At 46.4% G+C, this 72,089-nt stretch overlaps 3 protein-coding genes across 3 annotated transcripts; 2 read left to right on the top strand and 1 right to left on the bottom strand.

Annotated features, from left to right (window-relative positions):
* The first annotated feature begins 21,049 nt into the window (after positions 1 to 21,049).
* LOC138350281 (uncharacterized) lies at positions 21,050 to 21,466 on the top strand. Its single transcript, XM_069300891.1, has one exon. It carries the CDS (start codon positions 21,050 to 21,052, stop codon positions 21,464 to 21,466), a length of 417 nt encoding a protein of 138 aa, XP_069156992.1.
* A 6,791-nt stretch (positions 21,467 to 28,257) lies between these two features.
* LOC123770105 (uncharacterized) lies at positions 28,258 to 29,439 on the bottom strand. Its single transcript, XM_045761777.2, has one exon. The coding sequence runs from the start codon at positions 29,437 to 29,439 to the stop codon at positions 28,258 to 28,260; it is 1,182 nt and encodes a 393-aa protein (XP_045617733.2).
* A 28,678-nt stretch (positions 29,440 to 58,117) lies between these two features.
* On the top strand, positions 58,118 to 58,723 carry LOC138350279 (uncharacterized). The gene has a single exon (XM_069300890.1). The coding sequence runs from the start codon at positions 58,118 to 58,120 to the stop codon at positions 58,721 to 58,723; it is 606 nt and encodes a 201-aa protein (XP_069156991.1).
* The last annotated feature ends 13,366 nt before the right edge of the window (positions 58,724 to 72,089 follow it).

The raw sequence follows: 72,089 nt of genomic DNA, 5'->3' as shown, positions 1-72,089 counted from the left end.
CTCATATCTCACCCCATCCCTACTCCTTCCCCATTCCACTAAGTAATTCAGACAATATGAATATCAGGAAATCCCAGGAACCCGCAAGATTAAAATTATGAAACCATCATAGATAATTGTTGCTGTCACAAAAATAGGATGTGTCAGTCAACCTGTCACCCCTTGAGTGCTGGAGTCGTGACTAATGAAGAGCTGGTGGCACCTCTGTGATGGCTTGCACTTCTATGTTTTGTTGTTGTTGTTTTTGCTCTTATCGCGTAATAAGTTACATTTTAACAGAATCGACTAATCCGTTAAAAATACCAACTATTAGTAAATATTACAGCGGCGTAATGTTGACTTTTTTTTATCATGCATTGATAGATTAAGCAGGTTTGCTTAATCTATCAATGCATGATAGATTATGCTCAATCTATCGATGCATGTTCGTACGCTTCTTGTTGAGCAAAAACAGTCGTATTTTTTACGCATTACGATGCCTCTACATCTCATTTACCCTGCTTGCTTTGTCGCAAGAAACTTCATACTTCATATAACTGTTTTTAATGTTTCTTTTCTGGTTTTCGTTTGTTATGTTTTGTATAATAATATATTTTTTTAAATTTATCCTATTCATCTTACTATAATATGTTCTTCCTTTATCTCATTAATAGGTAGGATACCCGTTGGTTCCCGGGGACGACCCAGACACCACAAATCTCTCAGATCACATACATACACACATATCCCATGGTTGTGAGCGCACTTACAAGTGGTAGTTAAGAACTAGCTCATTCACACACGCGCAGTGACTCAAGGGAAAGTTGTGCTAATCCCAACAACTAATTTTCCTTCTCAATCACAATTATGCAACTTTAACAATTTTGTCAAAATTAAGTTTACAATCAAACTTCCCCCCCCCCCCCTAAACCCCATTAAAAAAATTCTTAGATTATGCCTCAATCCCTTATAAGTTCATCACACTTTTACCTTTTATGGAAACTTTGCTCATCTTCAAGACTCACCAATATTCATCACATCTAAAAGAATCTTCTCTGAATAATGTTCTGAGGAATTGTTCGTAAAGATTTTCAGCCGTTTTAGGTCAAGTCGAAACGTTTGAAAAAACTAATTCTTGAAATACATTTATATCAATTTGCATATCAAACAAAAAAAATCCTGGATTAAACAAGATTCGCACTATAAAAAGATTTACAGTAACCAATAGTGTACATCAGGTATTGGGTTAATAATTTAAAATATTGTAATTTGTTTAAATCCTTATGTTTACAAATTTGTGTGGTTTCCTCTAGGGCCAGCGCCTCCCTCTCACTCTCCCTCCCTCATTCCCTCTCACTCCCTCATCTCTCTCAAGATCCCCCTTCCTCTAGAGATCCCATTCCATCAAGATTTTCCCCTTAAAACAACGGCAGCTCAGTTCTACATGTGGGACTCAATATATCACAACAAACAGATATTTAACACAAAAGCAGACCTCAAGAAGCGTGCCAGAGTAACTCACATAATATGAAGCACATTGAATTCGTAAACGATTCGCATCGTCATTTTATAGAATATGAAATATTGTAATGTCTTTTATGATCTCATCTCATTAGACTTCCAAGTTTTTTTTGTAAGTCCGTAAGACCAGATTATGTTGTCAGGGTGAAACATTTGACATTTTTAACCCCCCCTTCCCCTGAGGGACCGTCCTGCTGGAGCCACCAGGGGAGGAGAGAAGCCAGGTGGATCAGTGTTATGAAACCCCACCAGGGGGCCAGATTCACGAAGCAGTTACGCAAGCACTTACGAACGTGTACATCTTTCCTCAATCTTTGACGGCTTTGGTTACATTTATGAAACAGTTTACAAGCATGAAAACTTCCCAATCAACTGTTGCTATTGTTATAAACAGCCTCCTGGTGCTTCGCAGCTCATTAACTGTTTAATAATTGTAAACAAAGCCGCCAAAAGATTAAGAAAAGATGTACAGGTTCGTGCTTGCGTAACTGCTTCGTGAATCTGCTCCCCCCCCCCAACACCTGTGCCTATTTCAACTTGTCTCCCGTTATTTATAAGGCGTTTGACCTGACAGGTATGGGAGGTCATAGGCGTGATGTTAGTCATAACAGATTTCCAATGCTACTTTTTTCTTTTGACAATTTATGCACAGTTATCAAGTGTATTGTTATCTTTGTGTGAGCAAAACTGCGCCTCACGGAACTCCTCTCAACCACTTGGGCTGGACGGTAGAGCGACGGTCTGGTTTCATGCAGGTCGGCGTTCAATCCCCGACCGTCAAAGTGGTTGGGGGACCATTCCTCCCCCCCCCCCCCGTCCCATCCCTAATCCTTATCCTGACCTTATCCTTATCCAAGTGCTATATAGTCGTAATGGCTTGGTGCTTTACCCCTGATAATTCCCTTCCGTTCCCTCACGGAACTCCTGCGTAATGTGCCACAGCCTCAAGACGTGACAACCAGTCACGAGAGGTTTGGAGCATATGGTGGCACGTGATTTAACACGGGACTGAAAGAAACTGCTGATGGCCTATAGGCCAATACGAACCAGCCCCGATGTATATTCACCTAAACTCATTTATATGCCCGAAACGCTGTGCGTATTAGTGGCTTTAGGTGTTGTATGTACTAACTATCCTATATATATATATATGTATATACTATATAGATATATGTACTATATCTATAAATCCAACATTATGTTTGTAACTCATCTTCTGTGTATGTAATTTTACCTGAATGAACATTTTGAATTTTATAAACAAGTCCAATTTGTCCATGATACACAATGATCCACGAAAAAATCTATGGAGCAGGACGACGGGATGGGATTAGCATCCTGATCCACCAAAAGGTTATCATGTCTGAGCTAATGATCGTCATCCTACAAGAGGACGAGGACCTCCCCTTGTGGCGTGACAGAACTGGCTCTAGAAGGCCAAAACCACCGAGGCGCCGGAAACTTAAACTGGCTGCTCTTGAGTCTTTTCTTGTTTCGATGAGTTTAGAACCCAAATGTTTGAGGAAGCTCTTGGCACTCTAGCTCCAGGGCAAGGTACTGGATCCTATAAAGATTAAATTAAATTAGTGGTCTAAATTCGTGTGTTAATCTGACTTGGGCATTGCCTCGTTGGTGGCAGTGACACATGTCTGATCGGTAAGTGTTTCTGCAAATTTATGCGATGTTATTCTGTTTAGGCGACCAACAGGATGGGCAGAATTAGAGGACATTAGAAAACGGAGGTTGTGGACTGCTGGGCGCCGCCGGGCAGCAGCGAGGCTCCTCTTGATGAGCGAGTTAATATCCAAGATGCCAGTGGTGGGTCGCCCCCCCCCCCCTTCCATCACTGGCAAGGCCCCCCCCCCATCTCTCCCACAGACCAGTTCCACCACCGGCCATGTTCTCCACCACCGGTGGCATCTTAAGCCTTACCAATGACATCGTTAAAATTCATGATCATCCTGGAGATAAAAGATAAAAATGTCGGACATTTTCCCTAACGAACCCATTTTTTCCCGCCATTAATTTTTTGTTTTCTATCCCGTAGTTTCTCTTTCTGTCGCTGCCCCTCGTCGACTCCCTAACCTCCCCCCCCCCCCAAGGGGGCTCCCTATCCCCCCTAACCACCTCCCTTCCTCCCCCTCCCCTCTCACCGCCTTGTTTACAACCTGATTCTGCCATTATCTTAATGTTTCAGCGTGAAGCCTATGACCTTCCTGTTGTCTCAGAGACGATCCGGGAGCCCTGAGTGGTGCCTCAGCCCAGGGCTCGAACTCGGGTCAGGATTTACATCCATCCTCCCGTCTTCCGGGCACGTTGCTCTCCAGAGTGTCAACACACTCATGGACCCCTTGACAAAGGCAGCCTGGGAGGCCAAGGTGTTGAGCTTGCAACACAGTGTTGACGCAATTGACATGTGCATTGTGCAATTTAAACAATAAAACAGATTAAATATATTTAGGGAAACTCAATTTTCGTATATTGTAAATGTTATACATGTTGGTTGTGACGGTGTGTACTTGGTAAAACACACACACACACGCGTGTGTGTACATAAGTACATAAGCTGGTACATAAGCTGGAGAGACAGGCAGGAGTAACTGGTAAGGTGCTCCAGTGGATAAGGGAGTACCTAAGCAATAGGAAGCAGAGAGTTACAGTGAGGGGTGAGACCTGAGATTGGTGTGAAGTCACCAGTGGAGTCCCACAGGGCTCTGTACTCGGACCTATCCTTTTTCTGATAAATGTATATGATCTCCCAGAGGTTATAGACTCATTCATCTCAATGTTTGCTGACGACGCCAAAATTACGAAAGAATTAAGACAGGAGGAGGACTGCTGGAAGCTTCAAGAAGACCTGGACAAAATGAAGGAATGGTCGAACAAATGGTTGATAGAGTTTAACCCAAGCAAATGTAATGTAATGAAGATAGATGTAGGGAGCAGGAGGCCAGATATAAGGTATCATTTAGGAGATGAAATTCTTCAAGAGTCAGAGAGAAAGACTTTAAGGGTTTATAGCACGCCAGACCTCATGCCGCTGGAAGACAGAAGAGTTAGGGGGGACATGATCACCACATACAAGATTCTCAAAGGAATTAATAGGGTAGATAAAGACAGACTATTTAACACAATGGGTACACACATTAGGGGACACAGGTAGAAACTGAATGCGCAAATGAGCCACAAAGATATTAGAAAGAACTTGTTTAGTGTCAGAGTTGTTGACAAATAGAATGTATTAGGAAGTGATGTGGTGGAGGCTGACTCCATACACAGTTTCAAGTGTAGATGTGATAGAGTCCAATAGGCTCAGGAACCTGTACACCTGTTGATTGACAGTTGAGAGGTGGGACCAAAGAGCCAGAGCTCAACCCCCGCAAGTACAACTATGTGAACACCACACACATAGTGAGTGTGTGAGTGTGTGTGTGGGGGGGGGGGGATGAGGAGAAAAAAATGGTAGTAACAGTTGATTGATTGACAGGTAAGAGACGGGACCAAAAAGCCAAAACTCAACCCCCGCAAGCACAACTAGGTGAACATAACTAGGTGAATACACACGCACACAGAAAATCACACAACATAATCAAAGCAAACCTCTAAAGCTGACGAAAACAAACAAAACAAACAAAACAGTGAGAAGCACACACACACAACACGTGCTTCATAATTACAAATAAACAGGAACAAAACACACGAGGGTCTAAACACAGCCAAAATTACAACCATTTAACGCCACACGCACAACAAAAAAAAATACAACCCCCCCCCCCCCCGCTAAAAAGTCCTTTTATTTACAATTTTGATGCAATATGAAGTTCCTTTGATGTCTATGCCTACCGTATTCGGGGAACGTGAATGCTCCATGTTTGAACCATAATCGACATTAAATATTTGTACACATGCATACATACACACACACAGCCACAGAGTTATTAGAAAGAACTTTTTTAGTGTCAGAGTGGTTGACAAATGGAATGCATTAGGAAGTGATGTGGTGGAGGCTGACTCCATACACAGTTTCAAGTGTAGATATGATATAGCCCAATAGGCTCAGGAACCTGTACACCTGTTGATTGACGGTTGAGAGGCGGGACCAAAAAGCTAAAGCTCAACCCCCGCAAGCACAACTAGGTGAGTACACACACACACACACTACTGGGAGACAGAAGAGTTAGAGGGGACATGATCACCACATACAAGGTTCTCAGAGGAATTGATAGGGTAGATAAAGACAGACTATTTACCACATTAGTCTCAGGAGCTAACACAGGCTCAGGAACCTGTACATTAGATGATTAGCCGTTGAGAGGCAGGACCAAAGAGCCAAAGCTCACCCCCCCGCAAGCACAACTCTGTAAGTACACACACACACACACACACACACACACAAACACATACATTGTCAATCATTGCTGTAAACAACCGATTGCTGGAAAGGCGGGATCCAAGAGTCAATGTTCGATCCTGCAAGCACAAATAGGTGAGTACACACACACACACACACTTTCTTTTTTAATTTCAAGGTTTGTAATATATTCCACGTTTTTTTTTTAAGATACAACGTTCATGTTATTCATTTGGGAGACATTCATATGGTCCAGATATTCTATATTATCTATTAGTGTGTACTTCTATTTATATTTATGATCTGTATTTTCAGGTGACTTTTAAATTGGAGCCGCGGCAGACAGGGCAGCGCTGGGCTCTGATGACCAGCTGATGATAGCAGTAAATAGGTACCTGGGAGTTAGTCAGCTGTCACGGGCTGCTTCCTGGGGGGTGGAGGCCTGGTCGAGGACCGGGCCGCGGGGACACTAAGCCCCAAAATCATCTCAAGATAACCATAAGATGGTTGCAAAGCTTGCAATAATGTATCATGGTGTGTTCAACACTCAATATCCTGGTCCCACAGTGTTTCTGAATAAGAGTATATGCACTAATGTATCCTGGCCTGCACGTGTCCTAATGTATCCTGGCCTGCACGTATCCTGGCCTGCACGTATCCTGGCCTGCACGTATCCTGATGTATCCTGGCCTGCACGTATCCTAATGTATCCTGGGAAGACAACACGCACGTACACACTCATACAACCACATGTACACACGCATGAACTCCCCCCCCCCCACACACACACACGCCGCCCCCTCTGAGGAAGGCGGCAGCAAGTCTCGTGTACCTGAGCCACGACGAGCGGAGCGCCGCAAGGGTCAGGAGCACTAACGCCAGTTCAAGTTCCACCATAGCAATGTTTGCCTGTTATACCACAGCTGAACTAATGAGAGGAATCAAATCAGATGTCCGTCTTCGTGTGACGCACAGTACAAAACGAATCCAAAAAAGGCCATAGGACTTTACCCAGACACAAAAAAGGCCACAGGGCTTTACCCAGACACAAAAAAGGCCATAGGACTTTACCCAGACACAAAAAAGGCCACAGGTCTTTACCCAGACACAAAAAAGGCCATAGGACTTTACCCAGACACAAAAAAGGCCACAGGACTTTACCCAGACACAAAAAAGGCCACATGACTTTACCCAGACACAAAAAAGGCCACAGGACTTTACCCAGACACAAAAAAGGCCACAGGTCTTAACCCAGACACAAAAAAGGCCACAGGACTTTACCCAGACACAAAAAAGGCCATAGGACTTTACCCAGACACAAAAAGGCCATAGGACTTTACCCAGACACAAAAAAGGCCATAGGACTTTAAACAGACACAGAAAAGGCCACAGGGCTTTACCCAGACACAAAAAAAGGCCATAGGACTTACCCAGACACAAAAAAGGCCATAGGGCTTTACCCATACAAAAAAGGCCACAGGACTTTACCCAAACACAAAAAAGGCCACAGGACTTTACCCAGACACAAAAAAGGCCATAGGACTTTACCCAGACACAAAAAAGGCCATAGGACTTTACCCAGACACAAAAAAGGCCATAGGACTTTACCCAGACACAAAAAAGGCCATAGGACTTTACCCAGACACAAAAAAGGCCATAGGACTTTACCCAGACACAAAAAATGCCATAGGACTTTACCCAGACACAAAAAAGGCCATAGGACTTTACCCAGACACAAAAAAGGCCATAGGACTTTACCCAGACACAAAAAAGGCCATAGGACTTTACCCAAACACAAAAAAGGCCACAAGGCTTTACCCAGACACAAAAAAGGCCACAGGTCTTTACCCAGACACAAAAAAGGCCATAGGACTTTACCCAGACACAAAAAAGGCCATAGGACTTTACCCAGACACAAAAAAGCCATTGGACTTTACCCAGACACAAAAAAAGGCAGTTGAGGAAGAATACGAGCGTAGTATGAAACTGTGGGTTGTCTCCTTATTCACCCCTGAGGAAGTTAAATACATTTAAGATTTAAGGAAGTTAGATTTTCCTCCAAGGAGTGCCGGACCAACCAGGCTGTGGTGGGAATATGGGCCTGCGGGCCGCTCCAAGCAACACCTTAGTGGACCAAACTCTCACAAGTCAAGCCTGGCCTCGGGCTGGGCTTGGGGAGTAGAAGAACTCCCAGAACCCCATCAACCAGGTACCCCACTTTGAGTCATGCAGCATGGAGGACGGGCAAGTAATGCTCAAGTCTGAATGTATACAACATTTGTGATGAAGTTGATGTTAGGTTGTATACTGTGTGTGTATTATTTGGGGGGCGGGGGCAAGCATGATGGTGGCCTAGTGTAACCAATGGGAGGTGATATGGTGTAACCAATGGGAGTAACCAACGTCTAACAGAGACGGTCTTAAGACGTCTAACAGTGGAAGGTGTTGCTGTGCCCTGCAATATGCCAGCAACAACAGTCAATTAGGTTGTGTTTAGGTTAGGAGACGTGAGTACCAAGATCCAATAAGAATAATACCCCCTTGTCTACCCCCCTTCCCTTTCTCCTTGTCTACCCCCCTTCCCTTTCTCCTTGTCTACCCCCCTTCCCTTTCTCCTTGTCTACCCCCCTTCCCTTTCTCCTTGTCTACCCCCCTTCCCTTTCTCCTTGTCTACCCCCCTTCCCTTTCTCCTTGTCTACCCCCCTTCCCTTTCTCCTTGTCTACCCCCCTTCCCTTTCTCCTTGTCTACCCCCCTTCCCTTTCTCCTTGTCTACCCCCCTTCCTTTTCTCCTTGTCTATCCTCTCCCCTTTATTTGACTTTCTCTATTTCCTCCTCCTTGTTCCCTATCCCAGCAACTACTAACTAGTCTGGGCGTGGTCACCCCTCACAAGAGGGAAGGGACCGCGGTGATCTGGAGCCAGATTCACGAAGCAGTTACGCAAGTACTTACGAACGTGTACATCTTTCCTCCATCTTTGACGGCTTTGGTTACATTTATTATCGATCGACTTGAGAATGGTCCAGGACGGACCGAAACGTCGTCGTCCCTTCACTTTCTAGTGTGTGGTCTGGTCAACATTTATTAAGTAGTTTACAAGCATGAAAACTTGCCAATCAACTGTTATTGTTATAAACAGCCTCCTGGTGCTTCGCAGCTCATTAACTGTTTAATAATTGGAAACAAAGCCGCCAAAGATTGAGAAAAGATGTACAGGGCCCAGATTCACGAAAGCACTTACGCAAGCACTTACGAACGTGTACGTCTTTCCTCAATCTTTGACGGCTTTGGTTACATTTATTAAACAGGTTACAAGCATGAAAACTTCCCAATCAACTGTTGTCATTGTTATAAACAGCCTCCTGGTGCTTCGCAGCTCATTAACTGTTTAATAATTGTAAACAAAGCCGCCAAAGATTGAGAAAAGATGTACAGGTTCGTAAGAGCTTGGGTAAGTGCTTTCGTGAATCTGGCTCCAGGTTCGTAAGTGCTTGCGTAACTGTTTCGTGAATCTGGCCCCCTGGTCTTCCGACCACCGCTTGAACACGCGGTTACTGGCCACCTTCGTCTTGAGACCACAAGCGGTAGAGAGCCCAGGCACCATTTTGTAGCGTCGATGAGGATGTCGATGCCCCGCCAAACACACACCGAAACTACGACGTTGGTACAACGTTCGAACAAGTTTTAACACCTCCTAACCAGTTATAACAACCAATACAGCAAGTTGTAACAACGTTCTAATACGTCATAAACACGTTAAGCCAAGATGTAACAACGTTCTAATACGTTAAGCCAAGATGTAACAACTTTATTACAAGTTGTAACAAGCGGAAAATAGAGACAGTTTCGGTTTGTGTTTCCAGGGGATGGGTGGGTGAGATTATGCTGGGAGAGGGGTGGGAGTATCGTGGGAGGGGGAGGCGAGTGGGAGAGTAAATTACCTTGTTAGAAGTGAACATGAGACACTGATGCATAATACCCACTGTCCTCACACTTTATGCACCGCAATTTGGACGTTATTGACGACAACGTCAAATCCCGGTGCTTCGGGGGTATTGCAAACCCCTGTAATATCTGAGCAACCACGTTCGTAAGGTTCAGGTTAAGCCAAAAACCACCGTAAAGTTGACGTACGTCGCGTTGCATGACCGTGGGAAGGAGAACGCAGCATCACTCAATGTGCATCTCGCCAGATGATCACTTCTCATCTGATAATTAATAATTAATAAATTAATAAATTCATTAATAAATTCAGGTAGTGTGTAAAGGTCAAGTTGATTCTGTGACACATATAGGTTACAGGCATATGACTGTAATGACCTACATATGAAGGTCATTATTGTTGACGTGTAGTGACTCATACTCATCTCCCCCCCCCCCCATGTGGAGGTCATCAATACTCTATGTTGTTACTCACATATGTAGTGAGACCCCGTTTTCTTTCCACGGGGGAAGCTCAGGTAACCGCTGGCCCTTTTGGGGGGGTGATGACCCCCACCAGTGTCTCCAGTAGCACCGTGAGGTCAGGTTTGGTGTTCACAGACGTACTGTATGATGTCATAAAATCTACTGCGAACTCCGATGATAAAGATTAAGCCACTCAAAAGGTGACACGGGCATGAATAACCCGTAAGTGGTGGCCCTTTTGAGCCATTACCAGTATCAATAGATGATACTGAAGATCTGTGGAGGTGCGACTGTACCCTGCGTGACGGGAGATGTCTCCCGTGTGCGAACTCCATTGCAGTTCCACTGTGGCATAGTCAGTCTTCACCTCTCCCCTTATTAAAGCATCTCTACATTAATAAGCCGAAACACTAATCCTATATGTTGACCAGACCACACACTAGAAATTGAATCGACTTGAGAATGGTCCAGGACGGACCGAAACGTCGTCGTCCCTTCAATTTCTAGTGTGTGGTCTGGTCAACATACTTCAGCCACGTTATTGTGACTCATCGCCTGCACTAATCCTATATGACAATATTTATTATAGCATATGTTCTTCTCCATCTTTTAGCACTCGTTCTCTTATGCACCTCATGCGTGTGACTTCTGACTTCCTCAAAAGCCAAGAAAGTCCAAGACCAAAAAGTCCAAAAGACCGCGGGGATTGGGCCACCAATACTGGAAACTCTGAATGCTAAGGGAATCAGAACGGATTTAAAAATACTTCTTCCACCCCCCCCCCCCCCGTCCACTCTGCATTAATTCGGATAAAACCTTGTTTGTTAAAACGGAGCAAGACGCGGACGCCGGTCAACCGGCCCTTAAGGGGTGGGCGGCCCCTGGGGGTTTTCACTTGGGGGGGGGGTGGGGAGGGGGTTGTGCCCCCGGGGGAGGGGGGCGAGGGTTCGGAACGACGGACAAGACGGTCGTTCCGGGCCAGGGCGACCGTGGGAATTTCTCTTAGGTGGCCAGGTGGTGCAGAGGCTGAGGTGCCTGGGAGAATTGTTTATTAATAGGTGAGGGAGGGAGGAAAGACAGAGAGAGAGAGACAGAGAGAGAGAGACAGACAGAGAGACAGAGACAGAGAGAGACAGAGAGAGACAGACAGAGACAGAGAGAGACAGAGAGAGACAGAGAGAGAGTAAGACAGAGACAGAGACAGTCAGAGACAGAGAGAGACAGAGAGAGACAGAGAGAGAGAAAGACAGAGACAGAGACAGACAGAGACAGAGAGAGACAGACAGAGACAGACAGAGACAGAGAGAGACAGACAGAGAGAGACAGAGAGAGACAGAGAGAGACAGAGACAGAGAGAGACAGAGAGACAGAGACAGAGACAGAGAGAGACAGAGACAGAGAGAGACAGAGAGAGACAGAGACAGAGACAGAGAGAGACAGAGAGAGAGGACAGGAAGAAGGCAAGTAATAAAGGAGGGAGATAGAGAGCCATGCACCATGCAAAATGAACACAATAACACCATTTCTAACCAAATAAAACCCATTCTTAGTTTCCCGTTGTTTAAACAAAGAAAACGTACCGGATAATTACATACAATGTTTATTAAAACTCATTTACTCATCCACACAAGATATTTCCTCCTAATTCATTGTTACCTTTCATAGTTCTTAATCAATGTTTACCAATGCCAGAATGCGTCGCTTTTTTGAGGATAATATGAATGTGAATTTTTAACTGTAGAGACTTTGTCTTGCGAAATATTATTTTTATTCTCGAATAATTAAGAAGAGACAATGAATGAAATAGTGAAGGGAAGGAGGAGGAGGAGGTCAGGAAGAGAGAGAGAGAGAGAGAGAGAGAGAGAGAGAGAGAGAGAGAGAGAGAGAGAGAGAGAGAGAGAGAGAGAGAGAGAGAGAGAGAGAGAGAGGAGGGAAAGCTACGAGGAGGAACTTTCTCATCACAAAGGAGTGAGGTCCTATATGGCTAGAAATATCTAGACAGCATCCTAGTGTATTTCACTTTACACCCCCCTCCCTCTCTCTCTCCCTCTCTCTCCCTCTCTCCCTCCCTCTCTCACTCCTTCCCTCCGTCATCGGTACCTCCAACCTCGCCCAACATGTTCCACTCTCCAGACCACACCTTAGATATTTCACCACTGTGCCTACCTTCTCAAGACTGCTCCTCCTCCTCCTCCTCCTCTTAACAGTGTCTTCCTCCTCCCCTCCCTCCTCAGCTGAAGACGAGGTCTTTCCTGAACGTAAACATTATTATCTAAGAGATCTTATGACTTCTGACACGTGACGAAAGATGCTGAAATCCGCAGTTATCTGGATGTTGATGGGGAGCCCCCCCCCCCCTGGGCCCCTCCCCGGAACGTCAATACGGCGCAGGAACACCGCTCGTCTGAGCTCCTGAAGGAACACCGCTCGTCTGAGCTCCTGAAGGAACACCGCTCGTCTGAGCTCGTGAAGGAACACCGCTGCCTACCTTTCACTCTGATGCTTCTCTAATTATATTTGTGGTACTAATAATACTAATTATAAAAGGTAATTAATGTCTTCACACAGACATAATAACGTAAGATATAAAAACCACCACACTTGTGCATTTGTGAAATTTATATAAGGAAATTTACCCCAAGTCTCTCGCACTCTCCTGAGTGCTTTGTCAATGCCTGAGTGTGTGATTAAGACGAGACTTACATCTCAACGTCTAATCAGACGTTGAGGATTAGACGTTGAGATTAGACGTTGAGATTAGATGTCGAGATTAGATGTCGAGATTAGACGTCGAGATTAGACGTCGAGATTAGACGTCGAGATTAGACGTCGAGATTAGACGTCGAGATTAGACGTCGAGATTAGACGTTGAGACTAGACGTTGAGACTAGACGTTGAGACTAGACGTTGAGACTAGACGTTGAGACTAGACGTTGAGACTAGACGTTGAGACTAGACGTTGAGACTAGACGTCGAGACTAGACGTTGAGACTAGACGTTGAGACTAGACGTTGAGATTAGACGTTGAGACTAGACGTTGAGACTAGACGTTGAGATTAGACGTTGAGACTAGACGTTGAGACTAGACGTCGAGACTAGACGTCGAGATTAGACGTCGAGATTAGACGTCGAGATTAGACATCGAGATTAGACGTCGAGATTAGACGTCGAGATTAGACGTTGAGACTAGACGTTGAGACTAGACGTCGAGATTAGACGTTGAGACTAGACGTCGAGATCCAGCGGTGTAAATTTCCTTACATATATTTCACAAATACACAAGTGTGGATTTTTACCCTAAATAATAAGAGTTAAGTTAGAGCGGTTACTAACAGAGTTCAGAATTTGTATATAACATAAAGCCACTGATTACTGGGAGGCGTTTCACATATATTAAATATAATTGGGATAACAATTTAATTAAAATGTATCTTTTTAACTGGATTTTTTTTTTTTTGTAGACAATGTCTGATTTCATCAAAGGTGATTATCCGTAAACACCAGAGTCAACAATCGTCAAGAATTTACACTTGCGGAACCTAGTACATCTTTCAACAATTACTGGCGGGTTTGTTTATAGTTATTAAGTTGTTTAGGAGCTTGTAAACTTCATAAATCAAAGTTATCATTGTGATATACAACCCTCGGAGTTCATAATTTTTTTTAATAAATGTAAACCAAAAGATGTACAGGTTTCGTAAGGCGTTGTGAAAATGGTTGAGGACTCGCGGCCGTGGTGTGTGTGTACACAGCTGCAGGTGTAGTTAAGGTTGGACGGAATAGTAAAGCAATTCTCCACTTGGGAACGAAGTGGTTTGTGAGTAACGTCGTTGGTAATTGGATAATTAGGGTAGTTAACGAGGCCTCTAGCCGGGCGGGGGCCGGTAATAGTGCTCACCTAACAGTAGCTGCCTGAATGTGATGATGTTGTTGTTATAGATTCAGCTACTCGGAACAAGTTCCAAGTAGCACGGGCTATGGTGAGCCCGTAGTGGACTTACCTGGCACAGGAGCTGGGCTGTAACTGCGGTGGAATGTGATGACCAAATGGTAACTATGAGTGACTACAGGAGGGGTGAGGTCTAGCTCCTCAGGCCCCGCCTAACTACCCTCGTTGTAACTATTGTGGAATGAACAAATCCACAAGGGCCGTGACGAGGATTCGAACCTGCGTCCGGGAGCATCCCAGACACTGCCTTAATCGACTGAGCTACGACATGGTAAAAGGGTTGAAACCGAAGTTCTACTGAACTTACCGGATCCCGTAGCCTCTCCGAGGCACAAACCAGGCTTTTACACAACCCCCCCCCCTCCCTGCACTCGAGCTATGTCAATAGGCCGTTCTCCCTCTTCGCCCTTAATTTTTCCCCTTAAGTTCATTTGATGCATCACGTTAGTGTGATCTGTGTGTGTGTATTGTGGTATTATTTAACTACTCTCGTGTTCGCATTCCTCGTCGAACCTGACCTTAAAGGTCAGGATGGAGGTGGCTTCCACAGCCTCTTCCAGAACATGCCCCTTGCTTTTTTTCAGGCCTATGCCGGCGCGGGCCCTAAGCCTCTGGCTGGCCCACTAAGAGTTACTTCTTTCTATTTTACTTGGGCGGAGTATGAGTATTTATGACTCGTATTGTCGCTTCAGTAAGATTTTGCCATATGTGTTTAACAACTTCTGCTGTGTTGAATCTAAGTTGAAATCTTAATGGGTTTGTAACTATGCACTGTGTTAGGTAATGTTCCAGTGGTTTGTTGTGGTTGTAACTGTGCACTGTGTTAGATAATGTTCCAGTGGTCTATTGAAGTTGTAACTGTGCACTGTGTTAGATAATGTTCCAGTGGTCTATTGAAGTTGTAACTGTGCACTGTGTTAGATAATGTTCCAGTGGTCTGTCGGGCATTTCTCCACAGTGCTGACATTTCCTCTCATCTTCCGGAACCTGTAAGCCTATTTCCCATGCACGTGGGTATCCAAGCCTTGTTGACAACCTGTAAGAGGACTTCCTCACCTTCTTACAGGTGAGCTGTACCTCACCTTCTTACAGGTGAGCTGTACCTCACCTTCTTACGACTCGTTCGTAATACAATACGTGTCCTCTCAGGTCCTGGAATCCTATTAAAATCTACATTTGACAGGAAAATGGAGTCTAATTAAAAAGTCATTATAGTTTAATAGATCCCATATCAAACGTTAGAAAATATTCATATTTTGAATATTATTATAATAATATTAATTAATAAAATAATAATATTTTCTTCTCCCAGGCTATGGGTCCCTACACTTCCACCAGTGGTGGTACCCCTTTATATATTATATATATATATATATATATATATATATATATATATATATATATATATATATATATATATATATATATATATATATATATTGTTGGGCTATAATTCAATTCAAGTGACTTTGAAGCTTTTGAAGCTAGTTACACAACTGTTAGAATTACATACACATGTACATCTATATACATCCATGTACTCAAATACATATACATATCAGTAACCTATTCATAAAATAAGTGATTCAACAAGAGGCTCACAGCAGTCTCTATACAAGGCACTTGCCCGAGCCACCTCTTAGGTGGCTTAATCCTCATCAATCAATCAATCAATCAATCAATCAATCAATCAATCGAGTAGTTGGGAAAGACGTTGCCAAAGGTGCAATTCCAATGGAAAAGAGAATGATGTCAGAGAAGTACTGATCGGGGAGACATCCGCGCGCCATCAATCATCAATTTGTAAAGTATAAATTGTCATCCACACTTCCGTGTAAATAAACATTCCATTCCTTATTAAGACGACTCAATAGCTCAGTCGATAGAGCTTCGCCTGGGGTCCCCGGTTCGAGTCTCCTAGCACCCATGTGAATGGAACTGAGTAAAGTATGTTTCTTTCATTGCTTTAGCGGCTGAATTACACAGACTTCAGCTACTGTTGATGAGGTCGGGTTGATGTAAACAAGGGGGAGGGATTAACGAGTAGATTAATGAGCATTTGGTAATTGTTTATGAGGACGGGCTGGTCTAAACAGCCCGTTTAACGGCTAGGTTAACGAGCATTGTTTATGAGGACGGACTACCGTATATATAGCCTAAATTAACGTTCAGGCTACACTGTGTGTCTGTTGGTATTGCGTATCACAGAATTACTGAACAATTTACCGTACAATAAGATAATTCAGCCGTGCCCGCAGGACAAGCCTTCTCAGCCCAACTTTATAAGCTTTATAAACTTTATAAGCTTTATAAGCTTTATAAACTTTATAAGCTTTATACAGCTTTATAAGCTTTATACAGCTTTGTAAGCTTTATAAGCTTAATAAACTTTATAAACTTTATAAACTTTATAAGCTTTATAAACTTTATAAGCTTTATAAACTTTATAAGCTTTATAAACTTTATAAGCTTTATAAACTTTATAAGCTTTATAAACTTTATAAGCTTTATAAACTTTATAAGCTTTATAAACTTTCATCTTCAGTACGAACATGAATTGTGGCATGATAGATGTACTCAATATTTGCAGTCAAGCATTTAGTATAATTAATGAAGTATAATTAATAATAATAATTAATTCCACACAGATCTCCAAAGCGGAGGTTTAAAACACCAAAGTCTGGTTACCGATATTGGAAATGAGGAAAGCTAATGAGATTGCAATTGGCTTGAAATCATTGTGCACATTGCATTAATTCGGGTAAAATTTTGCTTGGTGTAATGTACAACGGACCAAGAACCGAACACCGGTCAATGTTAGGAGGGGGGGGGGACCTTTTTTAAGGGTATTTTGGATGAAACAAAAACATTTAAAAGTTTGTCGTGGTGAAATACTAGATTTAAAACTCCCGCCAAGACAGCCGCCAGCAAGGCGCATGCGTGGAAAGCACATTCATCCTGAGTAAACTGTTTCCTTCTAAATATATGTAAACAACTGTCCCAGATTATATATAAACAATCCTCAGTACATTTTGTGATTGGAAAAGTTATTAAAATACAATTGATAAATGTGAAAATCCATTCCGAACTTCTATAAGGGGTTAATAACATAATTTGAAACTGTGAAATATTGGAACGTGTTTGGCGGGAAGGAGGGCGCAAGGGACTTAGTCCGCCATTGTGTGGGAGACGGCATCAGTGTGCAGGACAGATATCACCACGCTAGAAGTTTTATAAAGAGAGTAAATACAACAAGGAGTTCGTGTCTAGTCCTTAAAAACCATTAAGTATGTTGTGCAGTACATTGTAGTGTGGTGCAATTATTATTATGTAATAGGATGCTCTTGATATTGTCAGATTAACTTGTTCATGTCTCACTTGGCGCCTGGTCAAAGTTTGTGGCTCTCGCCTTGTGTGAGGCGTGTTCCTGTTCTTGTAGATACCTATGTGTGGTTTAATATCTTATGTAGAGCTTCCCAAGTGTAGTGTCTCAAAATTTCAGGGGCCAGATTCACGAAGCAGTTACGCAAGTACTTACGAACGTGTACATCTTTCCTCAATCTTTGACAGCTTTGGTTACATTTATTAAACAGTTTACAAGCATGAAAACTTCCCAATCAACTGTTGTTATTGTTATAAACAGCCTCCTGGTGCTTCGGAGCTCATTAACCGTTTAATAATTGTAAACAAAGCCTCCAAACATTGCGGAAAGATGTACGCGTTCGTAAGTACTTGCGTAAATGCTTCGTGAATCTGGCTCCAGATTGGTTAATTTGTGAAGTATTGTACATAATTTGCACTTGTTGATTAAGTAAATACTACGAGGAGAAATCCCTGTTCCTAACTTATATGCCAATCAGTCTTGTACCATTTCAGTTGAGTAAAGACTTATAACTATTTTTTATAAAATTAGATCCTAAAGCTATTAAATAAAAACTGTTTTAGTCCAAGCTATCACATAACCTAGTATTCTTGTGGTAACTATATTTGATTTTAACATTACTTCTCCAGTCAAAGGTTATGTGATCATTTGAGTACATTGGGATGAGTCTCAGAGGAGAGTTCGGTAGTCTCAATGTCTGTAACTATCTTTACAGATAGTAACTATCTTTTGTATTTTTATTCCGTACGAACGGGAGAAATACATCTGTTCTCGTACATCAACCGGACGTTCAGCAGGTGTCCCCAGAATACCCAGATGTACAAAACCTTTCTGGCACCTAATACAGGTGGCTTGACAGCTGGGAAGGTTATCAGATGGTCAGCAGGTAGGAGAGAGAGACTGGGTAGCGAGGGTCGAATCACTATTACAAAGGTAATTTATATAATGCAATTCTCAAGAGCGTTGAGATCTACGCACGTCTAAACGTTGATTCAGCGCTGAATCAACGTTGATTCAACGTCGAAACAACATCATCAGCGTTGACTCAACGTCGAAACGACGCTAACTCTTTATTGCGTCCACTGTGGGAGATATTTGCCGGGATACGTACCAAAGCCTTGTCGTATTCTCCATTACAGAGAGCTTTGGCGAGATTACAGCCAGACTTTGTCTCTGAGATATTAATTCTCTTGCAGTTTAAAAGTTATTTTCTCAGTTCCGAGTCTTTCAGTGGATGCTGTGTGTTGAGGCTCCATCATCCAGTGGAGGTCTGAGGCTCCACACTCCCGGTACTCTGTTGCAACTGGTCCAATGTTGCCTTAGCACATTATTCGTCACTGAGAAATAATAATCCAGGGAATTATTAATGACGCCTGCTTGCTTGCTTGCTTGCCTCGACTTTTGTGGAATCCTGTCGAATCTTGACGAGAACTTGACTTCTTGAGACATACTGAATGTCCTCTGATGTAGCCAGAGATTGAGACATCCTTAACGTCCTTTGATGTACCCAGAGATCGAGACATCCTCAGCGTCCTCTGATGTGCACAGAGATTGAGACATCCTCAGCGTCCTCTGATGTACCCAGAGACTGAGACATCCTCAGCGTCCTCTGATGTACCCAGAGACTGAGACATCCTCAGTGTCCTCTGATGTACCCAGAGACTGAGACATCCTCAGCGTCATCTGATGTACCCAGAGATCGAGACATCCTCAGCGTCATCTGAAGCACTCAGAGACTGAGAAAATCCTGATCCTCCCTACACATGCAGATGACTAACCCCGCTACAAGTACCCAGACGTCTTTCAAGGAATACAATCACCTTTCAAGGAATACAATCACTGACAACAGGACTCGAGTGAGACCCACAGGAGCTTGCCTCCATGCAAATGGACCTCTTCTATAGAAACATATTATCAACCAGCGCGACACGAAGGCCAGGTGTGGAGTGGCGCAGCCTACCTACAGGAACACACTCCAACGCTAATGGAGAACCACCATTGGGTTCCAGACTCTATCTCCCCTTAACTCGCCGTAGAAAACAAATATTTGGCTTCCCCTAATTGGACGACATGGGTGTCTAGGGGGGAGGGGCGGGGGGGGGGGGGGAGGGCTGATCCAGGTGTTTCCGACACATAGTACACACCTGGCAACGACAGGGGGGTAGGGTTGGGGGGGGCGACCTACCTGCAGTTCGCTGTTTTCCACTGATTCATTTACAACAGATATTTACTAGAGATTTTCTACCTGTATTGTTTGCTGGTCTTCATTTTGTAAAACATGCGTTGTAATGTCACCATTAACGTTGTAATGTCACCATTAACGTTGCAATGTCACCATTAACGTTGCAATGTCACCATTAACGTTGCAATGTCACCATTAACGTTGCAATGTCACCATTAACGTTGCAATGTCACCATTAACGTTTCAATGTCCCCATTAATGTTGCAATGTCCCCATTAACGTTGCAATGTCCCCATTAATGTTGCAATGCCCCCATTAACGTTGCAATGTCCCCATTAACGTTGCAATGTCACCATTAACGTTGCAATGTCACCATTAACGTTGCAATGTCACCATTAACGTTGCAATGTCACCATTAACGTTGCAATGTCACCATTAACGTTTCAATGTCACCATTAACGTTTCAATGTCACCATTAACGTTGCAATGTCACCATTAACGTTTCAATGTCACCATTAACGTTGCAATGTCACCATTAACGTTGCAATGTCACCATTAACGTTGCAATGTCACCATTAACGTTGCAATGTCACCATTAACGTTGCAATGTCACCATTAACGTTGCAATGTCACCATTAACGTTGCAATACAATAATTAACGTTGCGGTACCACCATTGACTTAGCATGTATAGATGAATTGCAGAGGGCAGCAATAATAGCTCACAGAATGAGAGCGAAACTGCTGGTCATGGGGGACCTGAATCATGGAGAGATCAATTGAGAATCAAGGATTTACCCCATGGCGGGGAGGAAACGTGGGGAGCAAAGTTAGTAGACTTTGCAGATAGGAATTTCCTAACACAGTCTGTGAAGGAAGAAACAAGGGAAAGAGGAGGGGATACACCGAGCCTATTAGATCTGATTTTCACCCAGATTGTAGAAAATATCGAGAATATGAAACATGAAATACCACTAGGAGCCAGAGACCATTGTGTTCTAGTTTTTGACTACATGATGGAACTTAAAATTGTGACCATGGGACAAGAGGTCTGGGAAAGGAGAGTTGACTACAGGAAAGGGGACTACAGGAGGATAAGGGACTATCTGGGATGAAGTGCAGTGGGAGGATGAAATTAGAGGAAAAACAGTCCAAGATATGATGGACCTAGTCATACGGAAATGCCAGGAGGCCGAGAGAGATTTATACCAACAGTAAAGAAAAAACGTTGAAGGGAATATAATAACCCATGGTTTAATAGACAATGTCAGGAAGCAAAAATGGCCAGCAGGCGGGAGTGGAGGAAGTACAGAAGACAAAGGACAGAGGACAACAGGATCAGATGTAACAGAGCTAGGAACGATTACAATAACATAAGAAGAATATCAGAGAGAAATTATGAGAACGAAATTGCGATCAAAGCGAAAAAGCAACTTAAATTACTACACAGTCATATAAGAAGGACAATGTCGGTGACCAAGTTACAAGTAACAAGACTAAGGAAAACAGAAGGGGCATATACAGAAAGCGACAAGGAAATCTGCGAGGCACTGAATGCCAGTTTCCATGAAGTGTTCACAACCGAGCCTGAGCAGCTCCCATTGTTGGAAGAGGAGATGACCCAAGATGAGAGACTAACGGATATAGAAGTGACAGCTGAGGTAATGAAACAGCTTACAACACTGGATGGAACTTAAGCAGTTGGACCAGATGATGTATCACCGTGGATACTAAAAGAGGCAGCGCAGGCCCTCAGCGTGCCTCAAGCAAGGATCTATAATGAGTCACTTACGATGGAAGAGTTGCCCAGTTGCTGGAAGAAAGCAAATGTGGTACCAATTTTCAAGAAAAGGGATAGGGAGGAGGCACTTAAGGGGCCCAAATCCGATTTTCACATCCTTGCTCAAACTCTGACTTTTTTCTGCATAATCTACATGGCAAATGCACCAACTTTTTATAATGGATCAACATCTGAACATAAATTTTTTTTAATAAATTGAAAATTTCCAGTTTTCAAATTATCTTTAAAAATATTAACATTTCATAAATTTGTCTTGTATTTATTATGGCCTAAGAATGGTATATGATCATATTCTTTTGTTTTAAAATACGTTTAGGAGTATAGTTTACTGTTAAAAAAAAATCAATATGGCCTTCCAACTATGCGTCAAATTTAGACGCAAAAAAAAGGCGTAACCACAATTTTTTTGGGGTTTATGTAAACAATTAACTAAAGTTTCTTTAGAACAAAGAACTTTGCACATAATATGTAAAAATGGTGAGAATCGATCAGAAACTGGATTTTTAAAGGAGTCTCGAAGCTGAAAATCTAATTATAGAGAAAAATGAAGTTCAAGTTCTCGGCATTATATATGATCGTTCTACTTCATGGATTTCCTTGTAAGTTTTAATAAATGTTGTTTGGCATTCGTACTTGAATATGTGAAAGTTGTAGGTCAATATGTGTTGAAATGAAGAAAAGAAAAAATACCCCCCCCCCCAAAAAAAAAAACAAAAATATATAAAATATATATATTTTTTTTTAAAACCTAGAAGGGGTACCACCTCTGGTGCAAGTGTGGTGACCCATAGCCTCGGAGAAGAAAATAAAGAATACCCAGAGAAGACCTTGTGGATATATAAATAAAATATATATATATAAGGATAATGGGTTAGGGGATATATAAGTATACTTTATATAAGTGATAAAGCCTTCATCTGGTCCCATTTCAACAAAACGACCTAAAGAGAGAAAGAAAATAGAATTTAAAATTTGCTAAAAAATAAAAATTAAAAAAATCACAAGTTCTGCCACCTGCGGCTGACTCACATGTTGACCAACAAACACAGAAATCCCAATAGCGTAATGTATCAAATGAACAAAGATGCTCTCAGACGTAGGTTCGAATCCTCGTCACGGCTCCTGTGGATTTGTTCATGTTGACGAAATTCGTTCCACCTTCACACACTTAGTGACGGACACACATTCTCCAAGATATAGAAGTCACAACAAAATCAGATAAGCAAAGGAGAACAAAAATCGCCCCCCCCCCCCCCCGGACCGGTGGAGCCGGTCGGCCGAGCGGACAGCACGCTGTACTTGTGATCCTGTGGTCCTGGGTTCGATCCCAGGCGCCGGCGAGAAACAATGGGCAGAGTTTCTTTCACCCTATGCCCCTGTTACCTAGCAGTAAAATAGGTATCCTGGGTGTTAGTCAGCTGTCACGGGCTGCTTCCTGGGGGTGGAGGCCTGGTCGAGACCGGGCCGCGGTGACAATAAAAGCCCCGAAATCATCTCAAGATAACCTCAAGATAACCCCCTTTTCCAAATAAAAATTGAAAAGCCATAAAAAATATTGGCATTGGATAATGTATTTATATGATATATAATAAAATACAGCAAAAATAACGTACTTACTCATTCCTCACAAAAAAATCTCAATAGTGTAATATATCAAATGAACAAATCCACAGCTAGACTAAGGCGCAGCTGGGACATTCCGTGCGTAGGTTCGAACCCTCATCACGGCCCTTGTGGATTTGTTCATACTTATTATTATTTGTGTGACATTTGGCCCTCCAGGTGGCACTCAGTAATGCCACCAGCTGCGTATCTACTTCGTGGACCCTCACTACTGCTTCAATTACTACTACTACTACTACTACTGCTACTCTATGTGCGACAGACAGGTGCTTGCATCTTTAACACTGCATTATCCATCAGTTCCACTAACTAAAAGGTTACTGTTATCATCAGTACCGGTTGGGCACGTTTTTTTTAATTCATTTAAAATCCTTTTCTTAACATATTGGGATGAAATTTTCACGACGCTGATGCCAAATAACGTTAGATTTTTTTAACGTTTTATTCTATATATCATATTTAGACGAATATTTTGGGGATCCCGGTCACTTAACTACAGACCCGTATCATTAACAAGCATCTCCTGTAAAATACTTGAAAGAATAATCATGCAAGACTTGATTGCACACCTGGAGAACTGTAAACAAACACCAACGTGGGTTCAGGGAACGAAAGTCATGCCTATCAAATCTTCTGGTATTATATGATAACGTAACGAGACAGGGAACAGATGGGCAGGACAGGGAAGGATGGGCAGACTGCATATTTCTGGACTGTAAAAATGCCTTTGATACAGTACTGCACATAAGACTGCTATACAAACTTGAGAGGCAGGCGGGGGTAAGCGGAAAGGCCCTCGCATGAGTGAAGAACTACCTAACAGGAAGGAGCCAGAGAGTAACGGTAAGGGGCGAGAAGTCGGACTGGCGAACAGTAACGAGTACCTGGAGTGGCTTGCCAACCTGGCAAGCCACTCCACCCGTCGTTCCACCAAGAACAGTATAACACAGTGAACATATTTATAACAAGTCCAGACAGATGTACATAATAAAATATAATTTATATACAGCACTGCAAGGTAATTTAATAATATACGTCGATATATGTCCTCTGACTTCTGACTGAAAAATGACTTCTTTATGTCTATATGACATAAAGAAGTCATTTTTATATACAATTGGTACACCTCCTGGAGACTATTACCAAGGGGTCAGGGGGGTTACCAAGGGGTCAAGGGATTACCAGGGGGTAAAGGGATTACCAAGGGGTCAGGGGGGTTACCAAGGTGTCAGGGGGGTTACCAAGGGGTCAGGGGGGTTACCAAGGGGTCAGGGGGGTTACCAAGGGGTCAGGGGGGTTACCAAAGGGTCAGGGGGGTTACCAAGGGTAGGGGGGTCAGGGAGGTTACCAAGGGGTCAGGGAGGTTACCAAGGGGTCAGGGGGGTTACCAAAGGGACAGGGGGGTTACCAAGGGGTCAAGGGATTACCAAGGGGTCAGGGAGGTTACCAAGGGGTCAAGGGGGGGATAATTGGAGGAGTTCCAGCAGTTACGGGGTCACCGGTTGTTATGACTTATTTACCGTATAAATATACCTTCAATACATGTATGTATGAACCTAAACATCTGTTATTCTGTGCAATAATGTTTCTACAAGAGTAAGCTTACGAAAAGCAAGTGACTGAGCTCATGACCTCCACATACACTTACACCAATATTTACATGACGTATGTGGGGGTCATAAGAAACACGAGCAGGTGTAAAGTTATGGAAATGGGACTAGGTGGTTATCTTGAGGTTATCTTGAGATGATTTCGGGGCTTTTTAGTGTCCCCGCGGCCTGGCCAGGCCTCCACCCCCAGGAAGCAGCCCGTGATAGCTGACTAACACCCAGGTACCTATTTTACTGCTAGGTAACAGGGGCATAGAGTGAAAGAAACTTTGCCCATTGTTTCTCGCCAGCGCATGGGATCGAACCCAGGACCACAGGATCACAAGTCCAGCGTGCTGTCCGCTCGGCCGACCGGCTCCCTAGGAGATAGGAGTGATAGGTGATAGGAGACCACAGGGACAGTACACAGTGAAGGGGAACAGCCTACCTGTGACGACGCGAGAAAGACCTGGGTGTGGACGTAACACCTAATCTATCTCCTGAGGCACATATAAATAGGATAACGACAGCAGCGTACTCTACACTGGCAAAAGTTAGAACATCATTCAGAAACCTAAGTAAAGAGGCATTTAGGGCGCTTTACACTGCCTACGTGAGGCCAGTCTTAGAGTATGCCGCCTCATCATGGAGTCCCCATCTGAAGAAACACAAAGAAACTGGAAAAGGTTCAGAAGTTTGCGACGAGGCTCGTTCCAGCGTTACGAGGGATGGGGGTATGAAGAATGCCTGAAGGAACTGAACCTTACGACACTAGAAAAAAGAAGAGAGAGAGGGGGGATATGATAGGAACGTATAAAATACTCAGAGGGATTGACAGTGGAAACAGATGAAATGTTCACACGTAATACTAACAGAACGAGGGGACATGGATGGAAGCTGGAAACTCAGATAAGTCACAGAGATGTTAGGAAGTTTTCTTTTAGCGTGATAGTGGGAAAAAATGGAATGCACTTAAGGAGCAGGTTGTGAAAGCAAACTCTATTCATAATTTTAAAACTAGATATGATAGGGAAATGAGACCGGAGTCATTGCTGTAAACAATCGATGGCTCGAAAGGCGGGATCCAAGAGTCAATGCTTGATCCTGTAGGCACAAATAGGCGAGTACACACGCGCGCGGCTTATATACAAACAATACCACTTATCTCACACTTCTTGTATTAGAAAGGTAATCTGTAATTGTCAAAGTTAAAGAAACAAGTGAGAGACATTATCGCAGTGGAAAAGTTTAAAAACATTTTGATAGTTTAAAAGGGAAGTGGAAGAGAGAGAGAGAGAGAGAGAGAGAGAGAGAGAGAGAGAGAGAGAGAGAGAGAGAGAGAGAGAGAGAGAGAGAGAGAGAGAGAGAGAGAGAGAGAGAGGAGAAAGGTTTTATAATTACCTAGGTGTAATTAAGTGTATTTATATGATGAGAACTACCTTGGTGGTGTCCCTTCCCAATAATCTCTGTCTCTGTGTGTGTGAGTTTGTGTGGTGTGTGTGTGTGTGTGTGTGTGTGTGTGGTGTGTGTGTGGTGTGTGTGCGTGTGTGCGTGTGTGTGTGTGTGTGTGTGTGTGTGTGTGTGTGTGTACTCACCTAGTTGTACTCACCTAGTTGTGTTTGCGGGGGTTGAGCTCTGGCTCTTTGGTCCCGCCTCTCAACCGTCAATCAACAGGTGTACAGATTCATGAGCCTATCGGGCTCTGTCATATCTACACTTGAAACTGTGTATGGAGTCAGCCTCCACCACATTACTTCCTAATGCATTCCATTTGTCAACCACTCTGACACTAAAAAAGTTATTTCTATTATCTCTGTGGCTCATTTGGGCACTCAGTTTCCACCTGTGTCCCCTTGTGCGTGTTCCCCTTGTGTTAAATAGACTGTCTTTATCTACCCTATCAATCCCCTTCAGAATCTTGAATGTGGTGATCATGTCCCCCCTAACTCTTCTGTCTTCCAGCGAAGTGAAAACTGTGTGTGTGTGTGTGTGTGTGTGTGTGTGTGTGTGTGTGTGTGTGTGTGTGTGTGTGTGTGTGTGCGTGCGTGCGTGCGTGCGTGCGCGTGTGTGTGTGTGTGTGTGTGTGTGTGTGTATATACACCGTAGTGAAGCGAGCTAGAGGGACAGTATAGAGAACAAGACGATGTTTGACATCCACCAGAGGCCACACCCCCAAAGAGTGTCCCCAGCGCCCTTGCACGTTCTTGAAACATTATATTGCACGGAGCTGATGCATATTGCATGATGCTTGCTTCTGCGTTCAGCTGCCCGTACTTTCCATGCAAATCTTGAGGGGGGGGGGGAACGGAAATGGGGGCATGGGGGAGGTTACATACAATCTTCTTTTTTCTCACAGACTACATATTCTTCGCTAAACAATGGAGTGAACGTGGTTATATCTTGCCAAAGGAAGTGTGCTGAGATACGACACGTGGATATGACAGCCTATAAGCCTAAACCACACCCAGTACGTGACATAGGGAGGCTATGTATAAAGCTTGGCTCCACCCCCATGAGACCATGTATAAAGCTTGGCTCCACCCTCATGAGACCATGTATAAAGCTTGGCTCCACCCCCATGAGACCCTGTATAAAGTTTCCACTCTTATGAGACCATGTATAAAGCTTCCACCCTCATGAGACCATGTATAAAGCTTCCACCCCCATGAGACCATGTATAAAGCCTAGCTCCACCCACTAGACTCCAATATATTCTCCCCACCGTCTCCCTCATTCATATAATCTACCCTCACTATGCCTCATATTATGCCCCGCCGCATTAACTGACCTCATGATAACACAACACAAATGGGTTATTAAAATCCAGTGAAACAAAAAAATTCCGCTGTGCAAACTTTCGTCCTTCGGGGAGTTTTGCTAATTCACTTTCAGTTTCCAACCCGCACTCTGAGGAGAGAATTTAGTAAGACATTTAACTCACAACTTTATAAAGTTTTTTACGTGAAAATTCTCCACCGTCGATGCCAAGGAGTATGTAAGCAACTTGTCATCTTACAAGGAACGTCGCTTTTCGCTCTATGGCCAGAAATTGTCGTACTAGAAAACTGGAAGCGGCTGGCGAAAGTGACGTACTGTCCCGTTTTCTGTTTTGGGTCCTCTGGTAGGTTAGGAGAAGGGTGCTTTAAATTGACAGTTTTGTTGACGTTGGGAAACATTAGGAGGACGGGCTGGGGTATGAGATGATATTTTGACTCATATGCTATGTGAGTTTTTCCATGTGATTTTCCATGTTAAAATTTATGAGATTAACAACATAACGGATTTTCCTCCATTAAAATGATTTGTAAATTTGTTTTTCTAATAGCAGAGATGAAGTCTTTGTTGTCATCAGGTATATATTGTCTGCAAGGGAGGGTCTCTCTCTCTCTCTCTCTCTCTCTCTCTCTCTCTCTCCTATCCTATTTCCCATACTATTACACCAAGTGGTTTCTGGGGCCACGAAAAATATCAGACTTCAATTTATTAGCGTGAAAAAATTATATATTTTTTTCTGATCTGAAGATTGCAGACGAGAGCAGACTTGGGGACGAGGGGCAGACTTGGGGACGATGGGCAGACTTGGGGACGAGAGGCAGACTTGGGGACGAGGGCAGACTTGGGGACGAGAGGCAGACTTGGGGACGAGGGGCAGACTTGGGGACGATGGGCAGACTTGGGGACGAGGGGCAGACTTGGGGACGAGGGGCAGACTTGGGGACGATGGGCAGACTTGGGGACGAGAGGCAGACTTGGGGACGAGGGGCAGACTTGGGGACGAGGGGCAGACTTGGGGACGAGGGGCAGACTTGGGGACGAGGGGCAGACTTGGGGACGATGGGCAGACTTGAGGACGAGGGGCAGACTTGAGGACGAGGGGCAGACTTGGGGACGAGGGGCAGACTTGAGGACGAGGGGCAGACTTGAGGACGATGGGCAGACTTGGGGACGAGAGGCAGACTTGGGGACGAGGGCAGACTTGGGGACGAGGGGCAGACTTGGGGACGAGGGGCAGACTTGGGGACGATGGGCAGACTTGGGGACGAGGGCAGACTTGAGGACGAGGGGCAGACTTGGGGACGAGGGGCAGACTTGGGGACGATGGGCAGACTTGGGGACGATGGGCAGACTTGGGGACGAGAGGCAGACTTGGGGACGAGGGCAGACTTGGGGACGAGAGGCAGACTTGGGGACGAGGGGCAGACTTGGGGACGATGGGCAGACTTGGGGACGAGGGCAGACTTGGGGACGAGGGGCAGACTTGGGGACGAGGGCAGACTTGGGGACGAGAGGCAGACTTGGGGGACGAGGGGCAGACTTGGGGGACGAGGGGCAGACTTGGGGACGAGGGCAGACTTGGGGGACGAGGGGCAGACTTGGGGGACGAGGGGCAGACTTGGGGGACGAGGGGCAGACTTGGGGGACGAGGGGCAGACTTGGGGGACGAGGGGCAGACTTGAGGACGAGGGGCAGACTTGAGGACGATGACAGACTTGAGGACGAGGGGCAGACTTGAGGACGAGGGGCAGACTTGAGGACGAGGGGCAGACTTGAGGACGAGGGGCAGACTTGCAGACGAGGATGACGAGACGATGAGGACGAGGCGTCGAGAACTCGAAGACAATAAGTAATATAAGGAAGACGTGACGAAGAAAACCATAATACAATTGTTTACCACAAGAACCAGCCACGAGGCAGCCTCTCTCCACCACAAGAACCAGCCACGAGGCAGCCTCACTCCACCACAAGAACCAGCCACGAGGCAGCCTCACTCCACCACAAGAACCAGCCACGAGGCAGCCTCACTCCACAACAAGAACCAGCCACGAGGCAGCCTCACTCCACCACAAGAACCAGCCACGAGGCAGCCTCACTCCACCACAAGAACCAGCCACGAGGCAGCCTCATCTCCACCACAAGAACCAGCCACGAGGCAGCCTCTCTCCACCACAAGAACCAGCCACGAGGCAGCCTCACTCCACCACAAGAACCAGCCACGAGGCAGCCTCACTCCACCACAAGAACCAGCCACGAGGCAGCCTCACTCCACCACAAGAACCAGCCACGAGGCAGCCTCTCTCCACCACAAGAACCAGCCACGAGGCAGCCTCTCTCCACCACAAGAACCAGCCACGAGGCAGCCTCACTCCACCACAAGAACCAGCCACGAGGCAGCCTCACTCCACCACAAGAACCAGCCACGAGGCAGCCTCACTCCACAACAAGAACCAGCCACGAGGCAGCCTCACTCCACAACAAGAACCAGCCACGAGGCAGCCTCACTCCACAACAAGAACCAGCCACGAGGCAGCCTCTCTCCACCACAAGAACCAGCCACGAGGGAGCCTCACTCCACAACAAGAACCAGCCACGAGGCAGCCTCACTCCACAACAAGAACCAGCCACGAGGCAGCCTCTCTCCACCACAAGAACCAGCCACGAGGCAGCCTCACTCCACCACAAGAACCAGCCACGAGGCAGCCTCACTCCACAACAAGAACCAGCCACGAGGCAGCCTCACTCCACCACAAGAACCAGCCACGAGGGAGCCTCACTCCACCACATGAACGCCACCACGAATTTGGGTCGGAAAAACAAACACACAAAAACGCAGTGTTCATTAATGAGTGACAAACACACGCGAAGAAAAAGCAACGAGAGAAAAAATGTGCATCTCGCCGTTATCAGAGCGAGAGGAGCTTTGGACAGCTAACGAATTAAAGACGTTTGCTCCAAGAATATTTCCCATTGAACAGGAATATGAGTGGTAAAAATTTTTAGTGTACCCTAATGAAGGTGATATATCTTGGAGATGAAGTTTGAGTCTTTAATTACCACAAAGAGCCACGTGTTTAACCTAGGAAGCAAGGCAGGTAAGAAATTAAATTCCATAGGGAAGGGAACTATCAGATGGGAAAGCGTCAAGCCATTACGACTATATAGCACTTGGAAGGGGTCAGGATAAGGATTTGCGATGGAACGGGAAGGAGGAAAGGACTGTGAATATTGGTCCTTCTCACACGCCTCGACAGCAAAGGTTGCAAAACTTTGTATGCAGCACCAGGCCTGCTTCCCATATTTTATAGGACTTCTGGACAATTTATAGGAGCGTGTGAGAAGGCTCATCTCCAGTCTTGACCTATTCTGGTTAGATAGGTCAGTATATCATAGCTTTCAACAAGAGAGAGACTTACTGTTATGAATCCTGAAGTGCCGGGGTCGATGCTCTGTTGGTCTGTGAGGGTTGGGAGAGGCTGTGAGGACTGTGGTCTATTGGTGTGTGAGGCTGACTCCCTCACTCACTCACTCTCTCTCTCTCTCTCTCTCTCTCCATTTATCTCCCTCCTTTTCTCTCTCCCTCCCCCCCCCGTCTTGATAGATATTCGACGATCATTAACACACACACACACATTATATATATATATATATATATATATATATATATATATATATATATATATATATATATATATATATATATATATATATATATATATCGCCCTTAAGACGCTATTTAAGTTTTCTTGTTCACATATACAAAGGATATACACATCCAGTGAGGGGTGAGAGGGTACAGAACCATCCCATACCTATCCAGTAGGGGGTGAGAGGCTACCCATCCAGTTTGGTTACATAGGCACGTCATATACCCATTCAGTGGGCATGAGAGGTACAGAGGCACAGAATGGCTTCGTGAACCCCCCAAGCCTTCGTTTACCTAACATTGGTATAACATCATTGATTCACAACTCACAGGAAGTTTCCTTTATAAGTAACTATATTAAGTCCAGCAAGTTTTCCGATGTGATCCCTTAACTGAGCAGCCTATATAAGTGGTCACTTGTCCCCAGTACTTATAAGTGGTCACTTGTCCCCAGTACCCTATAAACCCCACCCCCTACCCCTACCCCCCCCCACCCCCCAGGACATTCCTACGCGGGCCCTAAGCCTCTGGCTGGCCCACTAATTGTTGCTATTGCAACCTTTCTTAAGAGGGGAAGATGAGTGATGATGATTATGTCTCACTAATATTTACAGGATACAACAATTATCCTCTCGTCCGTATAATTATTTTGGCATTAGTAAAATGTAAATGAAATGAAGCCTGTTATTAGCAACCAGAATGTTTAAATGTCTAGAAGAGTAACGGACGCTAATCCTAGGCAGAGACACCTAGTCACTATAGCGGGGCTGAAAGTTAGACATCTGACCTATACATGTGGACATAAAGGAGACGACGACGACGTTTCGCTCCGTCTAGGACCAAGTCGTGGTCCAGGATGGAGCGAAACGTCGGGTCTTTAGTTATTTTCAGTGGTGTGTGTGGGTGAGTTTGGTGGCTAATTATTCTCATGTCATTAAATAAAACTAATCTCGAAAATTGAACTAAAGTTAGTTAAGTACAGTTAGTTCAACTGGACTAACCTCCAAAATTCTCAAAACAAGAACTGGAACGAATAGCGTCCCTGAGATTGATTGAGAGTTCAACCTAACAGTAAAATAGGTACCTGGGTGTTACCTGGGATAGCAGTAAAATAGGTACCTGGATGGTAGTCAGCTGTCACGGGCTGCTTCCTGGGAGGTGGAGGCCTGGTCGAGGACCGGACCGCGGGGACACTAAAGCCCCGAAATCATCTCAAGATAACAATGATAGATTGAGAATGCCTATTGGCCTATCCTCGGCTATTCCTATTCATATACAACTGCAAGCACTGCCACAGGTCGAGCAAGACTCTAATGCGACTCTTCGCAGCAATCATACAAGAACATTAATGAACAGAAGCCAAACAGAACACAAGTTGGCGACTTGTTTAGATAACCTACAGACCACACAGCTGATTGACCCCTCAGTTGATTGACAGTTGAGAGGCGGGACCATAGAGCCAGAGCTCAACCCCCGCAAGCACAATTAGGTGAATACAATTAGGTGAGCACAGTCCAGGGGGCCAGATTCACGAAGCAGTTACGCAAGTACTTACGAACGTGTAAATCTTTCCTCGATCTTTGACGGCTTTGGTTACATTTATTAAACAGTTTACAAGCACGAAAACTTTCTAATCAACTGTTGTTATTGTTATAAACAGCCTCCTGGTGCTTCGCAGCTCATTAACTGTTTAATAATTATAAACAAAGCCGCCAAAGATTGAGAAAAGATGTACAGGTTCGTAAGTGCTTGCGTAACTGCTTCGTGAATCTGGCCTCAGATCTTCACTGGGACGGACAATATTGCTCCGGACACAGATGAAGAGAAACACATACATTTGAAAAGGCCATAACAAGGGTGTAGAAAATACAATATTTACCGACGAATAGGACGTGTGTATGGCTGTATCTAATGACTGTGGGACGTTTTAATAACCATTTTCGTGTACATGATAATAAGATACACCTAGAATGATTAAAATAACTATATTAAATGCATATTTTCACAAAATATTCCAATAAAATTAGGCTATGACTTGTAAGCTGGGAAATACGAAAAATAAGTTCTTTGAAAATATACTCTGACGTTACTTCAAGAAGTAAACCTCCTTTCTCAGTTGTAACAGAAAATGAGACAGATAGATCTGTCAATGAGAAATAATTATGTGAAATTTAAGGAGGAGAAGATGCAATATTTTGAAAAGCAAGTTCTTCGTTGCTTAAATACTCGAAAAGACTGGAATCACTCTCTTTCAGCTATATACAGAACATAAGAACATAAGAACAAAGGCAACTGCAGAAGGCCTATTGGCCCATACGAGGCAGCTCCTATTTATAACCACCCAATCCCACTCATATACATGTCCAACCAATGCTTGAAACAATCGAGGGACCCCACCTCCACCTCGTTACGCGGTAATTGGTTCTACAAATCAACAACCCTGTTACCGAACCAGTATTTACCCAAGTCTTTCCTAAATCTAAACTTATCCAATTTATACCCATTGTTTCGTGTTCTGTCTTGTGTTGATACTTTTAATACCCTATTAATATCCCCTTTGTTATGTCCATTCACCCACTTATAAACCTCTATCATGTCACCCCTAACTCTTCGCCTTTCCAGTGAATGCAACTTAAGCTTTGTTAATCTTTCTTCATATGAAAGATTTCTAATTTGGGGAATTAACTTAGTCATCCTACGCTGGACACGTTCAAGTGAATTTATATCCATTCTATAATATGGCGACCAAAACTGAACTGCATAATCTAAATGGGGCCTAACTAGAGCAAGATATAGCTTGAGAACCACACCAGGTGTCTTGTTACTAACGCTGCGATTAATAAATCCAAGTGTCCGATTTGCCTTATTACGAACATTTATGCATTGATCCTTTTGTTTTAAATTCTTACTAATCATAACTCCTAGATCCCTTTCGCAATCCGACTGCGCAATCTCAACACCATCTAGCTTGTATCTTGTAACTCTAGTGGTGACCTGGTGACTCTAGTGGGAGCCCTGAGGACAGAGTTGGACTCTCTGCGGGAGGAGGTGCGTCAGCTTAAAGAACAACGAGAAGTAACGAAGGAGGAGACCAGTAGTAAAGGGACCTCGTCTTGGAGAGTTGTGAAAGACAGGGGCCTTAAGAAGACTTTGATAAAGCCGCCTTCAAACGCCATAGCAACTTCTAATTCATTTGACGTTTTGGAGGACGAGTGCTGTGGTGAGACTACGGATCGCGCAAAAGGGAAAGCAACGAAGAGAAAGGAAGCGCAGGCCCCTCAGAAAGTAAAGGTACCTAAGCAAACATTAGTTGTGGGAGATTCCCAGATAAGGTATTTGGATAGAGCGTTTTGTGCTAGAGATAGGGGGAACAGGTTAAGGGTTTGCTATCCCGGAGCTGGCATTGGTGATATTATAAACAACATGAATGATATTATGGCTGGTAATGGGAACAATCCCATTATTTGCATTAGCGCGGGAGGAAATGATGTTGGTCGAGTTAGGAGTGAGGAACTGATTCAGAGGTATAAAACAGCCATAGAATTAGTTAGGAGCAAGGGAGGAATCCCGATCATATGTGGCATTCTTCCAAGAAAGGGAGTGGGAAATGAATGGATATCGAGGGCACTTGGTGTCAATTGCCGGCTGGAAAGATATTGCAAATCAAATGCAATATCTTTCATAGACAACTGGGAACACTTCTATGGAAGAAATGAAATGTATGCCCGTGATGGGGTGCATCTATCGAGAGCTGGGGTTGTTGCTGTTGCGAACTCGTTGGAGGAAGTGGTTAGAGGTGTTTGTTTGGGTTTAAACTGTTAGTAGATAGAGGTATGGGAATTGATTTGGAGGAAGGAGGTAATAAAAGTATGTGTTTGTGGGAGAAAGGAATTGGCAAAACGATCAGGGAAAGAGAAGGTCCGCAAAATAACAATTCACTTAGGGTATATTACACTAACAGTAGAAGTCTAAGAAATAAAATTAACGAATTAAATGCTCTTGTCTGCACAGAAAAAATAGATATTATTGCACTTACCGAAACGTGGATGAATGTAGAAAATAGAGAACTATTAGCTGAATATCAAATATACGGATTTAAACTATTTCACACAGATAGATATATTAGACGAGGAGGTGGAGTAGCCATATATGTTAGGGACAATTTGAAATGTAGTCTCAAAGAGGGAATCAAAACAGAGCCACACACAGAAACTATTTGGATAGAATTAAACGAAAAAGCTAATAATATTATAATAGGAGTAATATATAGGCCACCAAATTTAGACAGAATGGAAGCAAAGCACCTATGGGATGAAATATCTAGAGCATCTAGATCTTACAGTATTTATGTCATGGGTGACTTTAATTTTAGCGGAATAAACTGGTTGAACAAAACAGGGAATAGTGAAGCAGAAGATTTTCTAGAATTAATTGACGATTGCTTTCTTACGCAACACATTAAGGAACCAACACGGGAAAATAATATTTTAGATTTAGTGTTAACTAACAGGGAAACGCAAATTAATGACATCGAAATAGGGAGTGAGCTAGGGAGCAGTGATCACAAAGAAATCAGATTTAGCATAGAATGGAATAGACCAGTAGGAGAAAATTCTGTTAAAGTGCCAGATTTTCGAAAAGCTGATTTTAATAGCCTAAGAAATTTTTTGGGTCAAATTGATTGGAAAGTCTTGGGTATGGGGTGTGGGCCGGTCTTGGAGCGAGACATGAACCCAGCGATAGGTGACTTAAATGGGGATTTCGATGTGGATTCAATATATAACTTATTTAAGAATATTCTAAACAAAGCACAGGAACGTAGTATACCATACAAATTGAATAGATCGAATACTAATGACCCAAAGTGGATAACAAAGAATTTGAAGAACCTTATAGGTAAAAAGAGAGCTTGGTACAAAAGGATTAAAAATGGGGAGGTCACTTTAGAACAGGAATTCGTACAACTGGTTAGAAATGTTAAAAAAGAGATAAGGAAAGCAAAAAGAAACTATGAAGTTCGCATAGCAGGGCAAGCAAAGACAAATCCTAAAGGGTTTTTTCAGTTATATCGTACTAAGACTAGGGAAAGGATAGGTCCATTAAAAACTGAGACAGGTCAAATAACAGATAGTGATGAAGAGATGAGTAGTATTTTTAATAAATATTTTGTATCTGTATTTACTAAAGAGGAACTTAACAATATGCCTTCAGCTGAACAAGTCTATGTGGGTGGGGACGAGGACAGGTTGACGAGTTTAGCAGTTACCAGGGAGGATGTTCTTAAACAAATAGTAAAACTCAAACCAAACAAATCCCCAGGGCCGGATGAAGTGTTTGCCAGGGTGCTTAAAGAATGCAAAGAGGAGCTTTGTGACCCACTGTCAACCATATTTAATAAATCAATAGAGTCAGGCAGAGTGCCAGAGTTTTGGAAAGTTGCTAATGTGATACCAGTTTTTAAGAAAGGAGATAGATCACTTGCGTCTAACTATCGACCAATTAGCCTAACGTCTATTGTGGGAAAGTTACTCGAATCTATAATAGCAAATAAAATTCGTCTTCATCTTGAAAAACATAAATTAATAATTGAGTCTCAACATGGTTTTATAAATGGCCGTTCATGTTTAACAAATTTGTTATCTTTTTATTCTAGCATTGTTGAGGCAGTTGATAGTGGTAAGGATTGCGATGTTGTATACCTTGACTTTAGCAAAGCTTTTGATACAGTGCCACATGAAAGACTGATTAAAAAGATAGAGTCTCATGGTATTGGGGGTGCTATATTAAGCTGGATTAGGGCATGGCTATACCAAAGGAAACAGAGAGTTAGTATAAATGGAATCAAGTCAGAGTGGGAAAATGTTGTAAGTGGAGTGCCTCAAGGCTCTGTCCTGGGACCTCTGTTGTTTATAATATATATAAATGATTTAGATTCAGGTTTGAGTAGCAACATTTGCAAATTTGCCGATGATACGAAAATCGGTAGGGAAATTAATTCGGAGGAGGACTCACTATCACTTCAAGTTGATCTAGATAGGGTTTTGAAATGGTCAAAGGATTGGCAGATGCAGTTTAATGCTGATAAATGTAAAGTTCTGAGGTTAGGTAATGATGATAGAGTTACAAGATACGAGCTAGATGGTGTTGTGATTGCGAAGTCGGATTGCGAAAGGGATCTGGGAGTTATGATTAGTAAGAATTTAAAACAAAAGGATCAATGCATAAATGTTCGTAATAAGGCAAATCGGACACTTGGATTTATTAATCGCAGCGTTAGTAACAAGACACCTGGTGTTGTTCTCAAGCTATATCTTGCTCTAGTTAGGCCCCATTTAGATTATGCAGTTCAGTTTTGGTCGCCATATTATAGAATGGATATAAATTCACTTGAACGTGTCCAGCGTAGGATGACTAAGTTAATTCCCCAAATTAGAAATCTTTCATATGAAGAAAGATTAACAAAGCTTAAGTTGCATTCACTGGAAAGGCGAAGAGTTAGGGGCGACATGATAGAGGTTTACAAGTGGGTGAATGGACATAACAAGGGGGATATTAATAGGGTATTAAAAGTATCAACACAGGACAGAACACGAAACAATGGGTATAAATTGGATAAGTTTAGATTTAGGAAAGACTTGGGTAAATACTGGTTCAGTAACAGGGTTGTTGATTTGTGGAACCAATTGCCGCGTAACGTGGTGGAGGCGGGGTCCCTCGATTGTTTCAAGCGCGGATTGGACAAGTATATGAGTGGGATTGGGTGGTTATAGAATAGGAGCTGCCTCGAATGGGCCAATAGGCCTTCTGCAGTTACCTTTGTTCTTATGTTCTTATGTAACTCTATCATCATTACCTAACCTCAGAACTTTACATTTATCAGCATTAAACTGCATCTGCCAATCCTTTGACCATTTCAAAACCCTATCTAGATCAACTTGAAGTGATAGTGAGTCCTCCTCCGAATTAATTTCCCTACCGATTTTCGTATCATCGGCAAATTTGCAAATGTTGCTACTCAAACCTGAATCTAAATCATTTATATATATTATAAACAACAGAGGTCCCAGGACAGAGCCTTGAGGCACTCCGCTTACAACATTTTCCCACTCTGACTTGACTCCATTTATACTAAATCTCTGTTTCCTTTGGTATAGCCATGCCCTAATCCAGCTTAATATAGCACCCCCAATACCATGAGACTATCTTTTTAATCAGTCTTTCATGTGGCACTGTATCAAAAGCTTTGCTAAAGTCAAGGTACACAACATCACAATCCTTACAGCACCCAAAGCCAGCCTTAAATTGAATATTACGTTGACAAATATATATATTCGAAGATATTTTTCCTCGTGCGAATTCATGAGACTTTAGTGAATTAAGTGTTCGTAAAAATATTCAGATGTTTACCCTTGAATCGTTCTACATAGCCTTCCTTGGCTCGGTGCCTTCCTTGTTAATTACTTATTTACCCATGAATCTGGGCCATTAGGGCAAAAGAAAATGGGTATGGGGCAAGGTTGTGGTATATCTATATTAGTAGCGAGCTCTGCCTCTTAACCTATCGAGGACCCAAAACAGAAAACGGGACAGTATGTCACTTTCACCAGCCGCTTCCACTTTCTAATACGACAATTTTTTGGCTTTATGTACCGCGTACGTGCGAAAAGTGACGTTCTTTGTAGCAGTACAAGTTGGTTAAGTAATGGTTGGGGTGGGAATTGTGGTGGTGGCAGTGTTGGGGCTTGGGTCAGAGACACTGAGACACTGAGAGAGTGAGAGTGAGAGAGAGAGAGAGAGTGAGAGAGAGAGAGAGAGAGAGAGAGAGAGAGAGAGAGAGAGAGAGAGAGAGAGAGAGAGAGAGAGAGAGAGAGAGAGAGAGAGTGAGAGAGAGAGAGTGAGAGAGAGAGAGAGAGAGAGAGAGAGAGAGAGAGAGAGAGAGAGAGAGAGAGAGAGAGAGAGAGTGAGAGAGTGAGAGAGAGAGAGTGAGAGAGAGAGAGAGAGAGAGAGAGAGAGAGAGAGTGAGAGAGTGAGAGAGAGAGAGTGAGAGAGTGAGAGAGAGAGAGTGAGAGAGAGAGAGAGAGAGAGAGAGAGAGAGAGAGAGAGAGAGAGAGAGAGAGAGAGAGAGAGAGAGAGAGAGAGAGAGAGAGAGAGAGAGAGTGAGAGTGAGAGAGAGTGAGAGTGAGAGAGAGTGAGAGTGAGAGAGAGAGAGAGAGAGAGAGAGAGAGAGAGAGAGAGAGAGAGAGAGAGAAGAGAGCCTTCTGGTGGTCTCTTCCCGCCAAACACACACCGAAACTACGACGTTGGTACAACGTTCGAACAAGTTTTAACACCTAACCAGTTATAACAACCAATATAGCCAATTGTAACAACGTTCTAACACGTCATAAACACGTTAGGCCAAGATGTAACAACTTGTATTACAAGTTGTAACAAGCGGAAAATAGAGACAGTTTCGGTTTGTGTTTCCAGGGTTCTTGGTCTTAAATATATTATTTACAATAATAGTCTCCCCAATCCTCTCAACCTACCTCTTCCTGAGGTTATCTTGAGATGATTTCGGGGCTTTAGTGTCCCCGCGGCCCGGTCCTCGACCAGACCTCCACCCCCAGGAAGCAGCCCGTGACAGCTGACTAACTCCCAGGTACCTATTTACTGCTAGGTAACAGGGGCATTCAGGGTGAAAGAAACTCTGCCCATTGTTTCTCGCCGGCGCCTGGGATCGAACCCAGGACCACAGGATCACAAGTCCAGCGTGCTGTCCGCTCGGCCGACCGGCTCCGGCTCTTCCCTCCATTCGTTTCCCTATACGTGCTCAAGTCTCTGGTATCCTCCTCCCCATCCTTGCCTCGGCCCCCGACCGGGACACCCTTCCGGTCTAAACCATTGTGGAACATCATTCAAAAGAAAAATGGAGGCGATAGTCCAATACGTGAATAAAATAACAAGGCGTCCCGAGCCGCCAGCGCCATCTATACAACCTCCCAATACGGCTTTTTCTCGGGGCGGGAACTTATAGTGAGGGGAGAGAGATGGATGTTGTGGAGTGTTACTGATGGAGGGAGAAGGACGAGGGGAAGGATGGATAGCAAGAGGGAGATAAAGAGGGAGGGAGGCAGTAGAGAAGGATGGGTAGCAAGAGGGAGATAAAGAGGGAGGGAGGCAGTAGAGAAGGATGGAGAGGTGTGTGAGGGACCCGTGAAGAGAGGATGTAATAAGGGAGACAACATGAGGGAGGAGGAAGAGGGAATTGACGTTTCAAGTAGGTGGAAAGGGAGCCGGTGGCTGAGCGGACAGAACACTGGACGCGTGATCCTGTGGTCCCGGGTTCGATCCCGGGCGCTGGCGAGAAACAATGGACAGAGTTTCTTTCACTCTGATAGTTACCTAGCAGTAAATAGGTACTCTGGGAGTTAGTCAGCTGTCACAGGGCTGCTTCCTGGGGGGTGGAGGCCTGGTCGAAGACCGGGCCGCGGGGACACTAAGCCCCGAAATCATCTCAAGATAACCTCAAGATAGGTGGAGGTGGGAGTCAGTGAGTGGATGAGAGGCGTGTAGAGGGACAGGAGAAGAAGGTACACAAATTAGAACTGACGACATACACACCACCAAACTACGACGTTGCTACAACATTCGAACAACTTTTAACATCTAACAAGTTGTAACAACGTTCTAATACGTCTTAAAAACGTTATACCAAGATGTAACAACTGTATTACAAGTTGTAACAAGCGGGAAAATAGGGACGGTTACAGTTTGTGTTTTCACGAAGGTAAAATGGCCGTAAGGACTAATTAAGGACTTTTTTTTTTTTAGATAGAAGTGGTCAACTGAGCAGCGCATTTACCTTATCGTGGGTCCTGGATGGGACGGGCTTGAGATGTGTGGCGTTACACAGTGTGCACTTAACCACTGAGGGCGGGTAAATAGGCTTTTACAAGCACAAGTTATAGTTACACCTTAAGTGTGTGTATATACGAGACACTTATTGTGTTGCGTAGTCTTGGGTGTACAGGTTAGGGAGAGTTATACACGTTGTTGGATGTTATTGTGTTCTGTGATGTGTGTCGTGTGTGTGTGTGTGTGTGTGTGTGTGTGTGTGTGTGTGTGTATGTGTGTGTGTGCTCTCTTTCTCTCTCTCACTCTCACTCACTCGCTCAGCTCACTCACTCTCTCTCTCTCTCTCTCTCTCTCTCTCTCTCTCTCTCTCTCTCTCTCTCTCTCTCTCTCTCTCTCTCGCTCGCTCGCTCGCTCACTCTCACTCACTCACACACTCTCTCATGCTGTGACTTAGTTCATAAACAGTATGAATGTTCCTAAATCAACTCATCAGACGCCAGACCAGAAACTCGTATATTTGATAAGCACATTAGTTTCCATTAGGAATAATGTCTTTTGCCAAATTAATCATCTTAGTAAGAGATTGCAGCTGGAGCCAACTGTGTGCCAGAGCCTTCAGGTGGTCGCTGACTTAATTTAAATTTAAATTTTGCCCCGAGGGGCGAGTTTATTGGGCAGCGCCACTCATCCTGTGAGTGGACACACCGCCATAGTGACAGTATTGGGCAGCGCCACTCATCCTGTGAGTGGACACACCGCCATAGTGACAGTATTGGGCAGCGCCACTCATCTTGTGAGTGGACATACCGCCATAGTGACAGTATTGGGCAGCGCCACTCATCCTGTGAGTGGACACACCGCCATAGTGACAGTATTGGGCAGCGCCACTCATCCTGTGAGTGGACATACCGCCATAGTGACAGTATTGGGCAGCGCCACTCATCCTGTGAGTGGACACACCGCCATAGTGACAGTATTGGGCAGCGCCACTCATCTTGTGAGTGGACATACCGCCATAGTGACAGTATTGGGCAGCGCCACTCATCTTGTGAGTGGACATACCGCCATAGTGACAGTATTGGGCAGCGCCACTCATCTTGTGAGTGGACACACCGCCATAGTGACAGTATTGGGCAGCGCCACTCATCTTGTGAGTGGACATACCGCCATAGTGACAGTATTGGGCAGCGCCACTCATCTTGTGAGTGGACATACCGCCATAGTGACAGTATTGGGCAGCGCCACTCATCTTGTGAGTGGACACACCGCCATAGCAGCATGTACAATACTCCCCAATAGGAAGAAAACCCGCTGGGTTGTTCATCCTGACTTAATTCCAGGCATATTTACGTGTTGAACGATCATGTTTCAAATGATTCAGCCTAGGAATGAACGATCGCTGGTGGAGTGAAGTGCTTAAGAACGGCACAATGAATGTGAAGCTGTTGATGACTGAGCGTCTTGTGTTGTAGGGTGTGACACAAGGCGCCTCTCCCTCACAGACCAACAGACCATGGTCCTCACAGCCTCTCCCTCACAGACCAACAGACCATGGTCCTCACAGCCTCACCCTCACAGACCAACAGACCATGGTCCTCACAGCCTCTCCCTCACAGACCAACAGACCATGGTCCTCACAGCCTCTCCCTCACAGACCAACAGACCATGGTCCTCACAGCCTCTCCCTCACAGACCAACAGACCATGGTCCTCACAGCCTCTCCCTCACAGACCAACAGACCATGGTCCTCACAGCCTCTCCCTCACAGACCAACAGACCATGGTCCTCACAGCCTCTCCCTCACAGACCAACAGACCATGGTCCTCACAGCCTCTCCCTCACAGACCAACAGACCATGGTCCTCACAGCCTCTCCCTCACAGACCAACAGCCCATGGTCCTCACAGCCTCTCCCTCACAGACCAACAGACCATGGTCCTCACAGCCTCTCCCTCACAGACCAACAGACCATGGTCCTCACAGCCTCTCCCTCACAGACCAACAGACCATGGTCCTCACAGCCTCTCCCTCACAGACCAACAGACCATGGTCCTCACAGCCTCTCCCAACCCTCACAGACCAACAGACCATGGTCCTCACAGCCTCTCCCAACCCTCACAGACCAACAGACCATGGTCCTCACAGCCTCTCCCTACCCTCACAGACCAACAGACCATGGTCCTCACAGCCTCTCCCTCACAGACCAACAGACCATGGTCCTCACAGCCTCTCCCAACCCTCACAGACCAACAGACCATGGTCCTCATAGCGTCTCCCAACCCTCACAGACCAACAGACCATGGTCCTCACAGCCTCTCCCTACCCTCACAGACCAACAGACCATGGTCCTCACAGCCTCTCCCAACCCTCACAGACCAACAGAAGACCATGGTCCTCACAGCCTCCAGCAACTCTTGCTCAAGTGTGTGGTTGAGGGCCTCAAACCACTCCATGGTTCTCAGTGGTGATCAATGGTAGGGAAAGTGTTAAACCTCGACTTAACAAACCATCACCCTCGACCTTCCTCGTGGGTCGTCGAGGATGACCCGATAATGGTGCTCTTGACCCGTGTGTGTGTGTGTGTGTGTGTGTGTGTGTGTGTGTGTGTGTGTGTGTGTGTGTGTGTGTGTGTGTGTGTGTGTGTGTGTGTGTGTGCGCGCGCGCGCGCGCATTAACAAGACCGTCGTTCGAGGCACCTGGCGGCACTCCACTTCCCTCTTCACAGTAATTCTACAAATTTCTCTTCATTTCTATAAACTTTTTCGTACCAAAAAGAAATAATTTGCTGAACACAAATTAACTTTCAAACTCTGGTTTACAAACTACGAGTTTTATGTAATATATATATATATATATATATATATATATATATAGATATATATATATATATATATATATATATATATATATATATATATATATATATATATATATATATATATATATATATATATATAATTTAAGGGTAATTTGGGTCGTTCTTCAGTACAAGATAAACAGGTGTACGTTATAGGGAGTCCAAGAGCTGTAGTCCAACCAGATATGATACAAAAATTCCGTGGTAGTGGAGGAGAGTGTCGGATCCTAGTGTGTTAAATGAGTGTAGATTAAAAACGATTCTTGGGTGTAATGAGAGGGTGTAATTCTTGGACACTGGTTCGATTTTTAGTTTTTTTTTTAATTTCACGTCCTTGTGAAATTCAGTGCTATAGAAAGTCGCATTTACAACTCCGTACATTAGAACATGTATACTACATGAGACAATAGATATAGGCAGGACACGAGGATGATAGGTAGGGGCACGAAGAGGATAGGTAGGGCACCAGGAAGATAGGTAGGGCACGAGGATTGGCAGGGCACGAGGAGGATAGGCAGGGCACGAAGAGGATAGGTAGGGCACGAGGATGCTGGGGCAAGCTGGGAGATGTTGCTAGGACTTCAAGCACCATCTCCTCCCACTGAATGATCGCGCAACTTAAACCACCATCGACAGATATGGCGCAATTGGGCTGTTAACACATGTCGTGTTATTTGACGAGAATATTAATATCCAAATACAACCTGAAATAATCTCATTCATATATATATATACATCCCAATATGAATAACACATTACCAGGCAGTTCATCACGCTGGTGGGTGATTAATACTATGATATACTCTGATATTGACCAGACCACACACTAGAATTTGAAGGGACAACGACGTTTCGGTCCATCCTGGACCATTCTCAAGTCGATTGTGAATGGTCCAGGACGGACCGAAACGTCGTCGTCCCTTCAAATTCTAGTGTGTCGTCTGGTCAACATACTTCAGCCACGTTATTGTGACTCATCGCCTGCATATACTCTGATATATCGTAACAATGGTTAACCACTGGATATTAACGAGTTTGACAGCAACGATGATGCTGAATATATCCAGAATTTCCTTATTATCAACGTCAGTCTCAAACAATATTGCCTAACCACCTCTCTCACTCTCCCTCCTGCTGCTGCTGCTGCTTCTGCTGCTACTGCTGCTCAAGTGTTCTCGTAAAAGCCATAATGTAAACATCCAATCTCCATCAGAGAGCCTCTTACCCGCTCCTCACACAAAGGCTACCATCGACTCTCCCAAAACTTTTACTTCACACCCTAACTCTTCAATGAAATTTATACTAGCGGCTCCTGGGTTGTGTACAGCCCCATTCACCTTGGTCCTTCGTGGCTATACTCTCGCGTCTACGTCACTACGCCGGCTCCTGGGTTGTGTACAGCCCCATTCACCTTGGTCCTTCGTGGCTATACTCTCGCGTCTACGTCACTACGCCGGCTCCTGGGTTGTGTACAGCCCCATTCACCTTGGTCCTTCGTGGCTATACTCTCGCGTCTACGTCACTACGCCGGCTCCTGGGTTGTGTACAGCCCCATTCACCTTGGTCCTTCGTGGCTATACTCTCGCGTCTACGTCACTACGCCGGCTCCTGGGTTGTGTACAGCCCCATTCACCTTGGTCCTTCGTGGCTATACTCTCGCGTCTACGTCACTACGCCGGCTCCTGGGTTGTGTACAGCCCCATTCACCTTGGTCCTTCGTGGCTATACTCTCGCGTCTACGTCACTACGCCGGCTCCTGGGTTGTGTACAGCCCCATTCACCTTGGTCCTTCGTGGCTATACTCTCGCGTCTACGTCACTACGCCGGCTCCTGGGTTGTGTAAAGCCCCATTCACCTTGGTCCTTCGTGGCTATACTCTCGCGTCTACGTCACTACGCCGGCTCCTGGGTTGTGTACAGCCCCATTCACCTTGGTCCTTCCTGGCTATACTCTCGCGTCTACGTCACTACGCCGGCTCCTGGGTTGTGTAAAGCCCCATTCACCTTGGTCCTTCCTGGCTATACTCTCGCGTCTACGTCACTACGCCGGCTCCTGGGTTGTGTAAAGCCCCATTCACCTTGGGCCTTCCTGGCTATACTCTCGCGTCTACGTCACTACGCCGGCTCCTGGGTTGTGTACAGCCCCATTCACCTTGGTCCTTCCTGGCTATACTCTCGCGTCTACGTCACTACGCCGGCTCCTGGGTTGTGTACAGCCCCATTCACCTTGGTCCTTCGTGGCTATACTCTCGCGTCTACGTCACTACGCCGGCTCCTGGGTTGTGTAAAGCCCCATTCACCTTGGTCCTTCGTGGCTATACTCTCGCGTCTACGTCACTACGCCGGCTCCTGGGTTGTGTACAGCCCCATTCACCTTGGTCCTTCCTGGCTATACTCTCGCGTCTACGTCACTACGCCGGCTCCTGGGTTGTGTACAGCCCCATTCACCTTGGGCCTTCGTGGCTATACTCTCGCGTCTACGTCACTACGCCGGCTCCTGGGTTGTGTAAAGCCCCATTCACCTTGGTCCTTCCTGGCTATACTCTCGCGTCTACGTCACTACGCCGGCTCCTGGGTTGTGTAAAGCCCCATTCACCTTGGTCCTTCCTGGCTATACTCTCGCGTCTACGTCACTACGCCGGCTCCTGGGTTGTGTACAGCCCCATTCACCTTGGGCCTTCCTGGCTATACTCTCGCGTCTACGTCACTACGCCGGCTCCTGGGTTGTGTACAGCCCCATTCACCTTGGTCCTTCCTGGCTATACTCTCGCGTCTACGTCACTACGCCGGCTCCTGGGTTGTGTACAGCCCCATTCACCTTGGTCCTTCGTGGCTATACTCTCGCGTCTACGTCACTACGCCGGCTCCTGGGTTGTGTACAGCCCCATTCACCTTGGTCCTTCCTGGCTATACTCTCGCGTCTACGTCACTACGCCGGCTCCTGGGTTGTGTACAGCCCCATTCACCTTGGTCCTTCCTGGCTATACTCTCGCGTCTACGTCACTACGCCGGCTCCTGGGTTGTGTACAGCCCCATTCACCTTGGTCCTTCCTGGCTATACTCTCGCGTCTACGTCACTACGCCGGCTCCTGGGTTGTGTACAGCCCCATTCACCTTGGTCCTTCCTGGCTATACTCTCGCGTCTACGTCACTACGCCGGCTCCTGGGTTGTGTACAGCCCCATTCACCTTGGGCCTTCCTGGCTATACTCTCGCGTCTACGTCACTACGCCGGCTCCTGGGTTGTGTACAGCCCCATTCACCTTGGTCCTTCCTGGCTATACTCTCGCGTCTACGTCACTACGCCGGCTCCTGGGTTGTGTACAGCCCCATTCACCTTGGTCCTTCCTGGCTATACTCTCGCGTCTACGTCACTACGCCGGCTCCTGGGTTGTGTACAGCCCCATTCACCTTGGTCCTTCCTGGCTATACTCTCGCGTCTACGTCACTACGCCGGCTCCTGGGTTGTGTACAGCCCCATTCACCTTGGTCCTTCCTGGCTATACTCTCGCGTCTACGTCACTACGCCGGCTCCTGGGTTGTGTACAGCCCCATTCACCTTGGTCCTTCCTGGCTATACTCTCGCGTCTACGTCACTACGCCGGCTCCTGGGTTGTGTAAAGCCCCATTCACCTTGGGCCTTCGTGGCTATACTCTCGCGTCTACGTCACTACGCCGGCTCCTGGGTTGTGTAAAGCCCCATTCACCTTGGTCCTTCCTGGCTATACTCTCGCGTCTACGTCACTACGCCGGCTCCTGGGTTGTGTAAAGCCCCATTCACCTTGGGCCTTCGTGGCTATACTCTCGCGTCTACGTCACTACGCCGGCTCCTGGGTTGTGTAAAGCCCCATTCACCTTGGTCCTTCCTGGCTATACTCTCGCGTCTACGTCACTACGCCGGCTCCTGGGTTGTGTAAAGCCCCATTCACCTTGGTCCTTCCTGGCTATACTCTCGCGTCTACGTCACTACGCCGGCTCCTGGGTTGTGTACAGCCCCATTCACCTTGGTCCTTCGTGGCTATACTCTCGCGTCTACGTCACTACGCCGGCTCCTGGGTTGTGTACAGCCCCATTCACCTTGGGCCTTCCTGGCTATACTCTCGCGTCTACGTCACTACGCCGGCTCCTGGGTTGTGTACAGCCCCATTCACCTTGGTCCTTCCTGGCTATACTCTCGCGTCTACGTCACTACGCCGGCTCCTGGGTTGTGTACAGCCCCATTCACCTTGGGCCTTCCTGGCTATACTCTCGCGTCTACGTCACTACGCCGGCTCCTGGGTTGTGTACAGCCCCATTCACCTTGGTCCTTCCTGGCTATACTCTCGCGTCTACGTCACTACGCCGGCTCCTGGGTTGTGTACAGCCCCATTCACCTTGGTCCTTCCTGGCTATACTCTCGCGTCTACGTCACTACGCCGGCTCCTGGGTTGTGTACAGCCCCATTCACCTTGGTCCTTCCTGGCTATACTCTCGCGTCTACGTCACTACGCCGGCTCCTGGGTTGTGTACAGCCCCATTCACCTTGGTCCTTCCTGGCTATACTCTCGCGTCTACGTCACTACGCCGGCTCCTGGGTTGTGTACAGCCCCATTCACCTTGGTCCTTCCTGGCTATACTCTCGCGTCTACGTCACTACGCCGGCTCCTGGGTTGTGTACAGCCCCATTCACCTTGGGCCTTCCTGGCTATACTCTCGCGTCTACGTCACTACGCCGGCTCCTGGGTTGTGTACAGCCCCATTCACCTTGGTCCTTCCTGGCTATACTCTCGCGTCTACGTCACTACGCCGGCTCCTGGGTTGTGTACAGCCCCATTCACCTTGGTCCTTCCTGGCTATACTCTCGCGTCTACGTCACTACGCCGGCTCCTGGGTTGTGTACAGCCCCATTCACCTTGGTCCTTCCTGGCTATACTCTCGCGTCTACGTCACTACGCCGGCTCCTGGGTTGTGTACAGCCCCATTCACCTTGGTCCTTCCTGGCTATACTCTCGCGTCTACGTCACTACGCCGGCTCCTGGGTTGTGTACAGCCCCATTCACCTTGGTCCTTCCTGGCTATACTCTCGCGTCTACGTCACTACGCCGGCTCCTGGGTTGTGTACAGCCCCATTCACCTTGGTCCTTCGTGGCTATACTCTCGCGTCTACGTCACTACGCCGGCTCCTGGGTTGTGTACAGCCCCATTCACCTTGGGCCTTCCTGGCTATACTCTCGCGTCTACGTCACTACGCCGGCTCCTGGGTTGTGTACAGCCCCATTCACCTTGGGCCTTCCTGGCTATACTCTCGCGTCTACGTCACTACGCCGGCTCCTGGGTTGTGTACAGCCCCATTCACTTTGGTCCTTCGTGGCTATACTCTCGCGTCTACGTCACTACGCCGGCTCCTGGGTTGTGTACAGCCCCATTCACCTTGGTCCTTCCTGGCTATACTCTCGCGTCTACGTCACTACGCCGGCTCCTGGGTTGTGTACAGCCCCATTCACCTTGGTCCTTCCTGGCTATACTCTCGCGTCTACGTCACTACGCCGGCTCCTGGGTTGTGTACAGCCCCATTCACCTTGGTCCTTCCTGGCTATACTCTCGCGTCTACGTCACTACGCCTTGAGGGGTCCTTAATGGAATACAACAACAGCAAAGGCTGTAGTAGTTGTTGTTGTTGGTGTTGTATCATGCAATTATACTAATATGTTCTAGCATCGTGAGATCTGGTTGGAGACCGGGCAGCAGGGATGTTGATCCCCGGAAGCTACACAAGGTGGTTAGCATGCAAACGATGTTTATAACGAATTGGTTAGATGGTTTTTAGCATTTAATCAATAACTTATATTATTATTATTCACACAAATCACATTAACATGATATATATATATATATATATATATATATATATATATATATATATATATATATATATATATATATATAAAAGTAACATAATAAAATGACAAAGTTCAATAGAATACGTGTACTATACGCGACTGGCAATGCCAGGGTCGCCGGTTCGATCCCACCTATAATCCTAGTGGGTTTTCTCATTATTATTATTATTATTATTATTATTATTATTATTAATATTTAACAATAAACTCTATTTGTATATATCTTAAGATTCGGTAATAAAATAAATAATTCACTTTTATTCATCTTCTTTCTTACATCCAAGACATCTAAACTCTTGCTTTAAAGGAGCAGAAAGATCTCTCGAAATCATTTACAGGCAAACTACAGGAAAATCTTTTAGTTCTAAGTAAAAACATATATACACCGGCTCCATCCCATGTAATGTCCACTCCCCCGGGACGTTGTGTTTGTGGACGAAATGCGACGTAAATGAATAAATAATTAAATATAAATATATAAATTAAAATAAAAAATAAATAATTAAATTCAATAAATGAAAACAGTGTCATATTGCCATATTCTAGGCGTCAGTTTCTATAGGTTTGGTGGTTATCTTGAGGTTATCATGAGATGATTTCGGGGCTTAGCGTCCCCGCGGCCCGGTCCTCGACCAGGCCTCGTTTTTTGTTACACACCCCACCAGGAAGCAGCCCGTAGCAGCTGTCTAACTCCCAGGTACCTATTTACTGTTAGGTGAACAGAGCATCAAGGGTGAAAGAAACTCTGCCCATTTGTTGCCGCCTCCACCGGGGATCGAACCCGGAACTTCGGGACTACGAATCCTGGGCGCTGTCCGCTTAGCTGTCAGGCGGAAAATTCTACCAACTATATCAGTATTATAACCTAAGAATCATATCAGTTTCATTATCTTTAAGAGCTCCACCAGCCAATGCTCCGGGCTCCGCGGAACAGTGGAGCTCCACCAGCCAATGCTCCGGGCTCCGCGGAACAGTGGAGCTCCACCAGCCAATGCTCCGGGCTCCGCGGAACAATGGAGCTCCACCAGCCAATGCTCCGGGCTCCGCGGAACAGTGGAGCTCCACCAGCCAATGCTCCGGGCTCCGCGGAACAGTGGAGCTCCACCAGCCAATGCTCCGGGGCTCCGCGGAACAGTGGAGCTCCACCAGCCAATGCTCCGGGCTCCGCGGAACAGTGGAGCTCCACCAGCCAATGCTCCGGGCTCCGCGGAACAGTGGAGCTCCACCAGCCAATGCTCCGGGCTCCGCGGAACAATGGAGCTCCACCAGCCAATGCTCCGGGCTCCGCGGAACAGTGGAGCTCCACCAGCCAATGCTCCGGGGCTCCGCGGAACAGTGGAGCTCCACCAGCCAATGCTCCGGGGCTCCGCGGAACAGTGGAGCTCCACCAGCCAATGCTCCGGGGCTCCGCGGAACAGTGGAGCTCCACCAGCCAATGCTCCGGGGCTCCGCGGAACAGTGGAGCTCCACCAGCCAATGCTCCGGGGCTCCGCGGAACAGTGGAGCTCCACCAGCCAATGCTCCGGGGCTCCGCGGAACAGTGGAGCTCCACCAGCCAATGCTCCGGGGCTCCGCGGAACAGTGGAGCTCCACCAGCCAATGCTCCGGGGCTCCGCGGAACAGTGGAGCTCCACCAGCCAATGCTCCGGGGCTCCGCGGAACAGTGGAGCTCCGCGAACATTTACAAAAGCTTGCAAAAACAGAAAATAACTTGCCCCCCTTTTTTGTGTGTAAAAAAAGAGTGAACAAATGTAAACAAATAAGTTCGTCACGGACCGCGTTGACAACGACGCCCCCACAAACTTTAAGTCGTGTGGGAAAACACAGCACCACAGTACCACAGTACCACAGCACCACAGCTGTGGTGTAGGGGAGCCTCGTAGGCCTGTGTAGGGGAGCCTGTGTAGGGGAGCCTCGTAGCCTGGTGGATAGCGCGCAGGATTCGTAATTCTGTGGCGCGGGTTCGATTCCCGCACGAGGCAGAAACAAATGGGCAAAGTTTCTTTCACCCTGAATGCCCCTGTTACCTAGCAGTAAATAGGTACCTGGGAGTTAGTCAGCTGTCACGGGCTGCTTCCTAGTGTGTGTGTGTGTGGTGTGGAAAAAAAAAAAAAAAAAAAAAAAAAAGTAGTTAGTAAACAGTTGATTGACAGTTGAGAGGCGGGCCGAAAGAGCAAAGCTCAGCCCCCGTAAAAACACAACTAGTAAACACAGTACCACAGCACCACAGTAAACACAGAGACCATTAGCGTCAATGGAACTATTGGAACTCGGGTTATCGTCAGTTGTAAAGGTGTCATAAAATAAAATAAAACTTGATTTTTATCGCCTCTCGGGGACAAATTTAAAGCAAAAATTAAGAATTATATAAATACAAAATCATTACAGAATGTTTGAAGTGTGTAGAAGAAGTGTTTGACAGGTGTGTAGATGAAGTGGTTGGCAGGTGTGTAGAGGAACTGTTTGACAGGAGTGTAGAGGAAGTGTTTGGCAGGTGTGTAGAGGAAGTGCTTGGCAGGTGTGTAGAGGAAGTGTTTGACAGGTGTGTAGAGGAAGTGTTTGACAGGTGTGTAGATGAAGTGTTTGGCAGGTGTGTAGAGGAAGTGTTTGGCAGGTGTGTAGAGGAAGTGTTTGGCAGGTGTGTAGAGGAAGTGTTTGGCAGGTGTGTAGAGGAAGTGTTTGGCAGGTGTGTAGAGGAAGTGTCTGACAGGTGTTTACTAGCAGTAAACAATCAATTAGGAACACCTAATATAAACACCTGTAATATATTATTCAATAGTGAGAGTTTATAACGTATTAATCCTAAAGCTTTACAAATATAATTTGCATAATTTACCTACCCAACCTAATTCGTTTTGTCGGGGACAGGAAGGCTGTCTGTATATATATATACTTTAGGCTGGTATCGACGTCCACCCCAAAGGTCTAACTACTGACCCCCCCCCCCAATCCACTAGGATGCAACCCCTCACAATGCCTAACTCCCAATTATCTAGTTACTGCTAGGTGAACACAGGCACTAGGTGCAAGAAAACGTGTCCCCCTAAAAAGCTTTTGACCGGGAATCGAACCGGAAGCCATCCGGTTGTGTGTGTGTGTGTGTATAAATATATATATATATATATATATATATATATATATATATATATATATATATATATATATATATATATATATATATATATATATATATATATTATATATATATATCCAGCCGCCGCCTTCCTCCGTCACACCTCTCCTTCACCTCCCCCCAAGGACCCCCTAGATGTATGGGTTCTGTAGCGCAGTGGTCTACGTTCTCGAATTACACCTCGAGGAGTGCGAGTTGGGCACCTGGCCTACCGCCTATAGGTAGCAGTCGGTATACCTCGGAGTTATAGGCAATCCTAATCACAGGCTTCCTGTCCCGGACAGCACGAACTATAACAACATCGTGGTGTACAAACTACAAAGCAACATGTCATTTATTTTATTAATTAATTTATTTATTTACAGAAGAGTTCTCACATTCTTGTAAAGCCACTAGCAGGCTTAGCCTTTTGGGCAGCCACAGTGTTACACTGAGATCAGTACTGACCTCAGTGGATACACTCCGTGATACACTGATATACACAGTGATACATAGATCAGTACACGCCTATACTGATACTGTAACTACACTTTGGTAATTACCACACAGATAAAAGACACTTTGCGTCAAGCTCTTGCTGGAGTAACAGGTAACCCAGCCTATTTGAGGCAGCAAAGTCCTATTAGATAGTAATGTCTTATTAGATAATGTCCTATTAGAGGCAGTAATGTCCTATTAGAGGCAGTAATGTCCTATTAGAGGCAGTAATGTCCTATTAGAAGCAGTAATGTCCTATTAGAGGCAGTAATGTCCTATTAGAGGCAGTAATGTCCTATTAGAGGCAGTAATGTCCTATTAGAGGCAGTAATGTCCTATTAGAGGCAGTAATGTCCTATTAGAGGCAGTAATGTCCTATTAGAGGCAGTAATGTCCTATTAGAGGCAGTAATGTCCTACTAGAGGCAGTAATGTCCTACTAGAGGCAGTAATGTCCTATTAGAGGCAGTAATGTCCTACTAGAGGCAGTAATGTCCTACTAGAGGCAGTAATGTCCTACTAGAGGCAGTAATGTCCTACTAGAGGCAGTAATGTCCTATTAGAGGCAGTAATGTCCTATTAGAGGCAGTAATGTCCTATTAGAGGCAGTAATGTCCTATTAGAGGCAGTAATGTCCTATTAGAGGCAGTAATGTCCTATTAGAGGCAGTAATGTCCTAGTTCAGATCCTCATGAACAATGATAAGATCATCAGGGAAAGGTCGGTAGTTCGACCTTGATACAAGCCTAAAGGGTAAATAGGTATTTGAGAATGTAAGGAGTAACCTTGTGAAACGCATCTCTAGGCGTCAGATAAAAAATAAAAAGTGTGAAAATGAACTTTGGAGAGTTAATTTTTCAACTTTCGTCGACAGTGAAGAAAGACTTAAGAAATATTGAAAAGATTCGTGTTAGAATCTTATTCGATCATCGCAAGGTAAATTAGAATCATTAATCTTACACTTTCGGTCATATTCAACAACATATGTTTGCAAGAAAGACTGCTACCAAAGAAAGAAAGAAACTATTATTTATTAAATTATTTCGTGGAAAACCAAGGTGAGGCCCCACACTCAAACATAACACACAGACAGTAAGTGTGGAGGTGTACACACAACTCGTGCTCCTACAGGGGCCTGGTAGCCTGGTGGATAGCGCGCAGGTCTCCTAATTCTGTGGCGTGGGTTCCATTCCGCACGAGGTAGAAACAAATGGGCAAAATTTCTTTCACCCTGAATGCCCCTGTTACCTAGCAGCAAATATGTACCTAGGAGTTAGTCAACTGTCACGGGCTGCTTCCTGGGGTGTGTGTATGTGTGTGGGGTGAAAAAAATAGTAGTAAACAGTTGATTGACAGTTGAGAGGCGGGCCGAAAGAGCAAAGCTCAACCCCCGCAAATATAACTAGGTGAACAACTAGGTGAACACAACAATATTCTCTATCTAATATCCCTTTCTCTGAGAAAGGGAAAAACAAAAGTCTCACAGAGAGAAAAAGCAGAGAACTTTTCATTAAAAAAGTAGAAGTTACAGAATAACTCAAACGAACACAAAATTGCCTCTGCATTAGTAAAAAACAAAAAGAAAGTATTAGTTTGCACACACGTAGACTAAATAGCCTACCCGAGGCTCTGGCATGTATGTTATAGAAGGAGGTCATCCCTCCCACAGAACGTCACCGCTCCTGTGTCAGGTAAGTCCACTACGGGGCTCACCATACCCCATGCTACTTGCCCCGCTCCTGTGCCAGGTAAGTCCACTACGGGCTCACCATAGCCCGTGATACTTGCCCCGCTCCTGTGCCAGGTAAGTTCACTACGGGCTCACCATAACCCGTGCTACTTGCCCCGCTCCTGTGTCAGGTAAGTCCAGTACGGGCTCACCATAACCCGTGCTACTTGCCCCGCTCCTGTGTCAGGTAAGTCCAGTACGGGCTCACCATAGCCCGTGCTACTTGCCCCGCTCCTGTGTCAGGTAAGTCCAGTACGGGCTCACCATAGCCCGTGCTACTTGCCCCGCTCCTGTGTCAGGTAAGTCCAGTACGGGCTCACCATAGCCCGTGCTACTTGCCCCGCTCCTGTGTCAGGTAAGTCCAGTACGGGCTCACCATAGCCCGTGCTACTTGCCCCGCTCCTGTGCCAGGTAAGTCCACTACGGGCTCACCATAGCCCGTGCTACTTGCCCCGCTCCTGTGCCAGGTAAGTCCACTACGGGCTCACCATAGCCCGTGCTACTTGCCCCGCTCCTGTGCCAGGTAAGTCCACTACGGGCTCACCATACCCCGTGCTACTTGCCCCGCTCCTGTGCCAGGTAAGTCCACTACGGGCTCACCATACCCCGTGCTACTTGCCCCGCTCCTGTGCCAGGTAAGTCCACTACGGGCTCACCATAGCCCGTGCTACTTGCCCCGCTCCTGTGCCAGGTAAGTCCACTACGGGCTCACCATAGCCCGTGCTACTTGCCCCGCTCCTGTGCCAGGTAAGTCCACTACGGGCTCACCATACCCCGTGCTACTTGCCCCGCTCCTGTGCCAGGTAAGTCCAGTACGGGCTCACCATAGCCCGTGCTACTTGCCCCGCTCCTGTGCCAGGTAAGTCCACTACGGGCTCACCATAACCCGTGCTACTTGCCCCGCTCCTGTGCCAGGTAAGTCCACTACGGGCTCACCATAACCCGTGCTACTTGCCCCGCTCCTGTGTCAGGTAAGTTCACTACGGGCTCACCATAACCCGTGCTACTTGCCCCGCTCCTGTGCCAGGTAAGTCCACTACGGGCTCACCATAACCCGTGCTACTTGCCCCGCTCCTGTGCCAGGTAAGTCCACTACGGGCTCACCATAACCCGTGCTACTTGCCCCGCTCCTGTGCCAGGTAAGTCCACTACGGGCTCACCATAACCCGTGCTACTTGCCCCGCTCCTGTGCCAGGTAAGTCCACTACGGGCTCACCATAACCCGTGCTACTTGCCCCGCTCCTGTGCCAGGTAAGTCCACTACGGGCTCACCATAACCCGTGCTACTTGCCCCGCTCCTGTGCCAGGTAAGTCCACTACGGGCTCACCATAACCCGTGCTACTTGCCCCGCTCCTGTGCCAGGTAAGTCCACTACGGGCTCACCATAACCCGTGCTACTTGCCCCGCTCCTGTGCCAGGTAAGTCCACTACGGGCTCACCATAACCCGTGCTACTTGCCCCGCTCCTGTGCCAGGTAAGTCCACTACGGGCTCACCATAGCCCGTGCTACTTGCCCCGCTCCTGTGCCAGGTAAGTCCACTACGGGCTCACCATAGCCCGTGCTACTAAGAAGTTGTTCCGAGTAGCTGAATCTATAACAGCAACAACCCACAGAGCAGTGATGGAGAGCCTGTATGAACAGTGAGACTTAATACTCAACAGTGATAGAGGGCCACAGTGAAAAATGATTGGGGAGAGGGAATTATCCGGGGGAAAGCGCCAAGCCATTACGACTATATTGCACTTGGAAGGGGTCAGGATAGGGATTTGGGGATTGGACCGAGGGGGGGGGAAATAGGAAAGGAATGTTGCCTAACCACTTGGGATGGGACGGTTGGGGATTAAACGCAGACCTGCATGAAGCAAGACCATCGCTCTACCGTCCACCCCAAGTGGTTGGGCAATAATTAGGAGAGCTTTTGACATCAAATCCACATCGGAAGTCTCAGGGGTTCGTTCTCGACTTACAATCTAGAATTCCGGGTTCGAATCCCGGATGTAACAGACATGTCAAGCATATTTCCCATCGCCTAATGCACCTGTTCACCCATCAGTATGTACTCAGGAGGTAGTCAGCTTGTTATGGGTTTGTATCCTGGTGAGGGGGCTCAGTATTTCCACCTTGGGGGGGGGGGGAGGGGAGCCTAAAAGCCTAAAATGTATATATACACACTGGCTGCCTGTCCCCCCGACACGCAGCCAGTGCATCTATATACATATTACGGCTTAAAAACTGAAAAAAATCTGGTCTTTCTCCATTATATATAAAAAAAAAGCAGGCTTTTAATCCCCCAAAAGCATAGGTTGTCTACTTACAGTATACAAAAGTGATATATTACGATATATTATATATTATTAATATATAATAAGTTATATATTATATATTACGATCATAAGAACCTAAGATACCAGGAGCTGCAGAAGGCCTAATTGGCTCACACGGGATAATTGCCTATCACAATCTGCCGCTTGTTAACTGGACAAATAATTACTTCCTACAGAGGCTAATTGTCGCTCTATAGAGGTAATAGACGCCATCTGAGGTACACCTCCCCCCTCAATCAATTCCCCCTCCCCCCCCCAATCAAGTCCCCCATCAATCAATTCCCCCCCCAATCAAGTCCCCCATCAATCAATTCCTCCCCCCCCATCAATCAATTCCCCCCCAATCAAGTCCCCCATCAATCAATTCCTCCCCCCATCAATCAATTCCTCCCCCCATCAATCAATTCCCCCCCAATCAAGTCCCCCATCAATCAATTCCTCCCCCCATCAATCAATTCTCCCCCCCATCAATCAATTTCCCTCCCCCCCCCCCGTTTCTCCGCGGCCTTTCACTGCCTGATTAAACTTCATTTGCCATAAATTCTCTGGATATAAAATATGACCGGTCGGTTTTTCTGTTATCTTCCAGAGAGATTAAACTCCCGGGGCCCCACGATAGCTCTTGATAACCGGCGCTGGACGCCAAGAGATTCCTTCCTTGTTATATAACTCAATCCATCATGAACCGGTTCCGCCGACTGGATCAAGTTCTCTTGAAACTAGTTCATATGTGGGTGTTTAACGGTCTCCAGGAATCGGTTCAAACGGTCAAAGGTCTCCAGGAATCGGTTCAAACGGTCAACGGTCTCCAGCAATCGGTTCAAACGGTCAACGGTCTCCAGCAATCGGTTCAAACGGTCAACGGTCTCCAGCAATCGGTTCAAACGGTCAACGGTCTCCAGGAATCGGTTCAAACGGTCAACGGTCTCCAGGAATCGGTTCAAACGGTCAACGGTCTCCAGGAATCGGTTCAAACGGTCAACGGTCTCCAGGAATCGATTCAAACGGTCAACGGTCTCCAGCAATCGGTTCAAACGGTCAACGGTCTCCAGCAATCGGTTCAAACGGTCAACGGTCTCCAGGAATCGGTTCAAACGGTCAACGGTCTCCAGGAATCGGTTCAAACGGTCAACGGTCTCCAGGAATCGGTTCAAACGGTCAACGGTCTCCAGGAATCGGTTCAAACGGTCAACGGTCTCCAGCAATCGGTTCAAACGGTCAACGGTCTCCAGGAATCGGTTCAAACGGTCAACGGTCTCCAAAAACCGGTTCAAACGAACATTTAACGGTCACCACAGTTAGCCGCTCAAACCGAGTTCAGCCTCATTCTGAGCATTTAAAACCCTATCCACTATCAGTGTACCTTTTTACGGGTTATTCATGCCCGTGCCACCTCTTGGGTGGCGTAATCTTCATCAATCAATCAACCAATCAGTGTAACTAATCAACAGCGTCCTGGTGGCACCTAAACAGACCACCACCACTGAAAGCTATGATGATCCTCTCCAAATCGGTGAAGATTCCCAAGCACAGTCATTCATATTCGATTGAAATCCGCATTCACCTGCATGCATATTCACATATACATACGTATGTATACACATACATACATTGTCATTTCCTGCGAGTTTAGCCCCGTCCTGTAGAAACATAGCTCTTTCCTACGATGCCTCTAGCACTTTCTACGATCCTTAGCCCTTTCTACGATGCCTCTAGCCCTTTCCTACGATGCCTCTAGCCCTTTCCTACGATGCCTCTAGCCCTTTCCTACGATGCCTCTAGCCCTTTCCTACGATGCCTCTAGCCCTTTCCTACGATCCCTAGCCCTTTCCTACGATCCCTAGCTCTTTCCTACGATGCCTCTAGCCCTTTCCTACGATCCCTAGCCCTTTCCTACTATCCCTAGCTCTTTCCTACGATGCCTCTAGCCCTTTCCTACGATCCCTAGCCCTTTCCTACGATCCCTAGCCCTTTCTACGATCCCTAGCCCTTTCTACGATGCCTCTAGCCCTTTCCTACGATCCCTAGCCCTTCCCTACTATCCCTAGCCCTTTCCTACGATGCCTCTAGCCCTTTCCTACGATCCCTAGCCCTTTCCTACGATCCCTAGCCCTTTCGTACGATCCCTAGCCCTTTCTACGATGCCTCTAGCCCTTTCCTACGATCCCTAGCCCATTCCTACGATCCCTAGCCCTTTCCTACGATCCCTAGCCCTTTCCTACGATCCCTAGCCCTTTCCTACGATTCCTATAGCCCTTTCCTACGATCCCTAGCCCTTTCCTACGACCCCTACCCCTTTCCTACGATCCCTAGCCCTTTCCTACGATCCCTAGCCCTTTCCTCCGATCCCTAGCCCTTTCCTCCGATCCCTAGCCCTTTCCTACGATGCCTCTAGCCCTTTCCTACGATGCCTCTTGCCCTTTCCTACGACCCCTACCCCTTTCATACGATCCCTAGCCCTTTCCTACGATGTCTCTAGCCCTTTCCTACGATGCCTCTAGCCCTTTCCTACGATCCCTAGCCCTTTCCTACGATCCCTAGCCCTTTCCTACGATCCCTACCCCTTTCCTACGATCCCAAGCCCTTTCCTACGATGCCTCTAGCCCTTTCCTACGATGCCTCTAGCCCTTTCCTACGATGCCTCTAGCCCTTTCCTACGACCCCTACCCCTTTCCTACGATCCCTAGCCCTTTCCTACGATGCCTCTAGCCCTTGCCTACGAACATTTGCCCTTTGTATCCAGCCTACTAGCCCTTAAAGTCCCGGATCATCTACCTTTAAGTTCTGCCGTCGGGGTTATGAATAGTGAATGAGGCAATCGTCCCATTCGCCACACTTCACAACCCTATTGTCCAAACATTTGGTTATGATCAAGATTATTAAATGTATAACCCATGTTCCTTGAATAACAGACCAGTCTGTTAAAAATAATTTGTATGGTCGTGCTGGTTTGGAATTGAATAGGACGATTGAATGGTTGAAAATTTACCCCCCAAAAATGTCGTGTTTTTGCCTTTAATGCTGTGAAAATTAGTATCCACTGATGCTGTGAAAAGTAATATCTATTGATGCTGTGAAAAGTAATATCTATTGATGCTGTGAAAATTAGTATCCACTGATGCTGTGAACATTAGTATCCACTGATGCTGTGAAAATTAGTATCCACTGATGCTGTGAAAATTAGTATCCACTGACATCTTCAGAGTTTAGTTAAAAGTGAACGGGAAATCCTGGAAAAATAAATCAAAATTTTTGGGTGAAATTTCTCACGGCTGATTTCCAAAAATGAAAAAGGTAACAAAAGTTTTTTTAGTGACAAGCATCAAAATGAGATGATCCTATTTTAATGTCGTTTTCTCCAGTTTTAATATATTTGAGAGAGAGAGAGAGAGAGAGAGAGAGAGAGAGAGATTATATATACTGAGATTGGGACATTACCATGAGACGTCCAACCACCCTCATACCTCCTGGATAGTTCTCAAGACACCTGTCTTTGAAAGCATATTACGTAAGAGGAATATATAGTAGACAACCATTCAGTCCCCGACCCATAGTAAGACAACCATTCAGTCCCCGACCCATAGTAAGACAACCATTCAGTCCCCGACCCATAGTAAGACAACCATTCAGTCCCCGACCCATAGTAAGACAACCATTCAGTCCCCGACCCATAGTAAGACAACCATTCAGTCCCCGACCCATAGTAAGACAACCATTCAGTCCCCGACCCATAGTAAGACAACCATTCAGTCCCCCACCCATAGTAAGACAACCATTCAGTCCCCCACCCATAGTAAGGTAACCATTCAGTCCCCCACCCATAGTAAGACAACCATTCAGTCCCCCCACCCATAGTAAGACAACCATTCAGTCCCCGACCCATAGTAAGACAACCATTCAGTCCCCGACCCATAGTAAGACAACCATTCAGTCCCCGACCCATAGTAAGACAACCATTCAGTCCCCCACCCATAGTAAGACAACCATTCAGTCCCCCACCCATAGTAAGACAACCATTCAGTCCCCCACCCATAGTAAGACAACCATTCAGTCCCCCACCCATAGTAAGACAACCATTCAGTCCCCCATCCATAGTAAGACAACCATTCAGTCCCCCACCCATAGTAAGACAACCATTCAGTCCCCCGACCCATAGTAAGGTAACCATTCAGTCCCTAAGCCACAGTAAGGTAACCATTCAGTCCCTAAGCCACAGTAAGGTAACCATTCAGTCCCTAAACCACAGTAAGGTAACCATTCAGTCCCTAAGCCACAGTAAGGTAACCATTCAGTCCCTAAGCCACAGTAAGGTAACCATTCAGTCCCTAAGCCATAGTAAGGTAACCATTCAGTCCCTAAGCCATAGTAAGGTAACCATTCAGTCCCTAAGCCATAGTAAGGTAACCATTCAGTCCCTAAGCCATAGTAAGGTAACCATTCAGTCCCTAAGCCATAGTAAGGTAACCATTCAGTCCCTAAGCCATAGTAAGGTAACCATTCAGTCCCTAAGCCATAGTTAAGCAGGCCGCGTAAGTGCTGAAAATTAGCATCTGAGGTCAATAAACAGGAAAATAGTAAAAAGGAAATAATTTAGGAAAGAACAGTGAAGAGAACTGGCATAAAATGTCTGAAAAGCAATTTCATGGAGAGTTGAAGAATAGAATTTGATATATCTGAGATGGTAATGAAAGACAAACAGGAGCCCCTGGCGTCCATGTGTGCTCATCTGTTTGTATGCACCTATTTGTGCTTGCAGGGTCGAGTTTTAACTCTTGGACCTTGCCTTTCTAGCCTCCGGTTGCGCTACGCAATGACTCCTGACTCCATCTTCTTTTTAGATGGGGGCTCCACAATTGGGCGGCATACTCCTAAAAATGTTTCTCACATAGGCATTGAACAGAGATCTAAATGCGGCCTTAAATAAGGTCCCTGAATGATATTCTAACATTTGCTTGTGTTATTTATATATGTGCCCTGAGGTTAAGCATGGTGTTATCTTCACTTCCAATTAAGACTGTTTCTTTGGTTATTACTGGGAGACATTCTCCCTTTATTGTGTATACTGTTTCCATCACCTTACACTTGCTGGTGATGAAATCCAGAAGCCATTTCTCAGACCAACTCTGCAGCCTAAGTCATCACGGAGAATTCTGCACTCTCATCTGTCTCAACTCTTCTCTTTAATTTTGCATCAACTATATATACCAACATTTAGGACTCAACTCCTGTAGTTGGATCATTAACATGAGAAATAGCATGGGTCACAGCACCGATCCTTGAGGTACTCCGTCTGTTACCCTCTATGTCAGTCTGACTTATCGACCTTCACTGCGACTCTCTGACTCCTATCTGTTAGGTATTCACTTTCTCTTGTCAATGCTCTTCCATCTTCCTCTCAAGGTCCTGTAATAATCTCTTGTGTAGTACTGTCTCAAAGACTCTAAGACAGTCAAGAATACGCAGTCTATCCAACCTTCTCTGTCCTGCCTTATTTCCTTTACTTTACCAGTGAACATTCATAGGTACGCTAGGCATGATTCCTCCTCCCTAAAGCCATGTTGATGTTTGATTACATAATTCTCTCCAGGTGGGTAACTAGTCTTATTCTTATTCTTTCGTATACTTTCAGAGGGGGATGCTTGTCCGTGACATTGTTATGTAGCTAAGTGACTTTGTATTTCCTTTTTTGTAAATGCCTACTACATTTACCTTCTTCCAGCAACTGGGCAATTTTCTTATTTGAATAAGTGAGTATTGATGCTAGAGGTATGCGGAGGGGGTGTACAGCTTCTTCTAACAGTCAAGATGATACATTGTCTGCAGGAATCCCAGTACCGTGGCTGGAGATATGAAGACCAGACCACACATAAAATGAGGAGACGACGACGTTTCGGTCCGTCCTGGACCATTCTCAATCGACTTGAGAATGGTCCAGGACGGACCGAAACGTCGTCGTCCCTTCACCTTCTATTGTGTGGTCTGGTCAACATACTTCAGCCACGTTATTGTGACTCATCGTCTGCATTCACCTCCAATTTTGTCCTACCTTAGTCACATCGTAGCTCACTGTTATTTTTCTTTTTGACAATGAAGTATTCTTGATTGTTTCTCTGCTTTGGAAGCAATATAATTTCTGTGTCTTCTTTCCGATACTCTCTCATATTTATGTATTTGTTCCTAGTCCTACAGCATCTATTCCAGTTTTCTTCTGTCCTTTGATCTGTATTTCCACCATTCCCTCCTGCTTTTCTTTTTAGTTTTATGGCGCTGTCTATTGAACAATGGGTTATTATATTGTCTCATTTTTTTCTTATTGATGTTATGAATCTCTCTTCCGCCTTATTGCACTTTAGCTTGACTTGATCCATCATGTCCTGGACTGCCTTTCCTTCAATAAGTTCTTCCTCCCACTGCACATTTCCATGTTGGTTTTAGATTTAGCTACTGAGAACGAAATGTCCATGAAGCACGGGCTATAGTGAACCCGTAATGGAGTTCGGTTATTCGCGGTAACATTGTTACTGGGATAACGAACCTGTTGTTATCCGCACATCTACAGATACTCGCAACACTTAAGTAGTCACCTTTTGTTTTGTCTAGTCTCCTTTCCCCTAGCGCCTGAGGCACAGTTCCCTCAGGCGCTCCTCATACCCCATCCCTCGTAGCTCTGGAACGAGTCTCGTTGCAAACCTCTGAACCTTTTCCAGTTTCATTATATGCTTCTTCAGATGGGGACTCCATGATGAGGCGGCATACTCTAAGACTGGCCTCACGTAGGCAGTGTAAAGCGCCCTAAATGCCTCCTTACTTAGGTTTCTGAATGATGTTCTAACTTTTGCCAGTGTAGAGTACGCTGCTGTCGTTATCCTATTTATATGTGCCTCAGGAGATAGATTAGGTGTTACGTCCATCCCCAGGTCTCTTTCGCGCGTCGTCACAGGTAGGCTGTTCCCCTTCATTGTGTACTGTCCCTTTGGTCTCCTATCTCCTAGTCCCATTTCCATAACTTTACATTTGCTCGTGTTGAATTCCATTAGCCATTTCTCTGACCATCTCTGCAACCTGTTCAGGTCCTCTTGGAGGATCCTGCAATCCTCATCTGTCACAACTCTTCTCATCAACTTTGCGTCATCCGCAAACATCGACATGTAGGACTCTACTCCTGTAAACATGTCGTTAACATATACAAGAAATAGAATTGGTCCCAGCACCGATCCTTGTGGTACTCCACTTGTTACTGTTCGCCAGTCCGACTTCTCGCCCCTTACCGTAACTCTTTGGCTCCTTCCTGTTAGGTAGTTCCTTATCCATGCTAGGACCTTTCCCCCCACCCCCGCCTGCCTCTCGAGCTTGAACAGCAGTCTCATGTGCGGTACTGTATCAAAGGCTTTGTGTGTGTGTGTGTGTGTGTGTGTGTGTGTGTGTGTGTGTGTGTGTGTGTGTGTGTGTGTGTGTGTGTGTGTGTGTGTGTGTGTGTGAGATATGACATATAATGGTATATATGATATATTAGACTCATGATAAGTGGGTAAAATGCACTGTTGAATTTGCATGAAGTCAGTTGGTGTGAAATTCGACTCTAGTAGCAATTTCTAAGTGTCTTCGCGTCAAGAATTACCTGCAAAGTGCTGAAATTGTTGCTAATATTGCAATACGTTTCGGTAATTGGGTGAAGAACGATGATTAGGAACTCTAACCAATCAGATGAGGGAAGGAGGCATATAATCCTCTTATTCGTTCTGCCATCCAGAGGAAAAGTAATCGACTTACTCGTCCGGGAGGATTCCTTGAGTACCCAGGGGAAGCCTGGAGTACCCAGGGGAAGCCTGGAGTACCCTGGGGAAGCCTGGAGTACCCTGGGGAAGCCTGGAGTACCCTGGGGAAGCCTGGAGTACCCTGGGGAAGCCTGGAGTACCCTGGGGAAGCCTGGAGTACCCTGGGGAAGCCTGGAGTACCCTGGGGAAGCCTGGAGTACCCTGGGGAAGCCTGGAGTACCCTGGGGAAGCCTGGAGTACCCTGGGGAAGCCTGGAGTACCCTGGGGAAGCCTGGAGTACCCTGGGGAAGCCTGGAGTACCCTGGGGAAGCCTGGAGTACCCTGGGGAAGCCTGGAGTACCCTGGGGAAGCCTGGAGTACCCTGGGGAAGCCTGGAGTACCCTGGGGAAGCCTGGAGTACCCTGGGGAAGCCTGGAGTACCCTGGGGAAGCCTGGAGTACCCTGGGGAAGCCTGGAGTACCCTGGGGAAGCCTGGAGTACCCTGGGGAAGCCTGGAGTACCCTGGGGAAGCCTGGAGTACCCTGGGGAAGCCTGGAGTACCCTGGGGAAGCCTGGAGTACCCTGGGGAAGCCTGGAGTACCCTGGGGAAGCCTGGAGTACCCTGGGGAAGCCTGGAGTACCCTGGGGAAGCCTGGAGTACCCTGGGGAAGCCTGGAGTACCCTGGGGAAGCCTGGAGTACCCTGGGGAAGCCTGGAGTACCCTGGGGAAGCCTGGAGTACCCTGGGGAAGCCTGGAGTACCCTGGGGAAGCCTGGAGTACCCCGGGGAAGCCTGGAGTACCCTGGGGAAGCCTGGAGTACCCTGGGGAAGCCTGGAGTACCCTGGGGAAGCCTGGAGTACTTGGGTTGTTGTGACCTCTTATGAATGTAACAGTCTTGAGCCCCCTTCCCACACCACAGGAGGCCTGGTCGACGACCGGGCCGCGGGGACGCTAAGCCCCGGAAGCACCTCAAGGTAACCCCCCTCTTCCCCAGTAACAGTACATAGTCAGACTAACTAAAAACGTTATCTTAGTGACCCATCACACCCAGCGCATAGAAAATCTGAATACGCTTTGCTTATAGAAGGTAGATAACATGAGCGACCTGAAATTGACCATGAAAGCGTGACTATAGAGCAGGATATGGGAGAGAGTGATGGAGGGAGAGGGGGATGGAGGAGTCAGCTGTTATTCTCCATCACTACGACTTGGGCTGGTGTGGAGAGGGTGGCGAGGTGGTGACCTTACAGTTGGTGATGGAGAAATGAGGGGAACTGAGCACCAAGCCATGACCACTATAGAGCACTTGGAACGGGGGTTCAGAATAAGGATTTGGGATTGGACGGAAGAAGGATTGGTGCCCAACCACTTGGACGGTCGGGGATTGAACAAATGGAGTATAGCCTCTATTTGGAGATTTCGATTCTATTTTTGCATTCCAGTGTGTGAGTATGCTGTCATAGTTTCCTTGTTTTATCGTCCCATTTAATTGTCAAATCACTCTTCCAACCGAGTTTTATACCGCTGATGTATAAGATTATTGACGTAGTGAATGTCAATGGGAGTGTCTAGTGATTAGGGCTGAAGGGGTTAACTGAGGGGGGGGGGGGTAGGTGGTGGGGAGGCGACCTAATGGCCACATGTTAACGAGCACTTACACCACAATACCTGCCTAATTAACATCAGGTCCCCCCCCCTCACAAGCTTACGCACATTAAGTGGATAATACTGAAGTCTATATGTATGTATGTATGTATGTATGTATGTATGTATGTATGTATGTATGTATGTATGTTGTTTGTACCTAGTAACCAGAACGCAGTTCTTGGCTTACTGTGCAAGGCCCGATTTGCCTAATAAGCCAAGTTTTCATGAATTAATTGTTTTTCGACTACCTTACCTACCTAACCTAACCTAACTTTTTCGGCTACCTAACCTAACCTAACCTACAAAGATAAGTTAGGTTAGGTTAGGTAGGGTTGGTTAGGTTCGGTCATATATCTATGTTAATTTTAACTCCAATAAAAAAAATTGACCTCATACATAATGAAATGGGCAGCTTTATCATTTCATAAGAAAAAAATTAGAGAAAATATAATAATTCAGGAAAACTTATCCTATTAGGCAAATCGGGCCTTGCATAGTAGGCTGAGAAGTGCGTTCTGGCTACTAGGTACGATATATATATATATATATATATATATATATATATATATATATATATATATATATATATATATATATATATATATATATATATATATATTAGATGATCTGTGGTGACCAACCAAGGTGGTACTCAGGTGCAACAGGTATTTAAGTGACAGGTGTGGTCATTAGACCTCTAGTACCCACAAAGTACTTGTGATCCCCACACCCACATACTAATGTGGGTGTGGGGATCATGTGACCCCCCCTTCTCTCATCCCACACCACAAGTACTTGTGGTCAGTACTACAAGTGGTGATTAACCAAATTACCTCGTTGGATGCCTGGGGGTGCAGACGTGTTCGCCTGCCCTGCCAGTTGCTACCTGGAGCTGCGTGTGGGAGGGTGTTGTTTGGTCTGTCGGCGCCATGGGAGCCCCCTCCTCTCCCCTATTGTGTGTGCCCAGTCTGTTGGCCTCGAATTATCTAATCGAGTTAGCTATCCTGAGGTGGGGATAGTGCTGTGTGACATGCTGCGGATCCTTGTGGTGGATGTTTATGGCATTGAATTTGTGTCTGCCAGCAGAGTGGCTGTCAAGTTTACGACTGAGGTGTAGTATCGGGCGATTTTACGTCGTTACGAGGGGCGGACCTTGCCCCTGCCGGAATATGCAGGCACTGTGACTGTCTCCAATCGGAGTGGTGCCATCATGTATGTTAGCGTACATAGGGCGTCATTGGACTTCCCGGAGGGGCTACTGAGGCGTTATTTCGGCCAGTTTGGAGCGGTCGTCAGTGTGCGATTGCCTCCTCAAGTCCGCTTAAGTGTGTGTGGTCAAACATTCGCCCCCTGGGAATGAGGCTGCGGGCGTACATTCCGTCTCAAGTGAAGCTCCTGGGTTGGTACATTCGGGTGTATTATGCCCGACAGCCTCGTACGTGTTACCGTTGTAGCCTCTTGGGCCATCAGGCTGCTGGATGCTCTGCATCTGCTGTCGCACCTATCAACCTCTTCCGTGAGGAGGACTTCCCGCCGCTCCCTGTGGAGGAGGATTCGGTGACTATGGGTGTGGAAGATTCTTTGGTTGCTGACGTGCCCCGTGTGTCGCCTGTTGCGCCTCCTGTTGCTGTCGCCTCTCCTCAGGAGGCTGTGTCACCGGCGGGTGCTCGTCCTGCCCTGGTTGCTGTCCCGGATGCTCCCTCCCGTGGTTCTTCTGGCTCCCCCGTCTTCATGTTCTTCAACTGTGGTGCCTGTCACTGTGCCCTCGCCGTGTACCCAGGCTGTGCTGGGTGCTGTGGGGCCTCCTACTGTGCTCGACCTGGTTCCCCGTGTGGTTGGGGATGCCGCCGTCCTGCGGAGAGCGTCGGTTCGTCTGGCTTGTGTTGACCGGGTTTCTGGGTCGACATCCGGCTCTGATGTGCGGCCGGTGCCCAAGCGTTCCAGGCGATCTTCTTCTGCCTGGGCTGATGTGGAAAAATTCGACGATTGTGGGTCTTCCAGCGACGGCGGTGTAATTCTGGTTGCATCGCATTCTTCGGTGGTGGCGGAGGTCCAAGTGCCTGCGGATGCCAGTGACGGTGTTTCAGACTTCCCTTCTGGTGTGGTGCCTGTGGAGCTTACTTCGGGTGCGTCGCCCGCATCGGATGGGTCTGGATCTGCGTGGGGGATGGTTCCTCCTGCTGAGGTTCGTGATGAGCGTGGTGATCTGATGGTGGTGTTGAAGAAGGCTGCTCGCTCTGGGGGTTCCGTGCCCCCAGCTTCGATCCCTGTTTCATCGGCGGCAGTTTTGCCTCCTCTCCCGTATCTTCTGCTTCTCCTGTGGTGTCGGGGGATAGTGTTACCTCCTCGGCAGCCTTCGCCTTCTCCTGTACAGCCGGCTGCGGGGCCGTCTCGGAGGACCTATGTACGCCTTTTCTGTATCTTCTGCTTCCTCAGGGGAGGTGGTTCGCCGTGCCCCTCCTCGTTATGAAACGTCTGCCGACCAGCTCCGAGATCTACCGTTTCCGCCTGATTTAGTGATTCCTGAATTTATGAGGCCCTCCCTTCCCCCCCCCCCCCAGAAGCAGGGGGGGGATCGTTCCCCTACCAACATGGAGTATTTGATATGGGAGACCTATGAGAATAAATATCCTGGGTGTGCAGGCGATGAGTCACAATAACGTGGCTGAAGTATGTTGACCAGACCACACACTAGAAATTGAAGGGACGACGACGTTTCGGTCCGTCCTGGACCATTCTCAATACAATCGACTTGAGAATGGTCCAGGACGGACCGAAACGTCGTCGTTCCTTCAACTTCTAGTGTGTGGTCTGGTCAATATCCTGGGTATGATTTCCCTGAGAAATATTCACCTGCCATTGAGATATGTTCTCCTATCCAGTGATTTTTTGTTTGCTGTGTGTTGTAGTGTTGTGTCAGTTTGTGTGCGTGGATGTGGGGTGCGGTTGCTTGTGAGTGTGTGTGGGTGAGCCGGGTTTGATTTCCCGGTTCCTGCGTGCTCCGTCTTTCTGGTTCCTGCGTGCTCCGTCTTCCCGGTTCCTGCGTGCTCCGTCTTTCCGGTTCCTGCGTGCTCCGTCTTTCCGGTTCCTGCGTGCTCCGTCTTTCCGGTTCCTGCGTGCTCCGTCTTTCCGGTTCCTGCGTGCTCCATCTTTCCGGTTCCTGCGTGCTCCATCTTTCCGGTTCCTGCGTGCTCCGTCTTTCCGGTTCCTGCGTGCTCCGTCTTTCCGGTTCCTGCGTGCTCCGTCTTTCCGGTTCCTGCGTGCTCCGTCTTTCCGGTTCCTGCGTGCTCCGTCTTTCCGGTTCCTGCGTGCTCCGTCTTTCCGGTTCCTGCGTGCTCCGTCTTTCCGGTTCCTGCGTGCTCCGGTGTACCTTGTTTGTGTGGTGGTTGCGTGCCAGTCGGGCTGCGTGTGTGGCCCTGCTTGTTTTTTTGTTTTATCATGTGTTACCGATGTCGTTTTTTTTTTTGCTTGTGTTATAATTTTGTATTTCCTTTCTTATTTTTGTCATTATGTATTGGTGCCTCTCCGTGTGTGGTTTCCCGGGCCGGCTTGTTTTGTGTTGTTTCGATGTTTGGGTGCGGGTTTGGGTACTATGTATTTTACTATTCTTATTTCTGTGTTGTTTTGCATTGTGTTTGTGCATAGTGTTGTGTTTTTGTTGTCGGCCCTTCAGGGTGGTATTTTGTGCTTTTGTGAATTTGTGTTGTGTTTGTGCTTGTACGCATGCTTGCATGTCTTACTACCGTTACCCTCATGTCTTGTACTGTTGTTATTTCTGTACTGTGTTGCATTGTATTTGTGTCTATTGTAGTGGTTTTGTTGCGGTATTTTGTGCCTTTGTCATTTTGTACTTTTGTGCTTTTGTGATTTGTGGTGTGTGATTTTGTGCCTTGCTTGTTTGTTCTCGTTTCTTGTACTTCTACGCTGCTTGCATGTAAAAATAAAAGTAATAAAAAAAAGTTGGCCTAATTAAACGTAGTCCATTTTGTACGCAATCTTATCTCGAGGTTATCTCGAGATGATTTCGGGTTTTTTTTTAGTGTCCCCGCGGCCCAGCCCTCGACCAGGCCTCCACCCCCAGGAAGCAGCCCGTGACAGCTGACTAACACCCAGGTACCTATTTTACTGCTAGGTAACAGGGGCATAGGGTGAAAGAAACTATGCCCATTGTTTCTCGCCGGCGCCCGGGATCGAACCCGGGACCACAGGACCAACCTGCAAACGACCAAGCCATTAACAACTGCAGGGTAATAATAACAATTATAGCACTGTCATCTCGCCTCGATGAGTTAGCGGGGTTGCCTGGGTTTTGCACGTTTTTGGTGAGGCAAAAACAGTTGGATTGTATACGTAGGAGCAAGTCGAGAGAACAGGGGGGGGGGGCTGGTTAGTTATAGTTGAAACACAAAGGGATCGAGTGGTTGGAGAGTTTCCCAGGCACCTGGGGAGCCCATCCTGTGTCATCAACAGTGCCACCAGTGGCGTCACCAGAGTGCCACCATGGTGCCACCAGCAGTTCCATTAGGCGTGCCACTAATAGTGCCACCTGTGCCACCAGCAGTGTCACAAGAGTTCCACCAGCAGTGTCACCAGCAGTGTCATCAGAGTGCCACCAGGAGTGCCACCAGGAGCGCCACCAGGAGCACCACCAGGAGTGCCACCAGGAGTGCCACCAGGAGCGCTACCAGGAGTGCCACCAACAGTGCCACCAGGAGCGCCACCAGCAGTGCCACCAAGAGTGCCACCAGCAGTGCCACCAGGAGCGCCACCAGCAGCGTCACCAGAGTGCCACCAGCAGCGTCACCAGAGTGCCACCAGTGCCACCAGCAGCGTCACCAGAGTGCCACCAGCAGCGTCACCAGAGTGCCACCAGTGCCACCAGCAGCGTCACCAGAGTGCCACCAGCAGCGTCACCAGAGTGCCACCAGTAGTGCAACCAGAGTGCCACCAAAAGTGCAACCAGTAGTGCAACCAGAGTATCACCAGGAGCGCCACCAGAGTGCCACCAGGAGCGTCACCAGTGTGCCACCAGCAGCGTCACCAGAGTGCCATCAGCAGCGTCACCAGAGTGCCACCAGCAGTGCCACCAGGAGTGCAACCAGCAGTGCCACCAGGAGCGCCACCAGCAGTGCCACCAGGAGCGCCACCAGCAGTGCCACCAGGAGTGCCACCAGCAGTGCCACCAGGAGCGCCACCAGCAGTGCCACCAGGAGCGCCACCAGCAGTGCCACCAGGAGTCCCACCAAGAGT

This window comes from Procambarus clarkii, chromosome 45, assembly GCF_040958095.1.
Source record: "Procambarus clarkii isolate CNS0578487 chromosome 45, FALCON_Pclarkii_2.0, whole genome shotgun sequence".
NCBI classification, from domain to species: Eukaryota; Metazoa; Arthropoda; class Malacostraca; order Decapoda; family Cambaridae; genus Procambarus; species Procambarus clarkii.
This window is presented reverse-complemented; position numbering and strand designations above follow the sequence as displayed.

What these genes read in the sequence shown, in the direction of transcription:
- LOC138350281 (XM_069300891.1), top strand. Translation starts at nt 21,050, where the DNA reads ATGGCCAGCAGGCGGGAGTGGAGGAAGTACAGAAGACAAAGGACAGAG.
- LOC123770105 (XM_045761777.2), bottom strand. Translation starts at nt 29,439, where the DNA reads ATGGTTTTCTTCGTCACGTCTTCCTTATATTACTTATTGTCTTCGAGT.
- LOC138350279 (XM_069300890.1), top strand. Translation starts at nt 58,118, where the DNA reads ATGAACCGGTTCCGCCGACTGGATCAAGTTCTCTTGAAACTAGTTCAT.